Source organism: Bufo gargarizans, chromosome 4, assembly GCF_014858855.1.
Source record: "Bufo gargarizans isolate SCDJY-AF-19 chromosome 4, ASM1485885v1, whole genome shotgun sequence".
NCBI lineage: Eukaryota > Metazoa > Chordata > Amphibia > Anura > Bufonidae > Bufo > Bufo gargarizans.
Window position 1 is genome coordinate 472,592,641 of NC_058083.1, and position 72,089 is coordinate 472,664,729.

Here is a 72,089-nt window from a genome sequence, read left to right on the forward strand (position 1 = left end):
CCGACATGCCCCGCTGTTATTGTGTGGATGGCCGGGGGTCTTCCCCTGCATATTTTCGCATATAGATTTATTATCGTACTTGAGTTAGCAGCGCAATATTTAGTGTCTGTTTAGTGCTGCTTTAGGAAGAGGGCCGTCTAGTGCTGTCATTTTGACATCACCGGTTGCTATGGCCACCTTCCTATATTATAGCCATTAAAGTAATAGCAGCAACCCATTCGGATCATGTGATTAACCGTTCACTCCGATCATGTGATCAGTGCGGTCACGTGAGCGGATGTGACTCACACGAGATTTCATCTCCCATCTTGGTAAGATGGGATGGGCTGAGGTGAAGGCGCCTGTGCATCCAAATATGGTGGGACGTGAGTGGCTAGAAGCGCCAATCACAGGGGTATTTAAGAAGATACAGGAAGGCAGGTTAGACACGCTCCTTGAAAAAGCAGAGCAAAATGCGCGTCAGGGTGCGCTCCCTAGAGGTTCAGGTGTTCACCCTACTTCATTTATCAGGTATTGATTTGGCACTTGTTGTTATTTGGCCATATATGGGTTGTATCATATGCATCTTTGCTTCTGATGTTATTTATGCCTTCACCCCTTCCTTGGCTTAGGTAACCCTTGTGTTTTTTACCTGTATTATTTGGCATGGACTTCCTCCTTTGGTCTTTAAGGAGTCCGTTTTTGTCTTTTCATGCAATGTGCTGTTAAGCCATTATTTCTGAGGAGGGATTTTTCTACCTCGTGTACCTACTGGGGAGCTGCTTATTCGCAGCGTTTACTGCATTGCTGCTATTTATTTATTCATACTTTAATTAATTATTTATATATATGTTCTCTTTTATGATGTCATTTAATAAAATATGTCATGATTATACATGTGCGCTCTCGGTCTTTTGGTATAATTCAGAATTGTTGTAACACGTCACGAAATCATTGAATAAATTTGAACAGAACGAGTTTTACTCCAACAATTACCTGATCTACATAAAAGTTTGCGTAGTAAACAGTGTATGAAAATGTAAAGTTTTTCAGTTTAAAAGTCTTACTTGAGCAAGGCCCAGGACTGTTAGAAGTCGTTCAGGCATCTACTTTTGAGTTTGTGAACGGTCATATTTTCTTGTTGCAAAAGCCAGCAGTAGGCCCCCATTATGTTGGGATTTCAGCGGCCTTCTCCATTGTAGAAATATCTTTATGGAACCGCTCTCAATGTTCGTCACTGTTCGTCTGTTCCCAAGGAAGTTCTGCACTACTAGCACAAATGCATCCCAAGCTGCAAGATGCACTCGCTTTGTCAGATTCTTGCGCTGATCATAAGTAGTGTATTTGCCACATATGTAGCAGAAATTGTCTGGATCGTTAACACATTTGCATTTATGCATGCTGTACCTGCGCTCCCTGGACTTTATGTGGCTGTCATGGCCCATAAAAGGTAGGAACTAGTGTTAGGGACCACTCATGAAGGCGACCTTGACGTGGTGAGTGGCTTATTACGCTTTGGCCAAAATGTACACCAATGCCTTATTCAACATCCAGCATAAAGGCAGGGCAGAGTGCTGGTTGCAGTGTGCGATTGCATTTTGTGTTTTTACATTTGCATTTATCCATCTTAAAGAGGACCTTTCACCGATTTTTACATTGTGAACTAAGTATACAGACATGTAGAGCAGCGCCCGGGGATCTCACTGCACTTACTATTATCCCCGGGCGCCGCTCCGTTCTCCTGCTATTCCCTCCGGTATCTCCGCTCACTAAGTTATAGTAGGCAGAGTCAGCCCTTGTTCTTCTGTAGCGCTGGCCAATCGCATTGCAGAGCTCACAGCCTGGGAGAAAATAACCTCCCAGGCTGTGAGCTCTGCGCTGCGATTGGCCAGCGTTAGAGCAGAACAAGGGCAGACTCCGCCTACCATAACTTTGGGACTGAAATCTCCGCCTACTATAACTTAGTGAGTGGAGATACCGGAGGGAATAGCAGGAGAACGGAGCTGCGCCCAGGGATAATAGTAAGTGCAGTGAGATCCCCGGGCGCCGCTCTACATGTCTGTATACTTAGTTCACAGTGTAAAAATCGGTGAAAGGTCCTCTTTAAGTTTCAAAACTGATAGCACTATAACAGATCACTTTATCAAAATCTGTCCAGCTTGCCTTATACACTTACGGCTACATCAGCCTGAGTGCGTCCGAACAGGTCTGGACATGTCCATTGGAATATCTCCAATATAATGCATTAATATTATAACTGAATAGGCTTGCATGCATAACTTAACCCTTTAAGGACCACCGCCGTACATGCTCGGCGGAAGTCCGGTCCCCAAACATGGCGCCCACAGAGGGTGCCATAGCCGCCGGGTTACTGCTATTTTAAATAGCAGAGACACGCGGAACATGTATGCGATCAGCCATAAGGCTGATCGCATACATTTTCTCTTTCAGATGCTGTGGTCAAATGTGTTTGATGAGTATTTTTCTGTATATTCGTTGCCTATCAGGGTGGTTAAAGTGGCTCTGGAAAAACCCCCAAAAGTGGCCCATCCAAAATGACAGAAGGTGGGAGCAACACAAGTAGGGGGCTGAGCCATACCATATGCAATGCAGGCAGCAGACGGGGCGAACGGCAGAGCAGGGAGTTTCTGTGCCCAATGCAGTATTCAACTGTATCTGTGGTACCCAGCTGCGTACATAACTACTTGATGCTCCTATTAATGGTAAGAGCATCAGATTGTTACATACCCAGCAGCCTGAAGAGAGCTTGAGTGCCCTGCCCCCTTGGCATCGGCCTACCGGGAAATTTCCCAGTATGGTCTATAGCCAGTCCTCCCCTGTTAATAGGTGCATCATAATATATTTCTAGCAATAATGCAATTGATGATACAATTTGGCCCTACTCTTAGTCTTGGGAGTATCTGAGTACTGGAAAGGTGAGTGTTGTTACAAGGGCCCATACACAATACTCACTGGCCATTGTGCTGTTGGCTTAGCAACTGCATCACTCAGTGTGCTGTTATGTCTCTCTGGGCCCAATGTCTTGGAGGAGCATTTCTGTAACACCACCACAGATAACTTGATGGACACTCTTGTAGGATACTGATCAGTAGAAAATGAAACTAATGCTGACGAGGTCTAATGGTGTTACATAAGAACCCATGACAGCATCCACATGTACAAACAGAGAGAACAATTTCTTCCCATGTTCCAACCAGAAAAATTAGACTTTTTGACCTGTTCAGGAATATTTCCCTGCATGGGTTGAAACATCACATATTTCAGACACATTAATATATTGTTTTCTCTTTTTTAACTTGTGGATGCTGTCATACTGTTTAATGATTTGTATGATGGAATTTTTTGAACTCTGCAACCTGAAAATGCTTCTAGCAGTTGCCTTTTTGAAAGATCTGACGGTTTTCTCAATGGCAAACAATCAGATTTCAGTGTTGATTGTTTTCATGACAGTTGGTTACCGTGAGTAACTCCTGAAGTTTTAGTTTCTACTGGGGGACAGTTTTCTTTAGTAAATTCCCATTGACAGATTTTGTGAGAGAGATCCATTTTTTGTGAGCACATTAAGTAGATTTTACTGACTATAATTGTGTGAACTCAACATTGGAAACCTATGAAACAAAATGCTAACAAACATTTCAAGCTTAGACTATTTTCACAGTCTGCTGCCAGTCTCCTTACCAGATAATGCCACCTGCTTGCTGGATCCCAGAGATCTGGCTGCTACCTGGCATATATGCCGTAAATCGGCTGGACAAAAACGGCTGTATGCAGTGCTTTTTGTCCAGCCGATTCCCGACATTCAAGACAGCCTGCCGGAACAGCCAGAAACAAGTGTGAAACTAGCCTTAGTCTGGCAATGTTTTCTAGGGTAAATAATTGTAAGCCCTTCAGTAAGCCTGTTGACTTGTCAGTACAGACAGTATTAATGGACCTAGTGAAATGCTTGGGTTGTACACAAAAAAGAACATGTCTAATTTCAAAAAGTTTAATTGTTATGTTTATATTTGCAACAAAATTACTTTTAATAGAAATTAATATGAAAAAGTAACTACAGCGTCAATTATTTTTCTCCAACAGGAAAGAAGTACTTGGACAGCTGGATTTCTATTATAAAGGCAAACAACACAGTGCGACTAACTCAAGTGCAGGTTGGTTAAGTACTCAATGTTCTCCTCTGTCTCAGAGATCACTTTATATAATGAAGATCTGTGAAAGTGTCATGTAAATTTTATTAAACGATTGTTCTGAAATGAGTATTGCAATTTGCTTCAAAGCAACATTGCTTAGGAGGACCCTTAGAATAATTTTAGCACAAAGTAATGTAGATTAAGTGCCACTTATTGAGCAGTTATCCATTAGAAGCGGGGATTTTCTTATATTCGTGGGTGATTGCAAAGATAAAAAATGTACATTCTTGACAAGGGAACATGTTATTTTCAGTTTAATTTGACAATGTGGCCGTGCACTCCAGCCATTTAAATTAAGAATTTTGCCCCTCCCCGGCCTCCTGATGAAATCATTAAAATTGTAGTAAATCCCCATGGAGGTATGTAGTAACCACATTTAACGATCAGCTTCTTTGAGTGTTTACAACCTGTTAGCTAACAAACTGGTCATTAGCTGATAATAAAAATCTACTTTCTCATGTGTTCTCTTAATATCACCATTAGTTCTACCGAGCATGTCATTAAATAATTGAGATTGTTTTAGTCAAGGCTTCATTTTTCTTTCATGTCCTCCTGTTATTGGTTAGATGACTTTATATCCTGCTGCTTTGTTGTTTACCAATTTCCCGAAGTTGAAGTTGTCATTGAACTGTTTCTTTTAAAAGGGTTGTCTCATGAAGACAACCCATTTCCATATGTTCTAATACCCCACTCGAGACCCCTTCTTAAAAAGAGTCTCCCATTCTGGTGACCTTTAGCCGTCCTTGCATTGCGTTAATGATCATTCACCAAAATGACTGCCATATAACACTTCATTTCAATAGCAATGACCCCTATATAGAAAATGCTTGGCTGGCACAGCTTCCTTCCACAAAATAGGAAGTTTTTCACTGGTGACATGGAGAAGAACATGGACTGATTGGCTTACGGAAGCATTTAGAAATTGAGATTGTCTCTGATGAGATTACCCATTTTAAGACTATGAACATGCAGTGGTTGGGTTTGGGGCGGCATCAACACTACACTGAATCCTCCGTACACCATCGAGGTGTTACCACGTGTTGCTGCTCTCTGGAAGGGATGGTAAGGCGTGGTGCACCCAAATGGGAAATAAGTCCAGAGAGTCAGGGTCTGCAGGTTACCAGTGTGATTCTTTACTGGAGGAATTCAGATGCAAAACAATACAGATGAGGCATAGGGCTGGCTTCTCCAGTCTCTTCCCTGGCAGAATAAGCGTTTGATGCTGAGGAAAGGCCTAAGCTAGCTGTCCCTCTCTCTCTCTCTCTCTCTCTCAGAAGGCTGGTAACCTGGTTAAGGGCCCACTGTCTGTAGCTCAGTAGTCCAGGTGGCTCCTTGGTCAAAGGGCTGGTCACTCATGCAGACTGGCATGAGTCTTCCCTCCAAGCCCTGGTACCTAACTAAGGGCTCTGACTGCTCTCTTTATATACCATTTCTAGCTAGACTGGAACCTTCTAGTGGGAGGGGTGGAGTGGAGAAAATCAGCACAAACAATTACAAAGTTACCACTCCCGTCTGGCATAGACTTGTATTAGAGCTTCAATGATACTCAATGGCAATGACACAGCAGTTTTTCCAGACAAATACAAGTTTCCAGACATAACAACATACTGTAGCTAAACCAGACATTAAAAATGTCAGTCTGTCTGGTTTTGGTGGTAAACAAGTCTGGCTTTTTCCCTCCCAAACATCCTCTTCTTTAAACCCTATGGCATCTGTAGAAAATTATCAGCTTCTTATTCAAAGTCCCAAAAGTCTCTCAGTATTCATTAACACTTTCCACAGAGCCTTGCAAATACAGTGTAAATGAACAGGATATATATCACAACATACATATAAGAAGTTAAACAGTATTAAACAGTGCAAGGTAACCATTTCCAGAGAAATAAAGTGAAAAGTTTTCAATTTGCATATGGGAAACAGGGGAAATGTCCACAAATGTCCAGACTTCAAAGTACCTCCGCTCCAGGGCATTACATACACTTTTGACCAATTGAAAAAAAATGTTTTGCTCAAAATGAGTATAATGCAATCATAAAAATATTGCACCAAAGGTGTTTATAGCCTTTAAGGTTAGATTCATACCATGTCTATGGTGTATGGTCAATAATGAACCGCAAGTTCGTGCCGGGCCCCATTGACTTTAATGGCAGGCAAACCTGAAAAACCTTCGGGTCATATTTGCAGTCGCCAAATAATTACAAGAAGTGCCCAAATCGTCCCACAACATGGACAGCAACAGAGGGGGATCAATGGCAAAAATTCCCCCCCAAAAAATATGTATTTTAATCAGGGGCCAAATCGTCTCACAACATGAACAGTGACATACCAGATGGGAATCAATGGCAAAAATTTCCCCTAAAAATATGTATTTTAATCAGGGGCCATTTTTATGCGTCTTTAAGGGAAATTCTCAGAGATATGCCCTGCTAGAGGCTAGAAATTTTTTATTTTAGGCCACGGGAGTACGGTCCTTAAAAATTAGGAATTCACCTGACATAAAAGAAATCGTGATTATGTGGCTCAAGGTACATTATTCGGTCAATAGATAAAAATTTTATTGTAGGCCACTGGAGTACAGTCCCCAAACATTAGGAATTCACAGGACAGAAAAGAACAAGTAATTATGTGGCTGGAAGTATATTAAATGGTCATTGGATATCAATTTTACTGTTGGCCAGTTAGATTACAGGCCCCAAAAATTATGCATTCAACGTATATAAATGATCAAGTGATTATCTGGCTGGAGGTATATTAGACGGTCAATGGATATCAATTTTACTGCAGGCCAGTGGAGTACAGGCCCCAAACATTAGGCATTCACCAGACAGAAAAGAACAAGTGATTATGTGGCTGGAGGTATATTAGACGGTTGTTGGATATCAATTTTACTGCAGGCCAGTAAAAATAGATGTGAAATACCTATGTTTAAAAGAACAAAAAATATAAAATTGGATTGAAAACATGGCTAACGAAATCCCCCCTCTTGAAAAAAAAAAACGAATGATAATAGTTGAAATTTAATAACACGTGGTCGTCACAGGTGTTGAATTCTTCCGAGGTCCCAAACATTAGGCATTCACCAGACAGAAAAGAACAGGTAATTATGTGGCTGGAGGTATATTTCAAGGTCATTCAATATCAATTTTACTGCAGGCCAGTGTAGTACAGGCTCCAAACATTAGGCATTCACCGAACAGAAAAGAACAATTGATAATGTGGATGAAGGTACATAAGGCGGTCACCGTATAGCAATTTTACTGTTGGCCAGTTAGATTACAGGCCCCAAAAATTATGTATTAACCATACATAAATGATCAAGTGATTATGGGGCTGGAGGTATATTAGACGGTCAATGGATAGCAATTTTACAGCAGGTCAGTGGACTACAGGCCCCAAAAATTATTTATTCACCCTAAAGAAAAGCACAAATGATAATGTGGCTGGAGGTTAAATAGGTGTTCACCGTATAACAATTTTTCTGTTGGCCAGTTAGATTACAGGCCCCAAAAATTATGCATTCCACCGTACATAAAAGATCAAGTGATTCTATGGCCGGAGGTATATTAGACAGTCATTGGATATCAATTTTACTGCAGGCCAGTACAAATAGATCAAAATAGCTAATAATATGGACCGAGCACTCACATCCAGATATCAGGTTACAGTAAAGTATTCATTTATTTAAAAAAATTCGAAAACACATAAAACAATTTAAAACTAGAAAACGGTCATTCAAACAAGAAACTGGAGGTAATCTCTGCAAATTCAAAACACTTGAAATGTATATAATGTTACTGCAGGCACATTCAGGTATATATTGGATAGCAGGTATGGTGTCTCGTTAAAGGTAGAATTATATTTTGTATACTTAACAATGTCATAAATATAGTCCTTGGAAATGACACATATGGCCCCCTTAAAGGATATATCCCTTTTAAGGCAGAGTTATAAGTTTCTTCAGAAAAGATATGATTTGCCCAGCTTGTAAAACCTCAGCCACAGCATGTGTTAATATACTGGCATAAATGTTAGTTATATAACAAAACGTGGTACGGCATAGAGTCCGGCTCTCCGTGGCATCCCACTAGGCCTGGACTGCCGATACCAAAATTACCTCTCCAGACGATTTTCGTATTTGTTTCCTTGCCCAACAAGCGGAGCAGGTAAGAAAATGTGTTTGTGTCCTCAACAATTGTAGGACCTGTGGTGTATCACATGCTGTGTCATGTAACGAGAGCTTGAGGGCGGATCCTTCCAAATAAGATAGTCACAAATTGGATCCTTCCAAGCAGAGTATTCGTTTGGCTAGCCAAAAAAGGGAAATGAAGAACAGTCCAGTAGAGGATTACATTTCATAAAAGTCCTTCTTGGGTAGACAGGTATCGACTGCATTAGTATTAGTTTATTACTAGAATATAAATGCAACTTGAAAAAAAAAATGTTCACTGTTTTTAAGCTCAATATATACAGTAATTAGACAGAATTTTAAAACCACTGCAGGTGAAGGAAATTATATTGATAATGGAACTGTACTTGGCACAAGATGGGAAATATTAGGCAGTGCAGATCGGTTAGTTTTTTAAAGTTGATGGAAAATAGGCAAACATAAGGATCTGAGATACTTTGAGAAGAGGTATGCAGTGGTTGTGGAACCATTTTACTACTTGAACAGATTTGTCTTGGGACTACAAATAAGGGCGTTATCTAAATGGTCCTTTTGGTTTTTACCCTGTAACACCTATACAGGGATCTTGACTTTGCTGTAGGGGAACCACCAGGCTGCTACCTCTTGGAGTAGTCTTTGTTCAAGTTACGGTTGACCCACAAGGCACAAGATACACCATTGCGAAGGACTGAGGGATCAGGCAAAACTATAGTCAGGAACAGACTTAAGTCAGGGCAGGCAGAGTTCATGGATTTGATAAACAGTCGAAGGTCAGGGCAGGCAGCTCCAGGTAAAAATGGAGATTATGCAGATGTCAGATCAGGCAGCGATGGTTCAAGTTTGGGAAACTGGCAGGTCAGTACATGGACAGACAAATGTACAACAGCACACCTTTGCAGGACACATATATATTGCTCAGAATGTATTGCTGAGGCACCCTCCCACAGGGGAAGTTGCTTTAAGTCTCCCTGGGTGACTAGCTATTGGCTGTGGAACATAAGAGTGTGCTCACTGGCCCTATTAGAGCTGGTGCTACAGGCAACAAGAGGCACTGCTGGCAAGAAGAAGGCCACAGCCTGCGAGAAGAGGCAGAAGGCGGGAAGAACGGAGCAAGTGAGCAGGTGAACCTAACCGCGGCCATGCGCACCAGAGGGAACAGAGTGGTGTTGGGCACGAGCCACCGCTAGAACATTATTACCTATCAAAAACGGTTCAAATAATAACAACCAGTAACCAGCAACAAGGTCATAAACTCTCATGGCTTATTGATGCACATTGTGAGCTAGTCTGATCCCTAAGAATTGCTGAAAAGATTAAAGGAGTTTTCCAGGATTTTAATGTTGATGACCTATCCTCAGGATAAGTAATCAATATATGATTGGCAGGGTCCGATACCCGGAACCCCTGCCGGTCAGCTGTATGAAGAGAAGGCACGCTATATGAGTGTGTGCCATCTCCTGTCTCCCTTCCTGCTTGCTGCTGCTATGTAGGCAAGTAGCAGGAAGAGAGACAGGAGACGGTACGCACACATGGCACGCATCTTCTCTTCATACAGGTGTCGGACCCCTGCCGATCTGACTTTGATGACCTATCCTGAGCACAGATCATCAATATTAAAGGCCTGGAAAACCGCTTTAACTCTGGACACCTTTAGATGTCTTGCAAAATTTGTGCCTCCATATGTCAGAGCTGTATTGGTGGTTCCAGGGAGACCTAATGTTATGGATGATTGGTGTATCCCTACCATGTACAGTATTGTCAATATAACGTCGTGGAACCCTGCTTAGTTTGTCGCTACTGGATGTCAGGTTCCCACCCCATCGAATCAATGGAAGAAAACTCCAGTAATATGCGATGCTATAAGAGTAGTATTTAATTTTGAAAGTGCGGCAATTACACGTGATGTTTCGGCCACATAAACAGGCCTTCATCAGACTTAAGCCGCTTTTGTATCTGCCTGGGCGGTAGTGGTCTTAGGATAATGCGCAAAAGTGTTTGCTGCTATAAGAAAAACAACCGCTCCGGTTTTGTGCATTATCCCAAGACCACCACCGCCCAGGCAGATACAAAAGCGGCTTAAGTCTGATGAAGGCCTGTTTTTGTGGCCGAAACGTCACTTGTAATGTCTGCACTTTCAAAATTAAATACTACTCTTATTGCATCGCATATTACTGGAGTTTTCTTCCATTGTACCATGTACAGTATATTACATACCAAGGCTATAGGACCGGCAGCAGAACTTTAGAAGGCCATTCTAATTATGTTTTGTTTTTTCGATTTACTACTAAATTACAAAAAAGTTAAACTAGTGCTAAAAATAAATAAATAAATAAAAGTTCTGCCTGATTCTACAACTGTAACAATTCCTTTCTTGTAGATGTTTGCACCTTTCCTGCCTAAAGTAACACATAAACCATTATCTTTATTTTATGAGCTACATTCAATATTTGCTCCGCATAGTAGAATCAATGTCCTCCTACAGCGCATGCATAATTTACAGCTGAAGTAAATGAATATTTAAGAGCAGAAGAGGAGGATTCCCTGAATGAAGCTGTAAACGGTTTGCTAAGGATTCACACAATAGGTAATCTGCTTGCTAGAAAAAAAATGATGGATATCCTCTGCACAAGTTGATGAGAAAGTATTGTGTCTGCCATGCCTAATTGATTGTGGCGAGATAACCTTACGTGCCTATCTGCTATAGTTGCATTTTATTTGCTGTTTGGAATGAGCAGATGTGCCGGCTATTTTGGTCACTCCTCACCTTTGTCTACATGCAGCATCAATCACTTTAATTATAATGGAAGAAGGAACCATATACTGGAGAAGAAAAAAACTCCACCAACCCAAGAACATTCATTCCTGATAGATTCTCCCCTAAATCGAAGCAATTCACTAGGTAACCCAGCTGGGGTTCATATGCTTTTGATTACTGTGGGCTATTTAGTTCCACAAGATGACATGCTGCTTAATGGAGTTTTAATGGTTATAGGTTCCTTTCTCTCTCTCTCCGCTTTAATGAGCTTCACCAGTTTGTTGCTAATGCCCTGTAGATATTTGGCAACGGGCCAGATGAGATGTTGCTAATTTTCTTGTTTCCAGTCCTTTTGCAGTACAAATGCAACCAGCCCAGCCAGTGGCGAGAGAGTATGTTGCCAATCATATCATTATGTAGGAGATAAAGATAAAAATAATACTCCGAGTCTTGATAATTGCAGTAGATCGCGGATGAATTCAGTATGTGCTTAATACTTTGCAGCTGAAATCCTGTGGTAAATCATTTTGGATTTTTTGCTTCTTCAGGAAAAAGTTAAAGTGATGAAAATCTTTGTCATTTGTGTCTTGTTCTTTGCAAAATTTATTTTACATTCACTAAATATGAAATGGAGCTAAGGTCAAATATTTTATCATGAAGCAAACCAAATAAAATTATTAAAAGATAAGAAATTAAATGTTTTTTAAAACATGCAAATGATCTATCTATCTAATTACAAAGAAAACAGCTAGAAACAGTTAGACAATGTGGAGCTGGGTGCAAATCCTCAGGGGAGATAGGTATTATTTCCACTGATGAATTCAATAAACAAAAAGTGAAGCAGCACTCCAATTGTGTGGCGAAAGGGTGAAGACCCGTTTATTCCAAAGGCAATGTTTCAGCCCAGCACAATGAGGCCTTTGTCAAGCAATGTAGTGACAAGAGCATCTATAAATACCCCTCTTTACTAGTAATTTGTGACATGATTGTTAAATAACTAAGCAATTGCCAAAATAACTCCATAATTCATGTAAAACATGGTTCTTAAACATAAAAGTGACAACATATATAAATTCAGTGATCATCATCATGATTTGAAGTTCATATATCATGCGATCCCACATATATTGCTTAAGAATAAAGTGACCAGTGCATTGTGGGTTAAAAACATAATTGATATCTCATCATTTAACACAGTCACAGCTGTGTAACTTAGATCATGTAATACATTGCATCAGCTCACCATTGGTGGTTCCAGTGGGTACATAGAGTGGTGGCGTCCCTACCAGCTTACTGCAAAGGCGCGGGATACAGACAACGCGCGCCCGTTCAGCACGTCCTGTCTTAACAGGGATCGTGATAACGGAGGACGTGCTGACACCATACAGGGGAAGGTAGGGTCATGTGATCCCTCGCCGCGCTAGTGATCAGGGAAGCGCATAGCACTTGATGATCTCCATGGAAACAACTAACGTGACGTTATCATGTGATCACAAAAATTAAACCGCAGCAAATGACAGTCTAGGTATGTCAGTGGTGGGGTTGTAATAGCAGCTTAAAGTCTAAAGCTCACATATTAAGTAAAGTAAGTATCATTCCAACAGGTGGTGCATGCATCGCGAGCAGACAACCCCAATACATGGGCCTGTCCCATCGCACTTATGTCACCAGGCGGCTGGGCATATGATTGTCCAGACGCCAGATGCAAAGTTGCGGCACCATCCACACGGAAAGGTGAACCTGGTGTGTTTTCAAGGCATCAAGTGGACATGAGTGTCATCCTCATTCTACATTTAAGAGTGGGTGCAGCACGAAAGGGGAGCCATGGTCAGTGGTCCCCCCATTTCACGCCATTATGCATTCTGGTGTTTTCTATCTGTCTCCAGATGTCGGTGTCCCTCACTGCTACGTATTTTGAACACTGTAGCAGGAAGTGAGCCTCATCCTCCATGGCCTCCTAGTCACACTACTGGCACAGTCTGCTCTCCCTGGGCTTGTAGTTCTGTCAGTAGCACCCAGATTTGATGACCATGCTTTGGGTGCTCAATCTGTACTGGCTCAGGATCTGTCAGTCTCTGGGATTGGGTAGTTTTTCTAGATATGGGGCTAGTTTGTACTCCCTATATAGACCCTGGAATATTGTTAGTTTTCGTGATTTTTTATGTCTCTCTTCCAGATGCTGATATATTCATCTCTGCCTTTGTGAAGCATCTTCTGGATTTGACATTTTGTCAGGCTGTGCTGGCTGGTGTTTTTGTCAGGCTGGGTTTGGATGAATGCTCCAGGGTGCTTCATTGTCCTTGGGCTTGTTGGTGCAGCAAGGCTTTGTGATGGTGGTAGCTTAGACTGCTACTATGTAGAATGGCCCTGAATGATAGCACCCTCTTCTGGACAGTAAGGTATAGTGGGAATCTGCTCAGCTCTGCTTAGCAGGCATTGTTGGGGGTGATCCGATGGACTTCGATAAGGTGCTTGCAGAATTCTAGGTGAAATATTTCTGTTGGGCTAAAATCCCACCTTGACCAGTCTGGGGATATATCCAAACCCTAACTTCACTGCCATACAGGAGGATTGGGGGTGATGATGCTTTCAAAAATTTTAAGCTAGAAGGTCACTGGTGGTTTGAGATGGTACAGATGCCTTCTGATGGCAAAGAATGTTTTGCACGCCCTTTTTTTCAGTATCTCTATGGCATATGTAAGGCTCCCTAAGTGGCTCATCTCTAGGTCTATCTATCATCTATCTCTATCTATCTATTTTTATGTCTATCTATGTATCTATCATTCTATCTATTCATCTTTGTAAAATCTTATTTCCATCTAATTTTGGGGTTACTCAACTAAGGCTTCTTAGTATAGCAGATTCTGTTAAAAATGCTGAACAAATAGCACAGCATGCTGCACTATTTTGTCTGGTAAAATGCTGGGCCCCAGATTGGAAACTTGATGGTCCCAGTTTTAGTCAATGTGGTCCACTGAGTGACATTTATGCAACAAATCCAGTCCTTCCATATTTTCCATTATTCTGCTCCTATAGAGCAGAATAATGGAAATAGCAATGGCAATATGAATGAAGTCTAAAGTTCTAACTACACTTTGCTGTTTCAGTGAAAGGTATAAAATTTCATGCTCACTATTGTATTATGGATCTCTAATACTGCACCGATAGCCTTCTAAGAGCATGCTGTATCCCCACACTTTTTCTCATGACCTGCATAAAAATGCTCCAATGCATGCCAAATTTTGCAGTAAATCATGCAAAAACTGCACCAAGATGCAAAGTGTGAACGTATCATTTTTGTGCCATAGGACTCGATGGCTTGATCTCCCAAAAACTTGGGGGGAAAAAGACTATTGCAAACCTTTTTCTTCCCTACCCATTAGCTTGCTTTAAACTGTGTAGGTGCATATTTTGGTGCTGCTAGAATGATTTTTTTGTTTGTTTTATCTTGAAGATATAACCAGGAGTTATTTAGAAGGTAAGACCAGAGTTTTCAATGGTTGGCATCATGACTGATAGCACAGACCTCAGGCAGGGGGCACTGCTTTGCTTTCTGCTTGAGTAAAAAAGAATTTCCCCTTGGAACGTGGCGTAAGATCCCATGTTGTCAAAGACAACTGCAGTGCTATGCCTATTCTGCTTTTCTCACTAAACAATGAAGAAACAGCGTAAGGGGGGAGAGAACAAAATATGACACAAAAATGCATGGCCAAACAATGTTGTTTAGAAAACATGACTTTTTTCTTCCAAAAGCAGTGCCACACCTTTGTATGGTATTGCAGCTTAACCCCATTCACATCAGTGTCAAACCAGATACAACTCCATGGACGGGTGTGGTGCTGTTTCTAATTTTGTACAACCCCCTTGAAGGACCATGAAGAGGGGGTTAAAATAAGGAGCATGTATGGCCTATAAGACTCCTCACGCCAATGAAGGTGCTCTCCATAAGGATATATTCTAACCATCCTGCCACAATCTGCAGGCGTATTTATGGATATTTAATGACCCCCATAGCATTAAAAATAAAAAGTTATGGCTGATGCAATGCAAGGAGGCAAGATGAAAATATCCTTTGGCCATTAACTTCTGGCACACACATTGACTGGCAGCAGCGATGGCGTGTCTTCCAAGTGGCGTGTGTTCTAGCCACACCGGTTGCTATAGAGGACTCAAAGGTCTTAGTGGCACCTGGGCCCTGGAGCCTGAGAGGGCTCAAAAGGTCCCATACCACAACAGAACTATGAATGATGTGTTAGGCCTCATGCACACGACCGTTGTGTGCATCCGTATTCGTTGTTCCATTTTCCGTGATTTTCTGCGGACCCATTGACTTTCAATGGGTCAGTTGAAAACTCGGGAAATGCACCGTTTGTCATCCGTGTTTCCTGTCCGTCAAAAAAATATGACCTGTCCTATTTTTTTGACGGACAACGGTTCGCGGATCTATTCAAGTCAATGGGTCTGTGAAAAAACACAGAGGCACACAAGATTGTCATCCGCGTCCGTGATCTGTGTCCGTTTTTTTCCTATAATTTTCAAGGCAAACTTGACAGATTTGTTTTTTCACTTTTCTGGTCTGGTGAGCCTCCAAAAATCAAGGAAGACACACAGAAGAAAAAACGGATACGGATCACGGAACCCCTTTTTGCGGACCGTGAAAAAATACTGTCGTGTGCATGAGGCCTAATAGTTGGGGATCCTGTTCCAGATTTTACATAGGAATCCTGTTACACCTGGTGGGTACTTAGGCATAATACAGTGTTTTTTATTTTTCAATACACAGGTGCTTCAGTGGGGTGTTCTGATTTCTAGTAAGACGTCTTGCAGATTAAAGGCGTTATCCCATGAAACATATTCTACATTTTTCAAAGCAGCACCTAAATCTGAATACTTATTTTGTAATTGCATGTAGTTAAAAAAAATATAACAGCCTCTGACTCATTCAATAAAATGTATCTGCATAGTGCCTGCCATCTGCTGTTCTTTTCTTTATTTTTCTGTCCACCTGCAGAGGTGGTTGCACATGCTAAGTTCCATTCTTCAACTTCTACCAGCTATATCTTGCATAAGCTGTGACAGTTACAGGGAGAAAGCTACAGCAGAAAGGACACCCCCTGAGAAAAGACACAACCTTGGAGAAAGGACATCCTTCCCTGAGACATAACACAATTCCTAAGCTGCCAGCTTGAAATAAATCTACCAGAGAAATTGGAGCAATGAATGGGGAGATCTCTGGATCCATGTGAGGTACGGGGCTGGTTCTAGCTTTCTTAGGCCTCTTTCACACGAACGTCTGCGCTCCGTGACCATTTTTGCGGACCGCATTTAGGGATCCGCAATACACGGGCACCGTTCCATGTGCATTCCGCGTCACGGAGGCGGACCCATTCACTTCAATGGGTCCGCAAATCCGGAGAAGCGGAATGGTACAGAACGGAAGCACAGAACGGAACCCTACGGAAGCACTATGGAGTGCTTCTGTGGGGTTTTGTCCCGTACTTCCGTTCCGCAAAAAGATAGAACATGTTCTATCTTTTTGCGGAACGGCCGGATCGCGGACCCATTAAAGTGAATGGGTCCGCTATCCCCTGCGGCTGCCCCACGGTGGGTGTTCGTACATTGCGGCCCGCAGTGCGGCCACGGGGCGCAAACGTTTGTGTGCAAGAGGCCTTAGAAAGAGATTGTCATGTACTATATGATAATCATGGGATAACTCCTTTGACGTTCTGAGAGGTTATTCAGCCACATTACTGTGACGACAGCAGCAAGCATAACACATGGTGCCATAAATTCCCATAATATAGTAATTTTTTTATATTTCTAGATGAGCGTGAGTTTTTTTTTTCTGCCGAGGTGGACTTTACTCAGTTCCCCCCATTCATTACAATTCCCATGTTCTCTTCTAAACGTTAAACAAAAGTCTTTTGTACAATATTAATAAGCTTTCAACACTCCGCGGCCAAGCTCCTTGTCATCAGAATAAGTCATGTGTGGCAAAAGCCCTTATATGTGAAAGTTTGTTTTCTTAAATGATTTGCTCAGCTCGGTATTCAGGCTCTTTGTCTTCTTATAAAAAGAAATGTTTGTTTGTTTTGTGCAGCCAAAGGTTCAAGATACAAGAACGGGGTGGATGAATGAGACCTTTTTTCTCTAAGAAATATTCTTTGAAGACATTTGTCCTCTGGTTTATTCTTTCTGTTCAGTGTTTCTCGGACACTCGCTGGAACAATGAGAGTTTTTGTAAAATCCATTTAAGTGAAGAAAACTTTCCACATTCTTAACGTAGGCCAGAAAGAAGGGGGCAATAGGCGGGTGGGAGATTGCAATTTTTCAATGAACCCCTTGATAGTGTGTGCATTTTGGGATTAAAAAAACTAAAATATTTTTTGTTTTAAGGAACTTTCCATATGGTTTTAAAGTAAATCTGTAGCATGGAAATTCACTGTTAAACCAGGAACAATGCCTGGTAGGCTTAGCTCAGCTCAATGATACCTTTTACCTAGTGATCCATTGCTTCATTCTGGAGGAAAAGTACTAGTAATCTATAGTAAAATGATCAGTTAAGTGCACTGAGGGCAGGCCCAAGCCACTCTGTGCTCACTGGTCCCTCCACTTTCCTCTACCAGTTACCATATTTTTTACACCATAAGACACATTTTTCCCCCAAACAGGGGGGAAAAAGCCACTGCGTCTTATTGGGTGTATACTAATGTGAGATTTCATCATGAAAGCTCTCATTAGTTCCGGAGGACTGGGAACCAGTGAATGCAGAGCTCCCCAGGCTCTGTACTCACCACTTCCTGGTCCTCTGTCATCGGCTGTAATGTGACTGCACACAGTGTGAGGGTGTCAGATTCATAATGGGACTGTTATCTGAGGGCTGGGGGTTATTCACATTGCGGGTCTGATTTGAGGTCTGAATGGGGGGAGTTTTTTTTCAAAATGGGGCTGTTATCTGAGGTCTTGGGGTCATTCACATTGGGGGTCTGATTTAAGGACTGAATGGGGAGGTTATTCATATTGGGGTTCTGATCTGAGGTCTGGGGGGTCATTAACATTGGGGCTCTGATCTGAAGTCTGATTGGGGGTATTTCATAATAGGGTATGAGCTGAGATCTGATTGGAGGTCTGATATGAGGTGTTATTGGGGTCTTATTAACATTGGGGTCTGAGCTGAGGTCTGATTGAGGGTCCTATCAACATTGGGGGTCTGATTGGGGTTCTGATCTGAGGTCTAAGGAAAAAAGAAATTCTTATTCTCATCTAAAACCTAGATACGTCTTATGGGCAGGTGTGTCTTATAGGGTGAATAATATAGTAATATACATTTTACAGGCTAGGGAAGTGCTAAAGCCTGCCCATTAGTGCCAGTGACGTCAGCGGTCTTATTGCTAGGCGGAAGCCTCCGCCTTGCTTACCCATGGAGTGCCGGTACATCACCAGATCTCAAGAAAAAGCTGAATTGCTCAGGGAAAAGGAGAGCATTGGAGCAGCTGTGAACCTCTTTGATTTTTCTAATGATTTTTTACTGTCCAAATTTACAGCTGAAAACATTGACCCCAGACAAAGATAAGGAAGTTCCTTGTCTGCCAGCGCTTTTCCTGTCCCTGATGTAAGCGGTCCTCCGCTTCTGCTGCCTCTCCGTTCTCCTCCGAGTGACAGTGTTTCAAATGTGTCAGCTGGTTCATCTAGTCCTGTGTTGGTGAAGAAAAAAAAATAAGAAACGTAATTTTTCGCACAAAGAGACAGTACTGTTAGCTGAGCTTGTAACTGTATGGTGGGGGGATTTTTCAGAAATTACGGCAAATAATTCACATGCCGAGAAGAGAATGTGCAAATCTCATGTGGAAATTGAATTTATAAAAGATCACATGAGAGAAAGCATTTGAGTCTAATCTGGGTTTCCAGGTCTAAATAGAGATGCCGTTAGATTAGTTCTAAAGTGGATCTTGTGATTATTTTGACACAGAAAATGACGCAAAAAAAAACTTGCAACACAAAAGCACCACAAATAGACCAAAATTTGAACGAAAACCAGGATAATAAATGCCCCTATAAATGTTTTTGTAGAAATGTTGAGCTTTTAGCATGGGAAAAAATGGAATAAAAAATACTTATTTCAAGTTAAAAGTTAGGGGCACATTTATTAAGACCAGAGTTTTAGACACCAGTCTTAATAACGCCCTAAACTGGTGGTAGATCTGCCAAAGTTATGAAGAGGCGCAGGGCTCTCCATAACTTTGGCGCATCCAGCACCAGTTCTAAATGTAAGACAGCTTCCGAGCTGTCTTACATTTAGACCATTTTCTACTCCTAAACCAAGAGTAGAAAATGGTAGATGAGATGGGCCTACTGGCCTGTCCCCTCCCCACCACGCCACACCTACAATTTTAGACCTGCCATAAGCGGGGAGAAGTCACAGACAGCGGCACAACCAAACATTGCACCGCTATCTGTGTCTGAAATATGCCTAATTTAGGCGTATTTCAGCATAGTAAATGATCCCCTTACTTTTTAATCAAGTCATATAGGAAATGCTACATTTTTATCTCTGTTATCATCTACAATTTTTTTTTAACAAGAATTAGGTTGGATGCGATTGGCCAGTGGATAATTGAGGGTTTTATTTCATAGTTCATTAATATCCACCAAGTATTTTAGTGGATATTATTACTTTAGTATTAGTATTTTTTAAACTACAGAAAACTGTGACAGTGTGAGCTATGTCTAAAGTAAGAACCGGCAGCTCAGTCACATGACAGCTGCTTTGGTGATGACGTGTTCACCACTACCTCTAATGTGTACATGTTCTTATTAAGTACTCTGTATATAGAGATCAAGTAGGCACTAAAGATTGCATTTGCGTTTCTGCCTTCTCATCTGGGTGTCTGCCTATTTATTATGTGCTCATTTATAGAAGTTTTTTTTTTTAATACATTTTGCTATATGACATTACAGTCAAGAATGTCTCATAATTTGGTAAAGTGATACCCGATTAAAACATAATTTCTGTACTGGTTAAAATACAGTGGTCTTCTTTATTTTGAGGTCATTTCAGGTGGTTGTGGAGGAGGACCAGCCTGTGGGCATTATGTGGTCCTTTGGATTTTATCCTTTAGCATTGTGTTAATACCTGCAGGATGCCCATCAAGTCATAAACCTTAATATTCAGGGGACTACATAGAGTTGTCAGGACTCCTTTGCAAAAAATTACAAAGGGATCTTTTTCTAATTACTTACGTTTCCATTTCCATGATCCTTGAGCTTGTAAGACCTGAATATTTGAGTTCTCTTCACAGGTCCTCAATGGCCTGGACTGCTTCTTTCCAGAAGCCTCTGACTCTATGCTACCTACACTAGTCTTAATATTCCAGAACCTACACAATTATGAAAGTATAATACTTATTCGATATTCCAGTTTAGGCTGGTAATTTGCTTAAAGGGATTGTTCCAAGATATTGGGATAAGTATCCCAAAAAGAAAGAAAAGAGTTGGTTGACACCACATGTAGACACCATGGAAGTCCAATCCGACGGGATATATAACGGGTGGTGCTCAGTAGTAAAAAGTACAGGCATATAAAAAAGTCCAATCAATAGAGATAATCCACTGCACTCACCCAATCAATATAATGTCCATTTTATTGAAGAAATTGCACGATGCAGGGAGGCATAGTTGGAAGATACTACCGTCCTACGGCCATTTTGCGTCTTGTGAGGCTTTCTCAAGGTCCGCTGTATCTGGATGGTATTGGGATAATTATCTGATTGATGAGTTCATATGCTGAACCCCTCACCAATCAAATGAAAATGGGAGTTATAAGTTCCTGAATTAATGGAGCATGCATTGAGCATGAAAGCTTTCATTAACTCAGTCTATGGGACTGCTGGAGATAGCCTAACAATGTACTCAGCAGTGCCATAGAGAATGAATGGAGCAGCAGCACTTGGCCACAGTTCCATTCATTCAGGGACCAACAGACCCCCAATCTCTCCCTGCAGTCAAACCCCAATGATCAGATGTTGTACAACATATTTTTGTACTATGATATTTCAAGACTTTTCATAATATGCAAACTAAAGTTTGAAGAATAACAACGGGAGATTATTATTATAATTTTTTATCTTTGTCTCTATTTGGGAAGATTTGATCACTGGACACTTTATTGCCAAATGATCTGCTCTGTTCCATTATATTAAGTGACCTGGTCTGCTGTGTGGACCAAAAGTGAGTCGCTCCCCAGGCGTGCCAATGGCATTCATATTGAGGCTCTCATAGGCACGCACAGAGAGAATGACTTTTGGTCCACGTAGTAAATGTCGTAGGATTCAGGTCGTCTGAGTGCGGGTTATGTAATATAATGGCAGATCAGAACACAGCTGACAACTGCACAACTTCTTACCTGATGGACTTTACAAATGGAAACATAGATAAAAAATGTTCCTGGAGTGCTTCTTTAGACTAATTTGATTTATGATAAGACTGTGGCCAGCTTCCATCGAACATGCCTCTAGGATGTGTTTTGGGTTGAGTTCACACTTCAGTTATTTGATCAGTTATTTCCATCAGTTATTGTGAAGCAAAAGTAGGTGCGGGTCAAGAACACATAACAGGGGCAGATCTTTTTTTTATTATACCTTATCTCTAAGTAGGCTTCACTGCTGGTTTTGGCTCACCATAAGGGCTCATGCACCCGACCGTATGTATTTTGCGGTCCGGAAAACACAGATCCACAAAAAAAAGTATGAGATCTGTGTGACATACGTGTTACATCCTTCTTTTTTTGGGGGCGGATCCATTGTAACAATGCCTGTCCTTGTCTGCAAAACGGAAAAATGTTAAAAATAAATTGCGGAAGGGACTTCTGGACATACGGATACAGAATGCACATGCAGTCATTTCCGTCGTTTTTTTTTTATTGAAATGAATGGTTCTGAATACGGGCCACAAAAAAAATAAACGGAACGGACACGGAAAAAAATACATTCATGTGCATGAGCCCTTACTGATCAAATAACTGAAGTGTGAACTCAGCCATTGTCCTACAAGTGAGTGCTGCCCTCCATGCAGGGGTGTAGCTAAATGCTCATGGGCCCTGGTACAAGAGTTCAGCTTGGGCCCCCCTTACCTCAGGGCTTTGTGGCCAGGGAAGCACATCCCCTTTGTGCTGCCTGAGGCAAAAATTGAAATGGCATCCCCTCCATGCCAAATTCTTGACCTAACCCCTTACCTCCAGCCAGAGGTGTAACTTGACCAGCATGCACTTTCTATAATACTGGTGTCTTCTTATGTGGCACAAGGGTCTTTGGGCCCCCTTAAGCTCCTGGGCCCGGTAGCGACTGCTACCTCTGCACCCCCTTATAGCCTCTTGGACATGTTGAGAGTTGTAATTCCCCAGAGCTGGAGGACCACAGGTTGCATACCACTAATCAATGCTACATAAGAGCAGCAAGGTGGCTCGTTATTAACTGGATTCCAATAAAATTGTCCCTAGTGTGTACATGTGTGAGATAGGGAAATTAGATTGTGAGTCCTTCTGGTGACATGAGTGATCTCTGTTCAGCGCTGCTGAATATGTTTGCACTATATAAGCAATGTGAATAGATAAATGCAGCAGTGTGACCTTGTAAACTTATCTAGATGCGAAGAGTCATGAGAAACATCGGAGTACAGCTGGAAGCACTACACACCCTCATACGTATTCAGAAATAATGTAGGAAATATTTTAGTTCATACCAGCATTACAGTATTTTTAGCGTGGCTTACTTAGAACTTATGCCTAAGGTGACATTTATTAGATTCCTAAAATGTTTGCTGTCCTTTTATGCATCATTGTTCAACGCACTACAAAATGGCTTTCTGTATTGTTTTCTTATCGGAGTTCGATGAGCACGCTGAAATAGGCTTTTACAATGGTAGCAATAAATTCTGAACATTGAAGTTCTGGTGACAACGTACATATGACAAAAGATAAGATGGAGCCAGAAATACTGTAAAAAGGGTGAGTAAGGGATAGTAGGCATGGCTGCCAGATAATGTGGCTGAGACCACGAGGTGGGAGACGGAGAACAGATTAAAATCTTTTCTCCTCCCAGCTATAACCAGTCACCTCATTCTGAAAGAGAACTATCTGTATAATGTAAACAGGAGATGTGTCATATTAAAACCAGCCACAAAAAACTAAATATAAGAGAAAAAATCTAAAATGTCATTGCATATAAAGGCAAACGTTCTATTTTTTATTATTAGCAAAATTGAAATTATAAAACAAATTTTAATGAAATATCTGTTTAAGTCCATACTATGTCACACATGTAAGGCTCACTGGTGTCATTTTTATTTCTATACTAGCAGGATGACCTGGCTTCGCACAGGTATATTTCCACTATCTGGGGGCATTACTGGCACATGATGGGTGATACTATGGGACAATTACTGGCACATGATGGGGGACACTATGGGGCATTACTGGTACATGATGTGGGACACTATGGGGGCATTACTGGCAAATCATGGGGGACACTATGGGGGCATCTACTGGCACATACTGGTGGACACTATGGGGGCATCTACTGGCACATCATGGGGGACACTATGGGAGCATTACTGGCACATCATGGGGGAACCTATAGGGGCATCTACTGGGGGCATTACTGGCACATCATGGGGGACACTATGGGGGAATCTACTGGCACATCTTGGGGATACTATAGGGGCATTACCGGCACATCATGGGGGACACTATGGGGGTATATACTGGGGGAATTACTGGCACATCATGGGGGGCACTATGGGAGCATCTACTGGCACATCATGGAAGACACTGTGGGGCATCTACTGGGGGCATTACTGGCACATCATAGGGGACTCTGCAGGAACATCTACTGGGGGCATTACTGACACATCATGGGGGACACTATGGGGGCACCTACTGGCACATAATGAGGAACACCATAGGGGAATTACTGGCACATCATGGGGGACACTATGGGGGCATCTACTTGGGGAATTACTGGCACATCATGGGTGGCACTATGTGGGCATCTACTGGCACATAATAAGAGAAACTATGGGGGCATCTACTGGGTGCATTACTTGCACAACATGGGGGACACTATAGGGCATCTACTGGCACATCATGGGGCATTTAGACTGGCACATCAGTGGGGGCATCTTATACTGGCACATTATGGGGGCACTATGGTGTTGAGGGGGGAAAGAACACTATGGGGGCATATTATATAGGCACATTATGGGGGCACTATGAAGGGGCATTTATACTGGCACATTATGGGGGACACTATGGGGAATCTTATTCTGACACATTAAGGGGCACTATGGCGTTAAGGGGGAGAACACTATGGGAGCATATTATATGGGCACATTATGGGGGCACTATGGCGAAGGCAAAGGAGCGCTATGGGGGCATTTTATAATGGCACATTATGGGGGACAAATTAGGGAGGAGGGGGAGTACCACTTGGAACTAAACCCAAGTTCGGGAAATGTATTTTTACAGTACAAAGTAATTTATAAATTTATTGCGCGAAGTCTCGCGAGACTTCACAAAGCAATAACTTTGGCTCATCTAAGGCTATACAGTCTAATACTGTACGGAGCTCCTGCTCATCCCTAGACATAATGTTTACACTATTAGTAACAGGGGCACTATTTGCTGGGTGCAGTTATTTTAGGGCAGTGTGTAGTTATTTTAGGGCAAACCGTATTTTAGGCTATTTCCACATTCATCTGGGGAGGAGAAACTGCGTGTCGGTGTGGTTATTTCCTTGCTTAAGGCGGATGCGCAGTCATGGGCTTTTTCTCTGCCGACCCAGTTCGTAGATGAATTTTTCAAAGCTTTGGGTCTTATTTATAATGATCTGGACCGGACCTCTCTAGTCGAAACCAAGCTATGCGGCCTTCGTTAGGGTGATCGTCATGGCTCCTTAGGATTTTTAAAAGTTGGGTGGTATGTGTGTATAGTGTATATATGGTGTATTTATGTATGTGTACCATGTATATGATGTATTTATGTGTACGCTTGTGCAGTGGCGGATCCAGAGCCTGGCCTCGGGAGGGGCACTTCCAGATTATTTTCTGTCCGCCGCCACAAAACAATGGTTCTTATAGAACAGACTACACAGTGTAGAGGTATACTGCATATTGTGTGGCACAGTGTATGCTATATGTGTATAACATAAACATATTTCGCATGAAAACTTACAATTACTTGGCTTGGCCCTTGGGGATCTTGGACACCACTTCAGCACTTTGGCCGCGGGCTCGGTGGAGCTGATGTTGTGTTTTATCCTAATTAAAAAGATTTCATAATAAGGATTCGGAGGAGTGGCAGAGTGATAGCAGAGCAGTGAGAGGCTGGTGCTGCTACTAGGGGGCTCATACCATGGGGGAGTAATAAAGCCCACCATAATGCCCTCCTCAGTAGAAATAATTCTCCTTATAATGTGACAGTGCAAAAAATACCCCCTTGTAATGCCCCCGGTTTAGCTAATGTCCCCATAGTGCCCCCATAATGTGCCAATATAAAATACCCCTATATAGTGCCCCCAGTAAATGCCCCCATAGTGCTCCTCTCCCCCCTTCCTCCTAGTGCCCCACATAATGTACTAGTATAAAATGCCCCATATATAGTGCCCCAGTAGATGCCCTCCGTGTCCCCCATAATTTGCAAGTTTAAAATACCCCTTCTTAGTGCCCCCGTAGATGACCCCATAGTACTCCTCTCCCCCTTCCCCATAGTACCCAACATAATGTTTCCCAGTATAAAATGCTACTGTACAGAGCCCCCATATAAAATACCCATTCTTTGTGGCCTCAGTAGATGCCTCTATAGTGCCCACCAATAATGTGCCAGAAAGAAATGCCCCCAATAATGTGCCAGTAATAAGTGCCCCCAATAGTGTGCCAGTAATACGTGCCCCCAATAATGTGCCAGTAAAATGTTCCCCCAATAATGTGCCAGTAAAATGTGCCCCCAAAGATGCCCCCAAAGATGCCCCCAATCATGTGCCAGTAACAAGAGTACCCCCCATCGTGTGCCAGTAACAAGAGCACCCCCCATCATGTGCCAGTAACAAGAGCCCCCCCAATCATGTGCCAGTAAGTAGAACCCCCCATCATGTGCCAATAATAAGAGCCCCCCCATCATGTGCCAGTAAAAGTATTGTACAAAAAAAAAAAAAAACATATATTTACCTCCATGTCAGCGAGGTGATGAAGGCCTCTTCCGGCCTGTGTCCCGTGCGGTTCAGGCGGCGCGATGGCGTCAGGGAAGGTACACGTATCTTCCTTCCCTGCCCCCGCCGCAGCATCCATCTGTATCGCTGTCCTGAGGACGGCGATACAGATGACTATGGAGATGAGCGCTTCTTCTACAATGCAAGCGCTCATCTCCCTGTGCCCTGCCGCCGCCCCGCACTTGTGAGCAGGGCCGCGCCGCCAGCTCGGAGCAATTGCCCCGTCCCCCCCCTTGGATCTGCCAGTGCGTGTGTGGCATATATATGGTGTTTCTATTTGTAAACATGTGTCATGACGACACATGTCCGCGGTTGAGTAGGATACCTGTTGTTAAAACTTTGAATCCCCTGGCTGGGCTGTTATGGAAACCTGGTGTAAAACTGTGTGTATGTCAAAACTGAAGGACCTGTGAGCTTCTATTGGCTGATAAGGGTCATGTGACTGTGTGTATGGCAGTTGGGACGTGAGGAGAAAGACCTGCCTGCTTCTATTTGCTAATACAGGTCATGTGATGGTGCTATATTAGCATTTTTTGGGAATATCTCAGGAACGGTACATCCTAGAAAGCTCAGACCCGGCCTAAAACCTTCCTGGACACCTGATATACTTGTGTGCTAAATTTGGTGCAGATCGGTCCAGTCATTTGGTTGCGCATAAAGAACAGACAGACAGACACTCATTTTTATATATATATATATAAGATATATGTTACATTATGGCAAAAACATTTATAATTAATCATTAATATAAAACAATAAAAAATATTCATTTCTTACAGTATGTGATCACAGTATTTGTAGACACGCTGTCAACCTCTGAAGGGAACAAATGGAATTATTTCGTTTTATAGCTAATTAAGAAAAATACAATTGTTAATCCTACCTAGAGGAAAGTAAAACCCATATTAAAGAGGAGCTGTCACCTCTCCTGACTGTTTTAGTAACTTCTTGCTTTCCCTATGAAATAACTATTCTGGAACATCTTTTCCTATAACTCTATGATGTGCTGTTCCTCTGTTCTCTTACTAGAAAATATTACGATCGAATTGCCAACTTGGTGTTACTAGTTTAGCGGTGTACTCCATGCGCAGTAATACAGTAATACAGTAATACATTGCCAACACCCAGTTGGCAATTCATTCATAAAGGCCTAGCAGGAATAACAGAAGAATGGCAGAAGATTCTGTCATAAGACAAGATTCTCTAAAACTATACATTTATGAGGAATACAATTTATTACTAAAGCAGACAAGTCAGGGGTGAGACAGGTCCTCTTTAAGTGGTTGCCAATTACCCCATATTATAGTAAAAATTCCTTCCCAGACCAAGCCTGGCAATCAGAAACTATCCCCAGATCAATGTCCCATCTCCAGAAATCTAGTACCTATAACTTGTAATATTATTACTTTTAATAAAGTAATCCAAGCCCCTCATCATCTTTATCAGTGGATTGACCATCATAACATCTTGTGGCACAGATATCTATGGTCCCACTGCTCTAACAGTGAAGAATCCTCATCTGTGATAATGTTGAAGCATTCTTTCATCTAGACCAGGGTGGCCAACCTTACAGACACAAAGATCTAGAAAAGAGACCTGAGCATGGGGTGGAGAGTGAGCCGGCCTGTCTGCTTCCCGGCTCCACAGCTAGAGCCGCACTTAAAGAAGTAAAGAGCCGCATGCGACTCAAGAGCCACAGGTTGGCCACCCCTGATCTAGACATAGAGAAGGCCTTCTTGTCATAGTTAAAGGCCTGGGTATAAAAACATCGCTAGAAATCTCTCTGTACTGTATATTCATTTACTGTACATCTACACTGTAATTAGATCTCCCCAAAGCCATATTTTATTGAAAATAACCCGTAGTTTTTTTACCTGTCTTAGTATTACAACCCACCCATTCCCTTAATTTCCTTGGTCGCCCTCCTTGGCACCTGCTGTAGTTCAGATATGTCCTTCAGGTGTCCAGAATTGCACAGAATATCCCATGTCTACAGTCAATATGAGACATGAGAAAAAGTCTAACTGACTACGAAGGGGAAGTAATACTAAAGGAGACTCTTGGAAATACACAAGTAGGGCTGTATGGCCATGGACTGGTAAGACACTGACCTTAATTTTCCTTTATTATGTGTCAGAGATGCCACTGCAGCAGTTTAGTATATGATGTGTAATTTCTGCGGACAACATGGCATTACACAATATATTTTCCAGATACCTCTACTTTATTATTTCCTGTCATTGATATAGCACCAACATATTCCGCAGCACTGTACCGAACTTGCCACCTTTAACATGTTTGAGTGTGGGCAAAAAACAAGAAAAACACAAATAGAATCTACAAACCATGCAATTGTTGCCCTTGCTTAGAGTAAACCACAGGGCATCAGCGCTGCAAGGCAACAGTGCTAACTACTGAGCCACTGTGCTGCTAACCACTGAGTCACAGGGCAGCCAACCAGTGAGCCACCATGCTGCTAGCCACTGAGTCACAGTGCTGTCAACCTCTGAGCCGCCATGCTGCCAACTACTGGGCCTTTATGCTGCAAACCACTGAGTCACTGTGCTGCTAACCACTGAGTCACTGTGCTGCTAACCACTGATTCACCACACTGCCAACCACTCAGCCACCATACTGCCAACCACTGATCCACTGTGCTGCCAACCACTGAGCCATGGTGCTGCCAACCACTGGGCCTTTGTGTTGCTAACCACTGATCCACTGTGCTGCCAACCACTGAGCCACTGTGCTGCCAACCACTGAGCCACCATTCTGCCAACCACTGATCCACAGGGCTGCCAACCATTGAGCTACAGGGCTACAAACCACTGAGCCACTGTGCTGCAAATCACTGATCAACAGGGCTGTCAACAACTGAGCCACCATACTGCCAACTACTGAGGTATTGTGCTGCCAACCACTGAGTCACCATACTGCCAACCACTGAGCCACTATACTGCTAAACACTGAGCCACCATTCTGCCCACCCACATGTTCCCAGAAAACATGTTAAATGCAGCAACAAGAAAGAAGAGCTCACCTAGAATGTGAGATAATGCAATATGTAAAGCAGTGGCATATTTCAGCTATACAAAATACACAAACGCTGACTTTTTATGGGCATGGCTAGGAAGTAGCTGGATGAATTTATTACACCAGTTAGTAGTATCAATAATGGTGAGACTTGTTATACAGGTTTCCTTCTCATGTGTCAACAGATGTTTGAGATCATGAGTTATATTTCATCTTTCTTTCTTTCTTTCTTTCTTTCTTTCTTTCTTTCATCACTACAGTATAGATATGTTGCAGAGCTAAACTTTTCAACTCTGTATGATCTTCCATAGGACAGCAAGGAAACCCACTGCTTTATTATGTTAATTATGGTCATAACAGCAAGTAAATAAGCAGAAAGCTAAGTGCTGCATTACACCGCCTGATGTTTGGTCACTATTGGCACAGATTGGCGATTGGCGCTACTTTGCACTGTCCTGATTACACAGGCCGATGCAAAATGAATGTGGGAGGAACGATTTCTCCCGCAGTCATTCTTCTCTCGTTCAGTTCTGTTGATTATACCAGATGTGCAGCCGATCGTCGGGCATCTCTTATCCTGTTGAAAGATGCCCATCAGCCGACAAACAAGTGTTTACCCGTTCATCGACTGCTGGATTACACTGGCGAGTATTCCTATGACCCCTTGTTCCTCATAATTGCCCCAAAAATAGTGTTTTCTAATAGGACCCCAAGTTTCTTAGTACAAAGGTTTATTTACCTCCAATCTTATGAAAAACCACAGAGAACAAGTAACAAACTCAGCTCAACTGCATTGACAAACTCATCCCTGCTATATCAGTATTTTTATAAAGAACTGAGACACCACGTTATATCACACATTAGTTCTGAGAAGCCTTGCAGTTATTCATTGCTACAAAGACTCCTGAAAATGATGCCTGGGTTTAAGCTCAAAGTGCTCGTTCCTCATCCAGGAAGAACTGCAGGGGGCAGTGCGAGACCATAAACCATGTGCGCACTGCAAGAGGTGCACCAAGTGCTGTTTTTAATACTTGCCACCTGTAAAGCGAATAGAAACGCTGGAAACCAGCCCCACTACTCGAAGGAGTGGAAAGAAAGAAAAAGAACAGCAAGAAAGAGAATTTCTGCATCTTGGCTTCTCCTTAAAGAAATTCTTCACATGGGATTTTTTGTGTTTGAAGTTGAAATTAAGTACTAGTGAGCGAACAGCACGTTTTCACACTAAACTCACCCATCGACACAAGGAAGTGGAAGAGGAGAAAGTTGAGCGGTTGCGCTGACAGTGGAGACAGACTTTTCGCCCCCCTTCTTATTGTGGTTATTAAGTAGCTACAGCATGTTCCCGAGGGCTAGAGTGCAAGCTTTGCTCGCGACAAGTCAGGCCAAGTTCTTAAAACATTGTCATTCTCCCATTGCTAAAGTAAATACTGTCTTAGGGATGACAGCATGCATGATGGAAGCCGAGGCATGCCCAGAGTTTAACACTTGCTTTGAGCTATATTAGCTGTATACCACACCAAGGCTAATTTTCCTTACTGAGTCTTGGGAATTTAGCTTGTACCCTTAAGGCTACCAAACAAGCTGAGCCACCAAAGATCACTATCTGTCTAAGCAGGTTTTTCATTGAGTGTTTTTCTTCCCTTTCCTCTGTTTTAAGTAGAAATTGCGTTCAAAGAGACAAAGCAAGCACATAAAACCATCCTTTTTTTTTTCAACTTAATGGCTAATTACACGGGAGCAGTTTTTCTTATTTATTTTTGCCCTTAGCGTGTACTGTAAAATGCTCATTCCTCATTTATGAAGGTGTGCACCCATAAAAAGTGAGTTGGCGTAGGGTCATTTTTGGCAATTTAAATCAATCAAAGCCACTCATAAAAGATATATAGGTTTGCAGGAAGTGAAATCAGAAAGTCAGTTATAGCCATCGCGTGAGATAGTTTTATGCTATGTACTACGAGGCGTTCTACACTGATTTCAGAAAAGTGTGTCATGTTTGCAAAGAGCACATTATAGGGTAAACCCATACATGTATGCTTGTCCATATGTTCTTTTAACAGGATTTTCCGGGATTTTGATATTGATGACCTATCAGTATCTGATCGGTGGGGGTCCTAAATTCGGGAACACCGCCAATCAGCAGTTTGACAAAGCATTGGGGCTCCTGTGAGTGCCACGGCCTTCTCTGTGGTTACCAGCAGCTGTACTTGGAACTGCAGCTCAGCCCCATTCACGTCAATGGAGCTAAGTGCAATACCAAGTGCAGCCACTATACAATGTACGGCACTGTGCTTGGTAAGCACGAAGAAGGTCGCAGCGATCGCAGGAGCACCGTTGTCTGCTCAAACAGCTGAACGGTGGGGGACCGGTGTTGGACCCCTACGGATCATATACTGATAAACTATCCTGAGAACAGGTCATCAGTAGTGTTGAGTGAGAATATTCGTATTGCAAATTTTTATCGTGAATATCGGCACTTCAAGAATTTTGCGAATATTTAAAATATAGCGCTATATATTCGTAATCGCGAATATTTGAGATTATGTTTTAACAGCACACACAATCCCTCCCTGCTACTTGCTTGTGGGCCAATGAGAAGACTGCAATATCTTTGTCTGAGCTTAGCAACATCCCTAGCAACCAATAGGAAAGCTGCCTACCCCTTACTATATAAGAACCTCCCTAGCAGCCATTTCCTGCTGTTTTATGCAGTTGTGAGAGACAGCAGTGTCATTGCTGTGTCAGACTCATTACATTAGATAGCTCATATATATATATATATATATAGAAAAAGAAAAACCACAGGCGGCACCACCTAACGTACAAGGTGGGTGCAAAGTCCAAGTATGGCAGCAGGTGCTTACCCGATCGTACAAATGAAAAAATTGGACTGCACTCCAGGCGTATCTTCAAACAATGTGTGTTTATTCACCCATATGTGGCATAGCGACGTTTCGGCTCCAACTGAGCCTTTCTCAAGCCTCGCTCAGTTGGAGCCGAAACGTCGCTATGCCACATATGGGTGAATAAACACACATTGTTTGAAGATACGCCTGGAGTGCAGTCCAATTTTTTCATTTATATATATATATATATATATATAATACAGATAGTTAGGGGGAGATACTCAGTGTAGCTTAGTTAGTGAATAGTGTAGCTGATAAAAAGTCTTTTGCTTGCTGTTTTAGTGTCATTGTCTTAGGGTTTCGTGAGCTAGGGAGGGATTATTGTCATCGTCGTTCGTCTGTGAAATAAAAAATAAAAAAAAGTATTTTGCTTGCTGTTTTAGGTCCTCTTGCACGTGACCATATGGCTTTTTCAGTATTTTATGGTCCGCAAAAAATACGGATGACGTCCGGGTGCATTCAGTTTTTTTTGCGGAACGGAACAGATGGCCCCTGATAGAACAGTACTATCCTTGTCCGTTATGCGGAACGTAAAAACGGAAATAAGGAAATCTCTGGTTAATTTGCATATGTATCAAATCAGGTTTTTTACACAATAAAAGCACACAGAGCTATGGGGACTGGGTATTGCGGATGTGCTAGTGGCCATCTAGCAGCCAATGTCTTCAGCTCTATACCCAAAATCCCGGTGACAGGTTCCCTTTAAGGTTTTGTGTGCTAGGGAGGGATTATTGTCATCGTTGTTTGTCTTTGGAATAAACAAAAAACAAACAAAAAAAAAAGTATTTTGCTTGCTGTTTTAGGGCTCTTTCACACTTGAGTTGTCCGGATCCGTCGTGTACTCCATTTGCCGGAAGTACCAGCCGGATCCGTAACACCGCAAGTGAACTGAAAGCATTTGAAGACGGATCCGTCTTCAAAATGCGTTCAGTGTTACTATGGCAGCCAGGACGCTATTAAAGTCCTGGTTGCCATAGTAGTAGTGCGGAGCGGGGTAGCAGTATACTTACCGTCCGTGCGGCTCCCGGGGCGCTTCAGAATGACGTCAGAGCGCCCCATGCGCGTGGGGCGCCCTGATGTCACTCTGAAGCGCCCTGGGAGCCGCACGGACGGTAAGTATGCTGCGCCCCCGCTCCCCACTACACTTTTCCATGGCAAACAGGACTTTAGCGTCCCGGCAGCCATGGTAACCATTCAGAAAAAGCTAAACGTCGGATCCGGTAATGCGCCGGAACGACGTTTAGCTTAAGGCCGGATCTGGATTAATGCCTTTCAATGGGCATTAATTCCGGATCCGGCCTTGCGGCAAGTGTTCAGGATTTTTGGCCGGAGCAAAAAGCGCAGAATGCTGCGGTATTTTCTCCGGCCAAAAAACGTTCCGGTTCTGAACTGAAGACATCCTGATGCATCCTGAACGGATTTCTCTCCATTCAGAATGCATTAGGATAATCCTGATCAGGATTCTTCTGGCATAGAGCCCCGACGACAGAACTCTATGCCGGAAAAGAACAACGCTAGTGTGAAAGAGCCCTTAGTGTCACTGTCTTAACCACCACCCATCCGCCCATAGACTATAAACGTCTGGGAGGTGGTTCTCTATTTCTGAATAGATGTTCCTGAACATCCATTCAGAAACTGCAGCTGCATGCTAATTGTGCAGCTGCAGATCGGGTTGCCTGCTGTCAGTGACAGCAGGGCAACCCTTAGAGAAGGCAGGGACCGAGCGCTGTGCATACATGTGACCGCCGGGACCGGAGAGTGCAGAAGCTGTGTGAGGTCTTTCACAGACCTCGATCAGCCCTGCACTGAGGCTGTACAGCGCTGTATTGAGCTGTACAGTCTCTCTGGGGGGTAAATGTCCTTATGGGGGACGAAAAGTGTAAAATAAAAATTGAAAAAAGAAAGTGTTAAAAAAAAAAAAAAGTTTTCACATGTAAAAAAAAAAATTCCCCAAGTAAGGAAAAAAAAATAATATGGTAACAATAGAAAAAAAAATAGACATATTTGGTTTTGTCGCGTCCGTGACGATCGGCTCTATAAATATATCCCATGATCGACCCAGTCCGATAAACACCATAAAAAAATAAATAAAATAACTGTAAAAAAAAGCAATTTTTGTCACCTTACATCACAAAAAGTGCAACACCAAGTGATCAAAAAGGCGTATGTTCCACAAAAGGGTACCAATAAAACCGTCACCTCATCCCACAAAAAATGTGCCCCTACATAAGAAAATCTCTCAAAAAATAAAAATAAATATAGCTCTCAGAACATGGACACATTAAAACATAATTTTTTTGTTTTCAAAAATGCTATTATTGTGTTAAAGTGAAATAAATCAAAAAAGTATACATATTAGGTATTTCCGCATCCGTAACAAACAGCTCTATAAAAATATCACATCACCTAACCCCTCGGGTGAACACCGTAAAAAAAACAAAAAAAAAAACTGTGTCAAAACAAGCAATTTTTGGCACCTTACATCACAAAATGTGCAACACTAAGTGATCAAAAAGGTGTATGTCCCACAAAATGGTACCAATATAACCGTCACCTCATCCCTCAAAAAATGAGCCCCTACATAAGAAAATCTCTCAAAAAATAAAAAAACTATAGCTCTCAGAACATGGACACATTAAAACATATTTTTTTTGTTTAACAAATGCTATTATTGTGTAAAACTTAAATAAATAAGAAAAAGTATACATATTAGATATCGTCACATCCGTAACGATCTGCTCTACAAAAATGTCACTTGACCGAAACCCCTCAGGTAAACGCTGTAAAAATAAATAAATAAAACCAGCATTTCGCCGGTCTGAGAGCTCCTACTTGTGCAGCTTGCCAGTCGATCCTGCATACTACAGACTGGTGCCCCAACTTGCCTACCCCGGGTCGGGAGGGTTCCCTTCCAGGTCCCTCTAGCGCCCAGCGGTACCAGGCCTCAACGGATAAGCTGGGTAGACCAATTACTTATCTGGGACAGAGCCAAATATGTAACAACTTTAATTTAGGGGATGCGGGTTCAACTGTTGCAGTGCCTTGCATATCTGCTCCCTCTGTTTCAGGGCCCATCCTCGTTCTAGCTGCCCGAAAAAACAGCACAAAACACTATGACTAGCCGACATCAATATCGAGCTCTTAGGTGTTCTGTTGCAGGACCATCCCGACCGCCAATTCACTCAGTTCCTTCTCTCCGGTTTCGAGAGGGGTTTCCACACAGGTTTTATTGCCCTCCCTCATGTTTCATGGGAGGGAAGGAACTTGCTGTCGGCTACTCAGGAGCCGGCTGCAGTAGATACCCTGTTTCAGGCGGAGGTCCAGAAGGGTTTCCTGTTGGGTTCGTTCCAGTCGATCCCCTTCGCGACCTGGAGGTTAAACCCGATTGGCCTTGTAACCAAGCAGTCCTCCATTAAAAAGCGCTTAATTTACGACTTGTCTGCTCCTTACATGTCATCCATTCCATGTTTGAATTCTTTAATCCCGTTAGAGGAATTCGCCATGAGTCACTCATCCATCGATGAGGCCATTCAGTATATCTTGCTAGCTGTGGAAGGAGCTTGGTTGGCTAAGGCCGACATAGCAGATGCATTTAAATTGCTCCCCATTCTTCCCCAGTTATGGAAGTATTATGCCTTGCATTGGGCACATAGGTATTATTTCGCCAACCAGCTTACTTTCGGGTCTAAGAGCAGCCCATGGCTGTTTGATCGATTTGCGTGCGCTCTACATTGGATTCTGGTTCATCATAGGGGGTTGGACATGGTTATCCATTACCTCGATGATTTGTTGAGGGGCCAGGTACCAGGGTTACCTTCTTGGGCATCATCCTCGATTCTGTCCGCATGGAGGCCAGCCTCCCCATAGCAAAGCTTTCCAAGATCCAGGCTGCGATCTCCTCTGCGGCTTTGTCCAGGGTCCTGTCCAAGCGGGAGCTCCAGTCCCTGTTAGGTTCCCTAAACTTTGCTTTCAGGATCATGCCCCAAGGCAGATCATTCACGTCTAGGCTCCTCAGTCTCCTCCCTTCAGCTCCGGATCAGGATTCCACCGTCCAGCTGGACAAGCAGCGGACTTACGAATGTGGCAATCATTTCTTTCCAGGTGGAACGGCATTTCTCTGTTCGTGCCTTCCCCGGATTCCGCTTCACCCACAGTCTTTTCAGACGCCGCTGCCTCTCGTGGGTTTGCTGCTATATTCCATCCCCTCTGGCTCGTTGTCAGTTGGCCGGTGGAATTCATCTCCGACGCCGATTCTCTGAGGTCATCCCCATTATTAGAACTGTACCCTATAGTGGCAGCCGTCCAAGTCTGGGGCTCACTCTGGGCCAGTAAATGAGTGAATTTCATGACAGACAGCCAGGTGTTAGTAGATGTTATCACGAGAGGTAGGGCAAAGTCCCAGAAAATCATGTTCCTCTTGTGTAAGTTAGTTTGGCTGTCCTTGCAGTTTAATTTTCATTTCTTCGCATTTCACATCCAGGGGGCAAAGAATGTCGCGGCTGATGCATTATCCCGCTTTAATTGTGCCATCTTTTTCCAGGAACTACCAGATGCAGACCCCGTCGGTACTCCAGCTCCGCCATTCAGCTCCCTCCTGATGGACTAGGGTCCCTGGTAGCCTCTGCAAGGATCTTAGTTCAGCGTTCTTTAGCAGCCAATACTGCCAGGAACTACAGAGCAGGATTTAAGGTCTTTCTTCAGTTTGTAGACACCCATCCACAGGGTGACTTGGACAAATTCACTTTCCTCATTGCATTCATAGCTTATTGTCATTCTCACCGCCACCTATCTTTTAATACTATCAAGCTGTATCTAGCAAGAGTTGAGCACCAACGAATGCTCAGCGACCCCTCTGGCAAGTCCATCATGGCAAATCAGGTTATCAAAGCTACTCTTAGGGGTATTCAAAGCAATAGCGCAGGGGTTCAGGTTCGCAGTGAGCTGTTTCGCAAGTTATCTTTAGCCCTGGACGGTCTTCCTTTTGGGCACTCGGCCAGCATCACCATCAAAGCGGCCATGTACCTCAGGTTCTATGGGTTCCTTAGATCCGGAGAATTCACCTGCGGCTCGTTCAGCCGTTCCACCCTCCTCAAGCAGCATCTCATCTGGCAAGACAATCACTTCACGCTGTACATACCATCCACCAAAACCAACCCAGCAGGTCCTCCCACCGAAGTTGAGTTTTTCCCCACTTACAACTGCTGGTGTCCTGTCAAAGTGCTCAAGGAACTCATAGCCTTACCTCAGTCAGCTGCCTTAGATGGCCAGTTGCTCCCGTTAGATGCAGGCCCCTTTCTTCTGCCCGATTCATCGCTAACATACGCATACTAGTGGCAGGGTTAGGATACAATCGTAGCTCAATTTCCGGGCACTCCTTCCATATAGGAGCTGCTTCAGCGGCTTTTAGGTATCAGGTTCCGGCTCATGTGATCCGTAAGATGGGTCGCTGGCGGTCGTCATGTTACGCAAAATATATTCCTAATCCACAGGTTTAAATATCTAGAGCCTTTTGTTCTTTAGCTTTGTAAGTCTTATTTTGCTCAAATAAACTATTGCACCCTCCACAGTGGCGCCGTCATTATTTTGCCCACATATTTAGGCCTTACCTCGTACCTGGCTCCGGGCACACTCCAGCCAGATAGCTCAGGGCAGTGGGTAGGCATGCCTCTTCCGTCCCACGCTCAGCTCTTACCACAAATAGTGAAGGCTGTTTACAGCCTGTAATTGTGGGAGGGGCTGCCTCCTCTACTTATACCAGCGGCCGGGAGTCAGAGGGCGGTCGTTCTGTGCCCCACCCTCCCATGCCCTTTTTTCACATTTATCCTTGCGTGTCCCACATATTTAGGCCTTACCTCGTACCTGGCTCCGGGCACACTCCAGCCAGATAGGTCAGGGCAGTGGGTAGGCATGCCTCTTCCATACCACGCTCAGCTCTTACCACATATATATATATATATATTTATAGTAGGAAGGCGCAAGGGTCCGTCATTGACGGATGGTATGTGTCACCGAGGTTCCTGTCACCCAGATGCAAGGACGGATGGAAACAGTGTTACCTCAAGTTAGGCAGCATATGGAGGCAACACAGTGTGCCCAGAGTAGGGACTATATTTGGCAGGCTCGGGTCTGGAACTTTAACCCAGGTGATCGGGTATTGGTTCTGGTACCAACCGTAGACATTAAGTTCTTAGCTAGGTGGCAGGGGCTCTACGAGGTACTTGAAAAAATTGGAGAGGTAGATTACAAGGTACACCAACTAGGGAGGTGAAAGCCAGAGCAGGTGTACCATGTGAATCTGCTCAAACCATGGAAAGATAGGGAAACCTGTACTGAAGACAGCCCGCGACCAGGGTTTCTAGGGAAAGCAGTTTCGGCCCTTCTGTCTGAAGCAAGGGAAGCGGCTGCCACAGTTAAAATTGCTGACAGTCTCTCCTCTAAACAGGCTCAGGAAGCCAGGGAGTTCATTAGTCGGAACTTGGATGTGTTCTCAGACCTCCCTGGATGCACTTCCATAATCTGGCATAACATTATCACTAAGCCTCAGGCAAAAGTTTGGTTAAAACCATACTGGGTACTCGAGACTCGGCGAAAAGCCATTGCGGAGGAAGTGCAGCTAATGCTGCTGCTAGACGTCATTGAGGAGTCCAAAAGTGAATGGGCCAGTCCGATAGTCTTAATACCCAAACTGGACGGGACATCATGGTTCTTTAACGATTTTTGCAAACTAAATGAAATCTTGAAGTTTGATGCATATCCTATGCCTCGGGTGCATGAGCTTATTGAGAGGCTAGGCCAAGCTCGGTAAAAAAAGTCCTGGGAATGTGGGCTATTATAGGAGGTTCGTTCCCTATTTTGCCACTTTAGCGGCTCCATTGACAGGCCTCCTGAAGGGACTGAAGTCCTTGATGGTCCACTGGAATGACCAGACGGAAGAGGCTTTTTCTGCATTGAAGTCGGTCCTGTGCGGGTGACCGGTTTTGGTGACGCCCGACATCAAGAGGGAGTTTGTGGTACAGACTGATGCCTCTGAAGTAGGCCTCGGAGCTGTACTCTCTCAGGAAATCAATGGGGAAGAACATCCTGTTGTTTTCCTGAGCCGCAAACTTACCCCAGCAAAGACTAGGTACAGTATAGTGGAGAGAGAGTGCCTGGCCATCAAGTGGGCACTTGAGTCTCTCCGCTATTATCTGATGGGGAGAAAGTTCCGTCTGGTGACCGACCAATCCCCTCTCACATGGATGAGCCAAGCCAAAGAGAGGAATGCTCGGGTCACTAGATGTTTCTTGTCGTTACAGAACTTCAAGTTCTCAGTGGAACACAGGGCAGACCGCTTACAGGGAAACACGGATGCCCTGTACCGGGTACACTGTCTGGCAAGTGTTCACCCCCTCAGGGGAAGGTATGTAGGAAGGCCCAAGGGTACGTCGTTGACAGAAGGTATGTGTCACCGAGGTTCCTGGCCTCGGTAAAGTAACAGCCGGTATTTTCAAGTGTCAGCGGCAGCTAGTGCTGGTTGACATGTTTCTATTTTAGTATGGCTGTAAGCTAATCCGGGCCCGCTCTTACTGGGGGTAGCCAAAGTGATGGGTGGGTGGCTGCTCCCCACGCTCCAGGCCGGGTCTTTACTGGCCTATATCAAACCCAGCCAGCAGTCTCAGCTGGGTGTGTATTACTCCTCTCTGACAGTGGAGTGCTGTCAGTCCCTGGGTGTTTTAGGATCTGAAAACTTATGTCGTGCAAAAGGGCTGGGAGCCGCATCAGGATCTGATTTTCTATGCCAAGTCCACAAAGGTGAAGCAGAGCTGTGGGGTAAGTTTACCTGCAGTTCTATGTAACTCGAGAACACATGGTGCCGTCAAAACAGACTAAAAACTCTGCTATGCTAGATGACAGTGTCGGTGCTCCCCGATGCCTGTCAGCTCCTTCCAGGTGATATCTGGCCCGGGCTGTGTGACACTACCCCCATGTGTAGCCAAGCATTGCAGTTAAAGGCTTATTCAGCAGCCTGACCTGTGATCGATGATCCAGGCTGCGCACTGGAGGCAGCAGCCAAGCACCCTGCCAGCAGCCGGGGACTGTGATTGAGTCATCACTGAGGGGAACTGAACCATGGTGGCAGAGCCGGGGACTCTTCCAGACCTGGGCTGAGGCAAACTGGCTCATCACTGGCTTCTGAGCTCAGATGGGAAGAGGATGGCTCGGTGCTGCCGATGGCTAGAGCCCAGTTTGTGTGCTGACCTGATCATGTATGGGTGGGGCAAGAGGCAGTACCCATAACTCCTCACACACAAAAGGGGGATGAGAGAGACGCAGCTAACCCCACCAATCCTACTACCCTCTGGCTTGGAAGAATCAGCACTCGGATCGGCAGGCTGCGTTACCTCAGTGTTCTTCTCTAGACTCGATGTGCTGGTATGAAGCTAATTTTGTACCAATTTATAGTGGGCTTTACAAACTTAAAATGCCTTTGAAAAAAAAATTGCTGTCAGAGGTGTCTAAGTTTATTTTTGGTGTTGCCCCGGTCTGGTGGGGTCCCATTCCTGGGAACCTCTTCCTCCTGCAAACATAGAACCTGCTGCTGTCAGAGGTGTCTAAGTTTATTTTTGGTGTTGCCCTGGTCTGGCGGGGGCCCATTCCTGTGAACATATTCCTGCTGGAAACAAATAACCTGCTGCTGTTTGTTCCTGCTGAGTTAGGCTGAGTTATGTGTAGGCCTTATACTCCACCGTTACCTTTACCTGCTGCTGCTGTCTGTCCTGATCCTGCAGAGTTATGTGTCGGCATTATACTACAGCATTACCATAAACCTGCTGCTATATGTCCTGATCCTGTTGAGTTTGGTCGAGCTATGTGTAGGCCTAATACTCTAGCATAACCATTTACCTTCGGCTGTATGTCCTGATCCTGCTAAGTTTGGTCGAGCTATGCGTAGGCCTTACACTCCAGCGTAACCATTTACCTGCTGCTGTATGTCCTGATCCTGTTGAGGACAACCAGCATGGACCACTTATTTGCCCTAGGACCTTGTCAACTATCGAGTATTAGAATTCTCTTAAACTGGTGCGCATGCTTCATTTTTGCACATGTGCTCTGTTCATCATATATTGTCAATATGAATATATATACAGTATATATATATATATATATATATATATGGGGGGTGGGGGCTCGTGACAACCTCCTCCTCTTCATCGTCATCAGGAGCTGGGGGGGAATCCGGCTGCTGGGAGGGTCCAGCCTCTTCCACCTCCACCTCTTTGCCCACATCAGGTGGGGTGGCGCCTCATGCTGCTGCTGATGGGAGGGTCCAGCCTGCTCTCTCTCCTCTCCCTCCTCCTCCTTGGCGGACAACACCACCACCTCCAGATCCTCTGTCGAAGGCCTCTGGCGGACAGAGGGAACAGGAACCACTGTAATCACACAATGTTCAGAATTTAGACAAACAACTCAGAACTCATAACAAATGCAAAATAAGTGGGGGATGTATCTAATCTAATGACTGATGATTGAAGTTTATGTATACACACACACACATATATATATTTATGTGTGTGTGAAACGCACAAAATCAGCCAGTCACATCATACATCCTTACCTCGCTATGTGTATAAACATATATATATATATATATATATATATATACAGTGCTGCCCATAATTTTTTTTATGGGAAATGACATAGGTGTCTCCCAAAAGATAATAAGACGATGTACAAGAGGCATTTTATTTACATTTGAGCAAAAAATACAAGATGTTCTGCACTGTGGAAAATCTCAAAAGATGTGGTCGGAAACCAAATGTGACACCTGTGCTGGCCAGGGGGATAGTTAGAGAGGTCAAAAAGAATCCAAGGATCACCACCAAGGCCATCCTGGTGAATCTGTGAGCTGCTGGTGGCAATGTCTCAAGGCAGACAATCCAACAGACACTGCACACTGCTGGGTTCCATTTCTCCAGATAAGGCACACAAAAGCTCGCTTGGCCTTTGCAAAAGCTCATCTGGACAAAGAAGAAGACTTCTGGTCTTCTGTGTTATGGTCAGATAAAACAAAAATTGAATTGTTTGGTCACAATGATGTTTTCTTCATTTGGCTTAAAAAAGGAGAAGCCTTCAACCCAAAGAACACCATCCCCACTGTCAAACATGGTGGTGGGAACCTAATGCTTTGGCAATGTTTTTCAGCCAATGGACCAGGAAACCGAATCACAGTAAACGGCACCATGAAAAAAGAGCAATACATGAGGATTCTCAACGACAACATCAGGTAGTCTGCAGAGAAACTTGGCCTTGGGCACCAGTAGACATTTCAGCATGACAATGACCCAAAACACGCAGCAAAAGTGGTGAAGAGATGGTTAGCAGACAACAACATTAACATTTTGGAGTGGCCCAGCCAGAGTCCAGACTTGAATCCAATTGGGAATCTGTGGAGGATGCTAAAGATCAGGGTGATGGCAAGAAGACCCTCCAACCTGAAAGATTTGGAGCTCATTGCTAAAGATGAATAGGCAAAAATACCTGTGGAGACATGCAAAAAGCTGGACTGCAATTATAGGAAGCGTTTGATTGCTGTAATAGCCAATAAAGGCTTTTCTATTGAAAATGAATAATTTTGACTGGACACTTTTTGCTCAAATGTAGATAAAAGCTGAGAAATGTTTTTTCCCCACAATAATGCCTCTTGTACATCATCCTATTATCTTTTGGGAGACACCTATGTCCTTTCCCGTCAAAAAATTACTTGCTGGTTAAATAAAAGTAACTTTAAGTCAAAATTTGCCAGGGGAATGAAGAATGAATAATTATGGGCAGCAATGTATATATATATACACTCACCTAAAGAATTATTAGGAACACCTGTTCTATTTCTCATTAATGCGATTATCTAGTCAACCAATCACATGGCAGTTGCTTCAATGCATGTAGGGTTGTGGTCCTGGTCAAGACACTCTCCTGAACTCCAAACTGAATGTCAAAATGGGAAAGAAAAGTGATTTAAGCAATTTTGAGCGTGGCATGGTTGTTGGTGCCAGACGGGCTGGTCTGAGTATTTCACAATCTGCTCAGTTACTGGGATTTTCACGCACAACCATTTCTAGGGTTTACAAAGAATGTTGTGAAAAGGGAAAAACATCCAGTATGCGGCAGTCCTGTGGGCGAAAATGCCTTGTTGATGCTAGAGGTCAGAGGAGAATGGGCCGACTGATTCAAGCTGATAGAAGAGCAACGTTGACTGAAATAACCACTCGTTACAACCAAGGTATGCAGCAAAGCATTTGTGAAGCCACAACACGCACAACCTTGAGGCGGATGGGCAACAACAGCAGAAGACCCCACCGGGTACCACTCATCTCCACTACAAATAGGAAAAAGAGGCTACAATTTGCACGAGCTCACAAAAATTGGACTGTTGAAGACTGGAAAAATGTTGCCTGGTCTGATAAGTCTCGATTTCTGCTGAGACATTCAAATAGTAGAGTCCGAATTTGGCGTAAACAGAATGAGAACATGTATCCATCATGCCTTGTTACCACTGTGCAGGCTGGTGGTGGTGGTGTAATGGTGTGGGGGATGTTTTCTGGGCACACTTTAGGCCCCTTAGTGCCAATTGGCCATCGTTTAATTGCCACGGGCTACCTGAGCATTGTTTCTGACCATGTCCATCCCTTCATGACCACCATGTACCCATCCTCTGATGGCTACTTCCAGCAGGATAATGCACCATGTCACAAAGCTCTAATCATTTCAAATTGGTTTCTTGAACATGACAATGAGTTCACTGTACTAAAATGGCCCCCACAGTCACTAGATCTCAACCCAATAGAGCATCTTTGGGATGTGGTGGAACGGGAGCTTCGTGCCCTGGATGTGCATCCCTCAAATCTCTATCAACTGCAAGATGCTATCCTATCAATATGGGCCAACATTTCTAAAGAATGCTATCAGCACCTTGTTGAATCAATGCCACGTAGAATTAAGGCAGTTCTGAAGGCAAAAGGGGGTCCAACACCATATTAGTATGGTGTTCCTAATTATTCTTTAGGTGAGTGTGTATATATATATATATATTTATATATATATATATACTCATGGCGAGGTAGAGATGTATGATATAACCTGCTGATTTGCTACGTGTCACACTAGGTACTAAGTTATCATTTGTAAAGGGATGAAATACGTATTTGCATAACTGTATATATACATTACAGAGTGTTGGCGAGAGATACAAAAGAAATGTAAGCATTGTACCTGGGTATATTCTGTCACTGATCTCTCTGATCCGCTCCGAGTTCCTCCTCTTCAGATCAGACCATTTCTTTAGTATGGACATCCTAGTGTGCCTGCCATTGAACTTCGTCCATAGCTCGAAATGGATCCCCCTCACAATGGCCTGCTTCTCAGACTGGACCCGGGTCCTGTCATAGCCCCACTCCAACATGCGCTGCAGGATAAAGATGCATGCATATAATCCCAATTTCTTTTTAATACAAGTATTGAAAATAATGTCCTCAACCAAACAGCAAAAAGTATTTAAGTCTTCGAAGGGTAAATATTAGATTTAATGTTACCGTTATAAGATCGGATTGTATTGCGATTGTATGTGTGTGGGGTCTGAGCAATCGGATAATGGCCAGCTGAGCAATGATGTACCTGTCTAGCGAAGTGATGGTATGGTATGGGGTGTAAAGCTGGTTCGCCTCCACGTGGTGCACCCTGGGTAACTCTAAATGAACCAGCAAAAACTGGCGGTCAACAGGACACAAACTGTAATCTATAGTGTGTGTGTGTTATATAGTGAGCGGCATATTCATTATAGTCCCAAAAAAATTTTTTTACTCGAAAATCGGCAAGGTAATGAATGCATAATATGCGATCAATGCAAGCGTGGGTCAAAAACGAATATATAGCACTATAGAATATAGTGCTATATATTCATTTTTGAGAATATTCGTAATTTTTTTTACACTGCTTAAGCTGCTTGTCAAGCAACTTAAGCAGGGAGGAATCACGAATTCAGATGGAAAAAAATTACGAATATTCTAAAAAAATGAATATATAGCACTATATTCAATATAGTCCTATATATTAGTTTTTTAGAATATTCATCATTTTTTTCCATCTGAAGTTATGATTCCTCCCTGCTTAAGTTGCTTGTGGGCCAATGACTCATTGGCCCACAAGCAAGGAGCAGGGAGGAATCATGTGTTGAGATTGAAAAAATGACGAATATTAAAAAAAAACAAATATATTGCACCATATTCGAAATATTCGCGAATTCTCGATGTGCCGATATTCGTGATTAAAATTCGTAATTCATAAAACACTACTGATAAAATGTGAAGTTGTATGTTTTGCAAAAAAAACATTTGCATCATTAGCGACGATTTTCGCAATCACAAATATTTTAAAACACTCTATCTATATAAAGCGATTGTTCTGACATGCATGTGAAATGTAATCAAATCCACTGCTGTAATGTCAAATTACTTACAGTGATCAGGAGTTCCTCCTCACTGTCGTGAAAATTGCTGCCAACCATGTTTTCTAATCTCATCAAACTTCGAGTAGTTTGAGAACAGTTGCTAAACTAGGCCACGCCCGTTTTGCGCATGCGCAGTACGCGAATATTACATTGCCGATTTTCGCAATGAAGAAAATAATAAATGGAGATCTGAAATTCTCAAATTTGCTAATAAATGACGAATATTCGCTCAAATCTTCGCGAAATATCGCAAATTCGCATATAGCCCATGCCGCTCATCACTAGTCATCAGTAGTAAAATTCTGAAAACCCCTTTAATGCATACGGACACCAAAGAGGGTGTGCCTGCTTGAGACTCCCCTGTAGGATGCCTGCTGCCAAGAAAGAGAGGACTCATCCCTGCTATCTACTACATGGCTAACCAATAATTTTATAGGGACACTATGTCATACTACTTTTCCCCTCTAGTGGCCACTGCAGGGATAACAGACAATCATAAAGACTAGATCTGTGGCAATCAGCTGATCACCTTTCTTTTATTTGCTTACACAGATGCAACAGAACTCAATGCATCATTCAGGTGTCAAAGAGAGATACATTGGAAAGTTCTTTGACCATGACAACCAGGGAGAAAGAGGGACCCTCCAAGTGAAGCTGATAGAGAAATTAAACCTATAAGAGCTAATATGGCTGACAATGATACAAGTCAGGGAGATAGTTCCCATCCCTGAAGGGGGGGAGTCTGTGGTACAAATGGCAAAATTTAGACAATAAAGAACACACAGGGTTAATGTAGCGGCCCAAACAGGAGGTGTGAGGTGGAGATGATGGAAGTGAAGGTCCAGTGAGAGGATGGTGATAATAGTGCTCACGGTGGTGATAAAGCTCTAGCACTCCCTGGGCCAGTGCACAATGAACTGAAGGGTGCACCCTTTCTTCCCCTCTGGACACGCCCTGGTTTCAGGGTCTCCTGTCTGATGGTGGTTTGGGGTGTCCTTCATGTTGGTGATGTTTTGAAGTGCCAGGCTTGGATCCCTTAAAGCAAACTAATGGTGGCAGTGCAGCTCTAATAAACAGGCCAGTTTTGTTATAACAAACGGGTCTTTACAGAAAATGGTGGCAAAGTGCGAATACTTGTACTCACAGCAGTAGACACAGGAAATCGTTCACCATGAGGCTGTTAATATAGGGGGTTGAAAGGCCAGTTATTCTATGAGGCTCTTTTCCAATATTACTGCACCTTCTCTCTGTTCCAGCCAAAAAGGGGTAAAGTTCTCTCTTTTCTCAAAATGTGGCTCTGCAGTGACCAGATGCATGGTATAGTCCTGTAGAATACCTGCAATCTTCCTCTTATGTTTGCCTGGATGCTTAAAGCATTAAAGCAAGGATTAGAATCCACAGACAAAACTGCTATGGAGCCCAAAGCCTTAGACAGACATCATCTCCACAGTCTTTATATTCAGAATCACCCTTGCAAATGGCATACAATCCAAATGAGTATCACTTTTCTTCCTCAGAGGCTGGAGTTTGGCGCCATCTCCATAGAGCCACGCTGGCTGTTCTTACTTCTCAAAGCTGCCTCTTGGTCTCTACTTTCTCTCACTCCTTCAGACTGACTGTTAACTGACTCGAACTCACTGAGGACTCCCCTCTAGAGGGGATGAGTGGAGGAGTCCCCCGTGAATCCTGTTTGCAGTCTACAGAGTGGACTCTACACACTACATAGAATAATGGCACATGTTAACCCCTTATGGAGTAGGCACTGGCACACTGCTTTAATTCACAGGATTAGGAAGTTAGAATTTTAGCTGGAGGTACTAATACACATCACAAACTAGTTCTAAGGAATACCACAGATAACACGGCAGAACCACAAATGACAAACTCACCCCTACTGCATATTAATTAAGAAAATGCAAAGTGTGAAAAAGTGATGAGTGGAAATCTTGCATTAGGTATACAGTGCTATACTGTCTGCTAACTGCTCATTAAAGGGATATTCAAACTTGGACAATTATGGCATATCCTGTGGATATAAACATTTCATAGATGTGGGTACCATGTGGAAAGTGGGAGCCTCTGGAGAGGTGGTTGCACCTGTGCCTGGCTTTCTCAGTTTATTCTCAACAGGTGGGTCTAGGGGTCCCTATTCTCTACATAGAATAAGGGCTCATTTTGCATAGGGAGCAATTATCATGGGAAATAAAAAGGCTGCCATCCTATTAGTACACACAAAACCTGGCCTAATCACACAGCAGGACAAGTTACTTCTGAACACTGAACTACTTCTGAAACTGTCAGGGTTCATTATCCTGAATACAGCTGATAAAACCTTCATCTGAGTCTTTGTAGGAAAGGAGTTGATAAAGAGACAGCTGAAGTACAGGAGAGGAGGTTGAGATGTGGCTAATGAGCAGCAACACTTTTATGCAGTCTCCATTACCAGAGCCCCACATTACCACAGTCTGTCCTGTCCGTTCTCTCTGTACTTCATGTTTCCTCATGAACTCCATTCCCACAGAGATTCAGCTGAAGATCATATCACCTGTATTCAGGATCATAATCCCTGACAAGTAGGAGAGGAGGATGAGGCAGCTCTTTAGCTCAGTATTGTGAAGTAACTTGTCCTGCTGTGTGATAAGGTCAGGTTTTGTGTGTACTAATAGGATGGTGGCCATTTTATTTCCCCTGATGATTGCTTCTTAGACAAAACAAGCCATTATAACTAATGAAAGTTATTTGGGAATGTATTTATAATAAAGTATTATTCAAGTATTTTCAGTAATTTTATTTTATTTGTTCCCTGAGAGCCCCTTTAAGGATACAACTGTACTTCCTGCAGTAGTTCACGCAGGGGTACTCTGTTGCCTCACTCGGTATGGGATGTTTTGGTGAAACAACCTCTTTCATTGCAAAATTGAGAAAATAGTATTGGCTTTGAGGTTATCTTAGTGCTCTGTCTTCATACACGTTCACACAGTGTGCAGTCTGACATTCAGCATAAACCATTCCTGTCTTCCAAATAAGAGGACTGTTTTCTGTAGTCTAACTTGTTTATTGTCAGAAAAGGAGTATTTGATGTGCGATCAATTGATTGGTAAACAGGAGTAGTATTCAATTGGTAAAACAGATTTGCTCATACAAGGATGATGGAGTTTAAGAATGATAACTGCAGAAGGACAGCTCTGCTGGTGTGTCCTAGATGACTGGAGACTGGGGTTCTCCTTCCCAGAATGCATTACACTACCACAATGCCTTGCACCACCCACAAATACAATAATCTTAATTAACATAAAACAAGGTGCAATACATTTTTAAGACCATTAGATGGTGCTATTACGAAACTAATAACTACAGTAATAGTAAACCCTGGTTATCCAAAGATCATATGATGAGTTTTTCCTACTGTACCTTGACATAAAAAGACAGTTACAAACAAACACCTAATGCTACTTTCACATCTGTGTTTTCCTTTCCGGTTTTGAGATCCGGCAGAGGATCTCAAAACTGCAGGAAAATGCATCCGTTTGAATAATACAAGAAGCTGCATCCTTTTAGAATGGATCTGGTTGTATTATATTAAAAATAAACATGACGTGTCCGAAAAAAACCGGATCTGGCACAATTGACTTACATGGCTTGTTCAGTTTCCCATGCTGCACACAAAAATGCTGCTTGCAGTGGTTTTGTGTGCGGCATAGGAACGCAACAAAACGGAATGGAATGCGTTCAAGTGCATTCCATTCCAGTTTGTTCAGTTTTGTCCCCATTGACAATGAATGGGGACAAAACTGAAGAGTTTTCCTCCGGTTTTGAGACCCTCTGCTGGATCTCAAAACCGGAAAGGAAAATGCAGATGTGAAATTAGCCTAAGAGTCACCATCAGTGGTGGCTGAGGCATCTCCAAGTTTTGGAAAATCCAAACGTTAGAATTTCAGGGCACACATAAGTGATTTGTGTAATGGTCTATTTAGGAGATAATTTCATGAGCTCCTTATAACATCTCAGCTGAGATTGAAGCTTCTGGGGTGAAAAATGATGGTGATCTCCAACAAAAGAAGCTGAAGAAATTAGCAGCTAAATAGATCATTAGACAAAGTGCTGTATGAGGAGAACATATCAATCCCCAATAATGATTTCCTGGGAATTAAGAGGATCATTAAAATACATGACAGAAAATGAGGTCAGTAAATGACTTGTTGACATGTGTGTTCAGTCATCTTCAGCTCCACTAAAAGGCTCCAGTGGAGCTGACAAAGGGCAGCTTGCTAGATCCCATATCATTTCACCACTGATGTGTCCGGCAACATTCGTGTATCAAAAAGTGTTCACAAATTCCTTTATTAAAATTGTTGCATAGTTAATATGGTTGAAAAAAACATAAGTCCATCAAGTTCAACATCTTATGCAGAATTGCAAATGAGAAAAAACATAACAGGGTGGACACGTAGGTCCCCCACTAGAAATCATACATGTAATTATAATGTAAAAATTTTTTTTGGGGGGGGGGGAAAATCTAAATTACTGGGTATTTAGTGTAGAAATCAGGTGCATATGTGTTGTTTCAGATATTGTGAGAGAAATACCTATAGTCCATCTGAGAGTATCTGAGAAAAAAGAAAAGGGGGAAGAAAAATCTTCTAATAACCAAATATAGAAAATGCCATATAAGCTGTTAATACTGGTGAGATCATTTACTAACCTCATAGGCCATCTATGGGGCACTAGGTACAGTTTACAAAGTATATCGCTTTCAACCATAGATTTTGTAAGACACTTAAAGGCTATGGACACTTTTGTGGCAATTATTTTATGATTGCATCTTACTCATTATGGGGTAAAAAAATAATTTCAATTAGTCTTTCTTAATTTTTTTTGCTGTTTTTGAGATACAGGGGTTAAAAATGTATCTATTTGTGGAATATCACTGTTCAGTCCCGCCAGCTGACGGAACATGTAAAGCCTTATCTCTTGTTCTGTTTTCATACACGTTCATACAGTGCGCAGTCTGACATTCAGTATAAACCATTCCTATCTTCCAAATAAGAGGACTGTTCTTGTAGTCTAACTTGTTTATTGGCAAAACAGGAGAATTGGATGATTGATCAATTGATTGGTTAAACTTTAAGAATACAAATAACATGAATACGTATATAGCATAGCATGTACTGTAATATTTGCATAACACTGAAGCACATGGTAAAATGGCTGCCTAACATAAGACTTCATGTCTAACAGTATAACAACTTGACAATGAGACAATGATAACTAGTTGAACAGCTCTGCATGACATAATGTCCCTGAAACAAAGATAGATCTCTCACCAGATATGATTTTACCAGGATGGTGGAGTTTAAGAAGGAGATATGCAGGCGGACAGCTCTGTACTGTGTCCTGGAGACTTCTCTTTCCCAGGATACTTTGCACTCTCACAATGCTTTGCACCACCCACAATACAGCAGTCTTTGAAACAAGAAAAACAAGGTGCAAGACAATTTAACACCGCTAGATGGTGCTATTACCACATTATTCACCATAGAAATTGCAAAACTGAAGCAGACTTGATTTTAAATGATTCTAAACTCGGCTGGGCAAAACATCTCTGATCTGACCTCATAAAAACTCATTATAGCTAAACTCTTAGCACACTGATATGAATATGGCTTAAATGAGTGTTTATGAGGTCAGGAGATCAGAGATAAGGCTTCACTCATCAATCAGACTGATTTTTTTCCCCCTGTATCTCAAAAATAGAAGAAAATGTTTAATATAGACTAAATAAAAAAATGATTTATAGCCCGGGTGAAATCATAAACAAATGTCCCAAAGGTATTCATATACAACCCTACTGATTTCTGAAAATTCTGCTCATTTCTATCTAACCTGTGCTTTTCTGTTAGTAAGAGCATGGAAGGTAGAGGAGAATGGGACTTAAGAGATCGGTACTGACAGTAAGTATTAAACAAAAAAAAGACCAAATACAAAAATGATTTATAGCCCGAATGCAATCATGAAAAAATGTCCAAAAGGTATTCATGACTTAAAATTTTTATTATCACATCTTGCCTAGAAGTTCTATGCAGGCTGCTAGACTCCTAGAGACCAAGTCTACATTCAAAGCTCCACCTAGATCTAGACCCATCTTCAGCTGTAACTTCAGTAAGGATGAAGAAAGCCAAAAGATAATAATATGTAGCACCCCAGTACCCAGACCTGAGGTGGGACTATCAACAAGGTGCGAATGGCAGAGACATAGTTGATTCCGAGGCCTCACCAGAGGAAATGAGGAAGCAGGTAGAGCGATTGCACTATAGGCAATGCACTGGAGTAGGAGAGAGCACAAATATGGATAAAACCATCACAGGTCGCTAGGTGCCCTCCATAATAATTAATAAGTGGGGCACACTTCCTAAATGGATGTGCATGCCCCCTAAAAACACATGTAAAGCCTTACAGGGAGCTGAATGAGAATTAGATTTATGAGTCACATATACAACCCTACTGATTTCTGGAAGTTTTGCTCATTTCTATCTCCCCTGTGCTTTTCTGTTAGTAAGAGCAGATAAGGTGGAGGAGAATGGGACTTCAGAGATCAGTACTGACAATAACTATTAAATACATTCTTCCTGTGTCCCTGTACACTTATGGGGGGAATTTTTATAAAGGGAATATTTGAAGTGGGCTTGTATGTTCTCTCTGTTTTTGCGTGGGTTTCCTCCAGGTTCTCCCGTTTCCCCCCCACACTCCAAAGACATACTGAAAGGGAACTTAGATTGACAGTCCCATTGGGGACAACTTGATGCTAATGTCTGTAAAGAACAAATCACTGTGAAGAGCATTAATGTGGTTTACGCTCCACTAACAAAACTACCAATCAGTGCTTCTAGGAACATTCCTAGAAGCAGTGATTGGTAATGTCTGTAAAGTGCTATGAAATATGTCAGCGCTATATAAATGAGCATAATAAATAAGTCGGTTTTGCTTGAGTCTGCGTTGGTATTCTTTATGGCACATTTATTAAATGTTGCATGTTGTTTGATGAATACTAACCCTTTTGTCTACGAAAGCTACTCCAGTTTTCCTACTCCACCCTCCCACTAGAGTGAAATTGCAACTCTTGCGACTTTTTAATAAAGTCAGCGATACATCTGGAGTGAACCTCATTAACATAGCTAACACACTTTCCTATACTTTTTCAGTGTAAAAATGCAAATAGTTTTTTTTACGCAAATGAGCCTAAAACTCACAAAAGCCCCATTTTGCAATTTTTTTTATTATTTTTTCAAGCCAGAATTCTGGAGTGAAGGCATGATAAGTCGGGGCCGTAGTGTCAGCACTCATCACTAACAGCTCCACTCTCCTCTCTGCCCTGCACTCTCACTAACTGAGAAACTCAGGGAAGGCAGAAGCTAGTAGAACTGTCTGCAAACATGTAGTATAAACGGAGACCATTTATGCTTCAGTTAATAATCTCCTCAAGTGTCCCTAATGCAACAGTGCAGGAAAAACTTGCTGGCTTGTGCAAGACAATCTAGGTAGTAAAAAGTTTCTGCACGTCAGGATAAAATCCAATTCTTAAAGTAAAAAAAAAAAAACTGTAAAAAGAGCACAATGCACATGCAACATGTTTTGGAAAAACGTCCTTAAAGGGCTATTCACATCTGAGACAATGTCCCCATTGTCTGACTGGTGTGGGTCCCACTGCTGGGACACGCACCTATATCGAGAACGGAATTGGTAAAGTGGTGACTGGAGGACCCCGGGTTTCACTAGGTCCGACCACCACCAAGCACTCTCCCCATAGAAGCGAATGGGAGCTCATCATGCATGTACGGCCATTGCTCCCATTCACTTCTATGGGCCCAATGGAAATAGCCGAGCCAGCACTCAGCTATTTTTGGCGACCTCATAGAAATGAATGACTGGCGGCTGCACATGCACAGTGCGCCCTCCACCACTTTCAGGGGTCCGTTCTCGGTGTAGGTGCGGGTCCTAGCGATATGCCCCCATTGTCTGAGGTGGGAAAACCCCTTTAATCATGGCGCAACATCAATCATGGCATAATTAGTAGTTTGATCCTATTGGATGCATATGTGTTTTTGATGGGTTCAGATGATTTGTATGTTATGCCATGATTAAGGATGTTTGTCCGAAACATGTTGCGGTGTGGCTGTATCATGATTTTTATTTTATTTTTACAGTTTTTTAAATAAAATAATTGGATTTTATCCTGATCTGCAGAAAACTTTTTTTTTCTAATTAGAACTGCCTGCAAATCACATATGTTGAGTAAATAAAAAAAAGGAGTTATAAAATGTAACCAGAATTCGGGTAGGAAAAAAGGTAAAAAGGGATTAGAGGGATAGAGGATTACAAAGCGCCAGGGGAATACTCTAAGCGATGAAGTGGTGTGGAATTGGACACTAAGGCTGCGCCCTATGTATTCAATTCAACCCAAGTGCGTGAACTGTGAATATAGAGCAAGATAAAACTTCAAAAAGGAATATATACAAAGTGCATATAAAGCGTGGGGGCACCAAAGAAACGCCAATCCTAGGTGTGTTAGTGAAGAATTCGAAAGTAAAAGATAAAAAACTACATACTTCTGAGTGAGGTAGATACTGGTTTTGAAATGGTATATTAACCACTTACTTTATCAGGGAGGGGAGTACGAGATAAACTCAATATACTCGTATCCTCACCTCCCTCGCCGAGATCGCTTGACAGATGTAATGGATTCCTTATCCCAGGGACCTCAATTAAAATGAGCTCGACGCGTTTCGGGGAAGTAAATAAATCCCCTTCCTCATGAGCAAGATAGACAAGCAATGCTGTCAAGCGATCTCGGCGAGGGAGGTGAGGGTACGAGTGTATTGAGTTTATCTCGAACTCCCCTCCCTGGTAAAGTAAGTGGTTAATATACCGTTTCAAAACCAGTATCTACCTCACTCAGAAGTATGTAGTTTTTTATATTTTACTTTGTAATTCTTCACTAACTACACACCTAGGATTGGCATTTCTTCGGCGCCCCCACACTTCATATGCACTCTGTGTATATTCCTTTTTTAAGTTTTATCTTGCAAATCACATAGGCAGAGACCAGTCAGAAATATTGTAGCGTACATTTAGGTAGGATGGGGCTGGGGAAGGGAGACCAGAGGCTGAGAATCCTACCTCTGTATGTTACATATAGACGTCCTCAGCCTATAGTATACACTGTAGACAGGCTCGCCTCAACAACTCCGCTAAGGAGACATTTTACAGGCTGTTTTCTTATGAAAATACACATTTCCCTTTAAAAAATACAACATAAAATAAGAACATTTGCTGTCCCTACACAATGTAAAAAAAAAAAAAGAAATGACAGTTACACTTTAAGTAGAAGGAAACAGAATTATAATATTGGAAAAGAAGAAGGCACCTGGATACTGCTATTGCCACCAGGAAGAAATCCATGGGAAATTTAATTTTCTCTGCCTGTTGATGCCTATTACCAGAATCCCAATGCAATTACTTAAATTACAACTGAAGGTTTACCAAAGTGACAGTAAGGCCTGAAGCAAAAATTTAGGTTGCACCCTTTAATTTTTTAAAAAGTTTATGAGCAGATACTCATGGAAGTATTATAAAGTGAAGCCTCACGTGAACATAGGAAGAGACCACAAGCTGAAATTAACTAATATATAGCAATTATCAAGCTTGGGCCATTTACAAGCAGAGATGGTAATTTCATCTTTTTCAGACTTTCCACAGACATAGGCTGCTTTATGATCTGCATTACTAACTATAAAATATGGTTTAGGGTTGATCTAATTACAATTACATGATGTTTCTAATAAGGGGACTGGATACCTTTCTTGAAAGTGATAATATCACAAGCTAGGCCTCCTGCACACGACCGTAGGTGTCCAATTGCCTTATTGCGGACCGCATATGCAGATCCGCAATACACGGGCACCGTTCCATGTGCATTCCGCATCATGGATGCGGACCCATTGACTTGAATGGGTCCGCAAATCTGGAGATGCGGAACTGTGCGGAACGGAAGCACGGAATGGAACACTACAGAAGCACTACGGAGTGCTTCCGTGGGGTTCCGTTCCGTACTTCTGTTCCGCAAAAAGATAGAACTTGCTCTATCTTTTTGCGGAACGGACAGATGCCGACCCATTCAAGTTGAATGGGTCTGGATCCGTCACCGACGGCCGCACGGAGGTTGCCCATGCACTGGGCACCACAAACTGCGGTCCCCAATGCACGGAACCGAACGAATATGTTCATGTGCCGGAGGCCTTAGGCTGAGTTCACATCAGTGTTCGGCCTTTCTGTTCTCCTGCTCTGTTATAGATCAGGAAAACGGAAAGGACGAATGTGGCACATAACTGAGCCGAGCGGAGCCTACGGACCCCATAGACTATAATGGGGTCCGTTAGGTTTCTGCTCAGAGGAACATTTTTTAAGCAAAGACAAAAGTCCTGTGTGCACAACTTTTATCTCCACTTCAAAAATCTTCCTCTGAGCGGAAACCTAATTGGCCTATGGTCTATGGTGTCCGTAGGCTCCGTTCGGCTCAGTTATGTGCCGAATCCGTCCTTTCTATTCTCCTGCTCCCATAACGGAGCAGGAGAACGTAAAGGCTGAACGATGATATATGAACTCAGCCTGAGCTTTCCCTTATTCTGATCCATCAGAAGAAGAGAGAGAAAGAAAACAGGAATCTGTAAAAAAAAAACGGACCCTGTTGCATTAGTTGTCATCCGTTCGAGCCATTTCCGCCTGAGATACGTTTTTTTAGATGGAAAAAAAGTACTGGAGGCAGGACTTTTTTTGGTAAAAAAAAAAAATGGATCTCATATGGATGACAACTGATGCAACAGGATCCGTTTTTTTACAGGATCCTGTTTCTTCTCTCTCTTCATCTGATAGATCAGAAGAACGGAAAACTAAACGGTGATGTAAACTCAGCCTAAGGCCTCTTTCACAGGACCGTATGGCTTTTTCAGTATTTTGCAGTCCGTTTTTCACGGATCAGTTGTTCAGTATGGCATATACAGTATACAGTAATTACATAGACAAAAATGGTTCCGCAAAAACAGAATGGATACGGAAGACATACGTGGTACATTCCGTATGTGTTCCGTTTTTTTTTCCGGACCCATTGACTTGAATGGAACCACGGAACGTGATTTGCGGGCAATAATAGGACATGTTCTATCTTTCAACGGAACTGAAAAACGGAAACGGAATGCATACGGAGTACATTCATTTTTTTTTGCAGAAACATTGAAATGAATGGTTCCGTATACGGAACGCAAAAAAAAACGGCCCGCAAACGGAAAAAAAAAACGGTTGTGTGAAAGAGGCCTAATTGGTACTAGATTCCTGGAGATGGGATGTTTACCCAGGGATTTATTCCAGTCACCAAATTTGGAGATTGAACATTTTTTTCCTCTAATATTGGGTAATTGGCAATTACCTCATAGGGGTTTTTGCCCTCTATGATCTGTAGGATTATACATTGGACATGATGGACCTGTTTCTTTTTTTAACTTTATCAACTACACTCACCTAAGGAATTATTAGGAACACCATACTAATACGGTGTTGGACCCCCTTTTGCCTTCAGAACTGCCTTAATTCTATGTGGCATTGATTCAACAAGGTGCTGATAGCATTCTTTAGAAATGTTGGCCCATATTGATAGGATAGCATCTTGCAGTTGATGGAGATTTGAGGGATGCACATCCAGGGCACAAAGCTCCCGTTCCACCACATCCCAAAGATGCTCTATTGGGCTGAGATCTGGTGACTGTGGGGGCCATTTTAGTACAGTGAACTCATTGTCATGTTCAAGAAACCAATTTGAAATGATTCGAGCTTTGTGACATGGTGCATTATCCTGCTGGAAGTAGCCATCAGAGGATGGGTACAAGGTGGTCATGAAGGGATGGACATGGTCAGAAACAATGCTCAGGTAGCCCGTGGCATTTAAATGATGGCCAATTGGCACTAAGGGGCCTAAAGTGTGCCCAGAAAACATCCCTCACACCATTACACCACCACCACCAGCCTGCACAGTGGTAACAAGGCATGATGGATACATGTTCTCATTTTGTTTACGCCAAATTCGAACTCTACCATTTGAATGTCTCAACAGAAATCGAGACTCATCAGACCAGGCAACATTTTTCCGGTCTTCAACAGTCCAATTTTGGTGAGCTCGTGCAAATTGTAGCCTCTTTTTCCTATTTGTAGCGGAGATGAGTGGTACACGGTGGGGTCTTCTGCTGTTGTAGCCCACCTTTCTTTCCCATTCTGACATTCAGTTTGGAGTTCAGGAGATTGTCTTGACCAAAACCACAACCCTACATGCATTGAAGCAACTGCCATGTGATTGGTTGACTAGATAATCACATTAATGGGAAATAGAACAGGTGTTCCTAATAATTCTTTAGGTGAGTGTATGTTAACTATATGTAACCAAAGAGAAAGTATAGACTGTGGTAAATGCCAATCTGTATTCTGATGCAGAATTTGCAGAGCAACTATAACTCCCCTTTTTTATATCCCCAGGTGGATGTAGAGTTGTCTGAAAAGGTAAGTGCACCTTTTGTAATTACCTGGATTTCTGAATTGAATACTAGTGAAATGTGAACTGATTGTTATCTTAGTTACAATTATGGAAAAATATAATCTAACTAAACTAGTAGAACACAAACAGTTGTACCGTTCAGGTCTTTTATTGAAAAGGTAAGTGATCCTTAAAATAAAGGAGTTGTCTCACTTCTGCAAATGACATGTATTGTGATTGTCCATATTACCTCCTTGGCTGACTTGTTTCATTTTTCCTTTGCATTATCCAATGCTCATTTCCAGAGGATAAGACCACCCTGCAATCCAACAGTGGTGGCCGTGCTTGCACACTAAAGGAGAAGGTGCAGGCCCCATTGGTGGTCGGGACCTTTGAAGTGAGCATAGGGTGGCACTTTGACCTATAGTGTGCAAGCACGACTACCACTGCTGTATTGCAGGGTGGTCGGAACTCCTGGATACGAGCAGGATTATAAACATGATGCACTTGGGGATAAACTCTTTTTGTTTTTGGGTGCAATGGAATCTCTTGTTAAAAATAAGCTGACACATTTAATTATTTTGTTGTGAGGTATAATGCTATAGAGTGCAGCGACATCTAAAAGTGGCCGATCCATAGGTGGACTGCCATTTTTGTGACTGTAACCTCGTAATCAGGCTCGCAGGATCTCTAAGGTAAGAATCTAAATCAATGGCATATTTTTGCAGTTGTAGACCAATATATTCCGATAGGTTGAATGTAAGTGAATTAATTCCTGAAATGATTCGGTGGCCTAGAGGGTCATTAATGTCTTTATTTATATTTTGTAAATGGTAATAATTAGACAGAACAGTATTAGTTATATTGAAATAGGCTTTCTTCTTTTGTGTAACGACTAGGGATGAGCGAACTCGAACTGTATAGTTCGGGTTCGTACCGAATTTTGGGGTGTCCGTGACACGGACCCGAACCCGGACATTTTCGTAAAAGTCCGGGTTCGGGTTCGGTGTTCGTCGCTTTCTTGGCGCTTTTGTGACGCTTTCTTGGCGCTTTTTGAAAGGCTGCAAAGCAGCCAATCAACAAGCGTCATACTACTTGCCCCAAGAGGCCATCACAGCCATGCCTACTATTGGCATGGCTGTGATTGGCCAGAGCACCATGTGACCCAGCCTCTATTTAAGCTGGAGTCACATAGCGCCGCCCGTCACTCTGCTCTGATTAGCGTAGGGAGAGGTTGCGGCTGCGACAGTAGGGCGAGATTAGGCAGATTAACTCCTCCAAAGGACTTGATTAACTGATCGATCTGCAGCTGTGGATCATTGAGCTGCTGATCCTCAATTGCTCACTGTTTTTAGGCTGCCCAGACCGTTTGTCAGTCACATTTTTCTGGGGTGATCGGCGGCCATTTTGTGTCTTGTGGTGCGCCAGCACAAGCTGCGACCAAGTGCATTTAACCCTCAATGGTGTGGTTGTTTTTTGGCTAAAGCCTACATCAGGGTGAAGCTGTCACACCAAGTGCATTTAACCAGCAATAGTCTGTTCATTTTTTGGCCATATACAAAATCAGGGGCAAGCTGCGCCTGTCACCAAGTGCATTTAACCCTCAATGGTGTGGTTGTTTTTTGGCTAAAGCCTACATCAGGGTGAAGCTGTCACACCAAGTGCATTTAACCAGCAATAGTCTGTTCATTTTTTGGCCATATACAAAATCAGGGGCAAGCTGCGCCTGTCACCAAGTGCATTTAACCCTCAATGGTGTGGTTGTTTTTTGGCTAAAGCCTACATCAGGGTGAAGCTGTCACACCAAGTGCATTTAACCAGCAATAGTCTGTTCATTTTTTGGCCATATACAAAATCAGGGGCAAGCTGCGCCTGTCACCAAGTGCATTTAACCCTCAATGGTGTGGTTGTTTTTTTGGCTAAAGCCTACATCAGGGTGAAGCTGTCACACCAAGTGCATTTAACCAGCAATAGTCTGTTCATTTTTTGGCCATATACAAAATCAGGGGCAAGCTGCGCCTGTCACCAAGTGCATTTAACCCTCAATGGTGTGGTTGTTTTCTGGCTAAAGCCTACATCAGGGTGAAGCTGTCACACCAAGTGCATTTAACCAGCAATAGTCTGTTTATTTTTTGGCCATATACTACATCAGGGGCAAGCTGCGCCCGTCACCAAGTGCATTTAACCCTCAGTAGTGTGGTTGGTCAAGCTGTGACACCAAGTGCATTTAACCAGCAATAGTCTGTTCATTTTTTGGCCATATACTACATCAGGGGCAAGCTGCGCCCGTCACCAAGTGCATTTAACCAGCAATAGTGTGGTTATTTTTTGGCCATATCCCAGTCTAATTCTGTCACTAAATCCATACCGGTCACCCAGCGCCTAAATACTAGGCCTCAAATTTATATCCTGCTAAATCTCTCGTTACCGCTGTACTGTTGTTGCTTGGAAAGATATTTAGTGTCCGTCAAAGCACATTTTTTGTTCTGGGTTGAAGTACAATTCCCAATTTAGCAATTTCATAATTTAGTGGTTTCTGCTATATCAGAGCTATTTGAAATCTATCCCTAAAAGGGTATATAATATTCAAGGTGCACATTGGGTCATTCAGAATAACTTCACACACACCCGCTACTGTGTATTTTCAAGTCTAATTCTGTCACTAAACCCATACCTGTCACCCAGCGCCTAAATACTAGGCCTCAAATTTATATCCTGCTAAATCTCTCGTTACCGCTGTCCTGTTGTAGCTGGGAAAGTTATTTAGTGTCCGTCAAAGCACATTTTTTGTTCTGGGTTGAAGTACAATTCCCAATTTAGCAATTTCATAATTTAGTGGTTTCTGCTATATCAGAGCTATTTGAAATCTATCCCTAAAAGGGTATATAATATTCAAGGTGCACATTGGGTCATTCAGAATAACTTCACACACACCCGCTACTGTGTATTTTCAAGTCTAATTCTGTCACTAAACCCATACCTGTCACCCAGCGCCTAAATACTAGGCCTCAAATTTATATCCTGCTAAATCTCTCGTTACCGCTGTCCTGTTGTAGCTGGGAAAGTTATTTAGTGTCCGTCAAAGCACATTTTTTGTTCTGGGTTGAAATACAATTCCCAATTTAGCAATTTCATAATTTAGTGGTTTCTGCTATATCAGAGCTATTTGAAATCTATCCCTAAAAGGGTAGATCATATTGAAGGTGCACATAGGGTCATTCAGAATAACTTCACACACACCCGCTACTGTGTATTTCCAAGTCTAATTCTGTCACTAAACCCATACCTGTCACCCAGCGCCTAAATACTAGGCCTCAAATTTATATCCCGCTAAATCTCTCGTTACCGCTGTCCTGTTGTAGCTGGGAAAGTTATTTAGTGTCCGTCAAAGCACATTTTTTGTTCTGGGTTGAAGTACAATTCCCAATTTAGCAATTTCATAATTTAGTGGTTTCTGCTATATCAGAGCTATTTGAAATCTATCCCTAAAAGGGTATATAATATTCAAGGTGCACATTGGGTCATTCAGAATAACTTCACACACACCCGCTACTGTGTATTTCCAAGTCTAATTCTGGCACTAAACCCATACCTGTCACCCAGCGCCTAAATACTAGGCCTCAAATTTATATCCCGCTAAATCTGTCCCTAGTGCTGTAGCTGGGCGAGTTATTTAGTGTCCGTTCAAGCACATTTCTTGTTCTGGGTTGAAATACAATTCCCAATTTAGCAATTTCATAATTTAGTGGTTTCTGCTATATCAGAGCTATTTGAAATCTATCCCTAAAAGGGTATATAATATTCAAGGTGCACATTGGGTCATTCAGAATAACTTCACACACACCCGCTACTGTGTATTTCCAAGTCTAATTCTGTCACTAAACCCATACCTGTCACCCAGCGCCTAAATACTAGGCCTCAAATTTATATCCCGCTAAATCTGTCCCTAGTGCTGTAGCTGGGCGAGTTATTTAGTGTCCGTTCAAGCACATTTCTTGTTCTGGGTTGAAATACAATTCCCAATTTAGCAATTTCATAATTTAGTGGTTTCTGCTATATCAGAGCTATTTGAAATCTATCCCTAAAAGGGTATATAATATTCAAGGTGTACATTGGGTCATTCAGAATAACTTCACACACACCCGCTACTGTGTATTTCCAAGTCTAATTCTGGCACTAAACCCATACCTGTCACCCAGCGCCTAAATACTAGGCCTCAAATTTATATCCCGCTAAATCTGTCCTTAGTGCTGTAGCTGGGCGAGTTATTTAGTGTCCGTTCAAGCACATTTCTTGTTCTGGGTTGAAATACAATTCCCAATTTAGCAATTTCATAATTTAGTGGTTTCTGCTATATCAGAGCTATTTGAAATCTATCCCTAAAAGGGTATATAATATTCAAGGTGCACATAGGGTCATTCAGAATAACTTCACACACCCGCTACTGTGCATTTCCAAATCTAATTCTGTCACTAAACCCATACCTGTCACCCAGCGCCTAAATACTAGGCCTCAAATTTATATCCCGCTAAATCTCTCGTTACCGCTGTCCTGTTGTGGCTGGGAAAGTTATTTAGTGTCCGTCAAAGCACATTTTTTGTTCTGGGTTGAAATACAATTCCCAATTTAGCAATTTCATAATTTAGTCGTTTCTGCTATATCAGAGCTATTTGAAATCTATCCCTAAAAGGGTAGATCATATTGAAGGTGCACATAGGGTCATTCAGAATAACTTCACACACACGCTTCTGTGCATTTCCAAGTCTAATTCTGTCACTAAATCCATACCGGTCACCCAGCGCCTAAATACTAGGCCTCAAATTTATATCCCGCTGAATTTGAATACAATACATTGGGCCAAATAATATATTTGTTGTTGTGGTGAACCATAACAATGAGAAAAACATCTAGTAAGGGACGCGGACGTGGACATGGTCGTGGTGGTGTTAGTGGACCCTCTGGTGCTGGGAGAGGACGTGGCCGTTCTGCCACATCCACACGTCCTAGTGTACCAACTACCTCAGGTCCCAGTAGCCGCCAGAATTTACAGCGATATATGGTGGGGCCCAATGCCGTTCTAAGGATGGTAAGGCCTGAGCAGGTACAGGCATTAGTCAATTGGGTGGCCGACAGTGGATCCAGCACGTTCACATTATCTCCCACCCAGTCTTCTGCAGAAAGCGCACAGATGGCGCCTGAAAACCAACCCCATCAGTCTGTCACATCACCCCCATGCATACCAGGGAAACTGTCTCAGCCTCAAGTTATGCAGCAGTCTCTTATGCTGTTTGAAGACTCCGCTGGCAGGGTTTCCCAAGGGCATCCACCTAGCCCTTCCCCAGCGGTGAAAGACATAGAATGCACTGACGCACAACCACTTATGTTTCCTGATGATGAGGACATGGGAATACCACCTCAGCATGTCTCTGATGATGACGAAACACAGGTGCCAACTGCTGCGTCTTTCTGCAGTGTGCAGACTGAACAGGAGGTCAGGGATCAAGACTGGGTGGAAGACGATGCAGGGGACGATGAGGTCCTAGACCCCACATGGAATGAAGGTCGTGCCACTGACTTTCACAGTTCGGAGGAAGAGGCAGTGGTGAGACCGAGCCAACAGCGTAGCAAAAGAGGGAGCAGTGGGCAAAAGCAGAACACCCGCCGCCAAGAGACTCCGCCTGCTACTGACCGCCGCCATCTGGGACCGAGCACCCCAAAGGCAGCTTCAAGGAGTTCCCTGGCATGGCACTTCTTCAAACAATGTGCTGACGACAAGACCCGAGTGGTTTGCACGCTGTGCCATCAGAGCCTGAAGCGAGGCATTAACGTTCTGAACCTGAGCACAACCTGCATGACCAGGCACCTGCATGCAAAGCATGAACTGCAGTGGAGTAAACACCTTAAAACCAAGGAAGTCACTCAGGCTCCCCCTGCTACCTCTTCTGCTGCTGCCGCCTCGGCCTATTCTGCTGCTGCCGCCTCGGCCTCTTCCTCCGCCTCTGGAGGAACGTTGGCACCTGCCGCCCAGCAAACAGGGGATGTACCACCAACACCACCACCACCACCTCCGTCACCAAGCGTCTCAACCATGTCACACGCCAGCGTTCAGCTCTCCATCTCACAAACATTTGATAGAAAGCGTAAATTCCCACCTAGCCACCCTCGATCCCTGGCCCTGAATGCCAGCATTTCTAAACTACTGGCCTATGAAATGCTGTCATTTAGGCTGGTGGACACAGACAGCTTCAAACAGCTCATGTCGCTTGCTGTCCCACAGTATGTTGTTCCCAGCCGGCACTACTTCTCCAAGAGAGCCGTGCCTTCCCTGCACAACCAAGTATCCGATAAAATCAAGTGTGCACTGCGCAACGCCATCTGTGGCAAGGTCCACCTAACCACAGATACGTGGACCAGTAAGCACGGCCAGGGACGCTATATCTCCCTAACTGCACACTGGGTAAATGTAGTGGCAGCTGGGCCCCAGGCGGAGAGCTGTTTGGCGCACGTCCTTCCGCCGCCAAGGATCGCAGGGCAACATTCTTTGCCTCCTGTTGCCACCTCCTCCTTCTCGGCTTCCTCCTCCTCTTCTTCCACCTGCTCATCCAGTCAGCCACACACCTTCACCACCAACTTCAGCACAGCCCGGGGTAAACGTCAGCAGGCCATTCTGAAACTCATATGTTTGGGGGACAGGCCCCACACCGCACAGGAGTTGTGGCGGGGTATAGAACAACAGACCGACGAGTGGTTGCTGCCGGTGAGCCTCAAGCCCGGCCTGGTGGTGTGTGATAATGGGCGAAATCTCGTTGCAGCTCTGGGACTAGCCAATTTGACGCACATCCCTTGCTTGGCGCATGTGCTGAATTTGGTGGTGCAGAAGTTCATTCACAACTACCCCGACATGTCAGAGCTGCTGCATAAAGTGCGGGCCGTCTGTTCGCGCTTCCGGCGTTCACATCCTGCTGCTGCTCGCCTGTCTGCGCTACAGCGTAACTTCGGCCTTCCCGCTCACCGCCTCATATGCGACGTGCCCACCAGGTGGAACTCCACCTTGCACATGCTGGACAGACTGTGCGAGCAGCAGCAGGCCATAGTGGAGTTTCAGCTGCAGCACGCACGGGTCAGTCGCACTACAGAACAGCACCACTTCACCACCAATGACTGGGCCTCCATGCGAGACCTGTGTGCCCTGTTGCGCTGTTTCGAGTACTCCACCAACATGGCCAGTGGCGATGACACCGTTATCAGCGTTACAATACCACTTCTATGTCTCCTTGAGAAAACACTTAGGGCGATGATGGAAGAGGAGGTGGCCCAGGAGGAGGAGGAGGAGGAGGAGGAAGAGGGGTCATTTTTAGCACTTTCAGGCCAGTCTCTTCGAAGTGACTCAGAGGGAGGTTTTTGGCAACAGCAGAGGCCAGGTACAAATGTGGCCAGCCAGGGCCCACTACTGGAGGACGAGGAGGACGAGGATGAGGAGGAGGTGGAGGAGGATGAGGATGAAGCATGGTCACAGCGGGGTGGCACCCAACGCAGCTCGGGTCCATCACTGGTGCGTGGCTGGGGGGAAAGGCAGGACGATGACGATACGCCTCCCACAGAGGACAGCTTGTCCTTATCCCTGGGCAGCCTGGCACACATGAGCGACTACATGCTGCAGTGCCTGCGCAACGACAGCAGAGTTGCCCACATTTTAACCTGTGCGGACTACTGGGTTGCCACCCTGCTGGATCCACGCTACAAAGACAATGTGCCCACCTTACTTCCTGCACTGGAGCGTGATAGGAAGATGCGCGAGTACAAGCGCACGTTGGTAGACGCGCTACTGAGAGCATTCCCAAATGTCACAGGGGAACAAGTGGAAGCCCAAGGCCAAGGCAGAGGAGGAGCAAGAGGTCGCCAAGGCAGCTGTGTCACGGCCAGCTCCTCTGAGGGCAGGGTTAGCATGGCAGAGATGTGGAAAACTTTTGTCAACACGCCACAGCTAACTGCACCACCACCTGATACGCAACGTGTTAGCAGGAGGCAACATTTCACTAACATGGTGGAACAGTACGTGTGCACACCCCTCCACGTACTGACTGATGGTTCGGCCCCATTCAACTTCTGGGTCTCTAAATTGTCCACGTGGCCAGAGCTAGCCTTTTATGCCTTGGAGGTGCTGGCCTGCCCGGCAGCCAGCGTTTTGTCTGAACGTGTATTCAGCACGGCAGGGGGCGTCATTACAGACAAACGCAGCCGCCTGTCTACAGCCAATGTGGACAAGCTGACGTTCATAAAAATGAACCAGGCATGGATCCCACAGGACCTGTCCGTCCCTTGTCCAGATTAGACATTAACTACCTCCCCATAACCATATATTATTGGACTCCAGGGCACTTCCTCATTCAATCCTATTTTTATTTTCATTTTACCATTATATTGCAAGGCTACCCAAAGTTGAATGAACCTCTCCTCTGCCTGTGTGCTAGGCCTAAATATATGCCAATGGATTGTTGCAGTGGTGGCTGACGTGAAGCCTCATTCTCTGCTATGACATGCAGACTGATTCTCTGGTGACATGAAGCCAGATTGTCTGTTACGGGACCTCTCTCCTCTGCCTGGGTGCTGGGCCTGAATTTATGACAATGGACTGTTGCAGTGGTGGGTGACGTGAAGCCTGATTCTCTGCTATGACATGCAGACTGATTCTCTGGTGACATGAAGCCAGATCCTCTGTTACGGGACCTCTCTCCTCTGCCTGGGTGCTGGGCCTAAATTTATGAAAATGGACTGTTGCAGTGGTGGGTGACGTGAAGCCTCATTCTCTGCTATGACATGAAGACTGATTCTCTGCTGACATGAAGCCAGATCCTCTGTTACGGGACCTCTCTCCTCTGCCTGGGTGCTGGGCCTAAATATCTGACAATGGACTGTTGCATTGGTGGCTGACGTGAAGCCTGATTCTCTGCTATGATATGAAGACTGATTCTCTGCTGACATGAAGCCAGATTGTCTGTTACGGGACCTCTCTCCTCTGCCTGTGTGCTAGGCCTAAATATATGCCAATGGATTGTTGCAGTGGTGGCTGACGTGAAGCCTGATTCTCTGCTATGACATGCAGACTGATTCTCTGGTGACATGAAGCCAGATCCTCTGTTACGGGACCTCTCTCCTCTGCCTGGGTGCTGGGCCTAAATTTATGAAAATGGACTGTTGCAGTGGTGGGTGACGTGAAGCCTGATTCTCTGCTATGACATGAAGACTGATTCTCTGCTGACATGAAGCCAGATCCTCTGTTACGGGACCTCTCTCCTCTGCCTGGGTGCTGGGCCTAAATATCTGACAATGGACTGTTGCATTGGTGGCTGACGTGAAGCCTGATTCTCTGCTATGATATGAAGACTGATTCTCTGCTGACATGAAGCCAGATTGTCTGTTACGGGACCTCTCTCCTCTGCCTGTGTGCTAGGCCTAAATATATGCCAATGGATTGTTGCAGTGGTGGCTGACGTGAAGCCTGATTCTCTGCTATGACATGCAGACTGATTCTCTGGTGACATGAAGCCAGATCCTCTGTTACGGGACCTCTCTCCTCTGCCTGGGTGCTGGGCCTAAATTTATGAAAATGGACTGTTGCAGTGGTGGGTGACGTGAAGCCTCATTCTCTGCTATGACATGCAGACTGATTCTCTGCTGACATGAAGCCAGATTGTCTGTTACGGGACCTCTCTCCTCTGCCTGTGTGCTAGGCCTAAATATATGCCAATGGATTGTTGCAGTGGTGGCTGACGTGAAGCCTGATTCTCTGCTATGACATGCAGACTGATTCTCTGGTGACATGAAGCCAGATCCTCTGTTACGGGACCTCTCTCCTCTGCCTGGGTGCTGGGCCTAAATATCTGACAATGGACTGTTGCATTGGTGGCTGACGTGAAGCCTGATTCTCTGCTATGATATGAAGACTGATTCTCTGCTGACATGAAGCCAGATTGTCTGTTACGGGACCTCTCTCCTCTGCCTGTGTGCTAGGCCTAAATATATGCCAATGGATTGTTGCAGTGGTGGCTGACGTGAAGCCTGATTCTCTGCTATGACATGCAGACTGATTCTCTGGTGACATGAAGCCAGATCCTCTGTTACGGGACCTCTCTCCTCTGCCTGGGTGCTGGGCCTAAATTTATGAAAATGGACTGTTGCAGTGGTGGGTGACGTGAAGCCTGATTCTCTGCTATGACATGCAGACTGATTCTCTGGTGACATGAAGCCAGATCCTCTGTTACGGGACCTCTCTCCTCTGCCTGGGTGCTGGGCCTAAATTTATGAAAATGGACTGTTGCAGTGGTGGGTGACGTGAAGCCTCATTCTCTGCTATGACATGCAGACTGATTCTCTGCTGACATGAAGCCAGATTGTCTGTTACGGGACCTCTCTCCTCTGCCTGGGTGCTGGGCCTGAATTTATGACAATGGACTGTTGCAGTGGTGGCTGACGTGAAGCCTGATTCTCTGCTATGATATGAAGACTGATTCTCTGCTGACATGAAGCCAGATTGTCTGTTACGGGACCTCTCTCCTCTGCCTGGGTGCCGGGGCCTAAATATCTGAGAATGGACTGTTCCAGTGGTGGGTAACGGGAAGCCAGATTCTCTGCTATGATATGAAGACTGATTCTCTGCTGACATGAAGCCAGATTGTCTGTTACTGGGACCTCTCTCCTCTGCCTGGGTGCTGGGCCTAAATTTATGAAAATGGACTATTACAGTGGTGGGTGACGTGAAGCCTGATTCTCTGCTATGACATGAAGACTGATTCTCTGCTGACATGAAGCCAGATTGTCTGTTACGGGACCTCTCTCCTCTGCCTGGGTGCCGGGGCCTAAATATCTGAGAATGGACTGTTCCAGTGGTGGGTGACGGGAAGCCAGATTCTCTGCTATGGAACCTCTCTCCAATTGATTTTGGTTAATTTTTATTTATTTAATTTTTATTTTAATTAATTTCCCTATCCACATTTGTTTGCAGGGGATTTACCTACATGTTGCTGCCTTTTGCAGCCCTCTAGCCCTTTCCTGGGCTGTTTTACAGCCGTTTTAGTGCCGAAAAGTTCGGGTCCCCATTGACTTCAATGGGGTTCGGGTTCGGGACGAAGTTCGGATCGGGTTCGGATCCCGAACCCGAACATTTCCGGGATGTTCGGCCGAACTTCTCGAACCCGAACATCCAGGTGTTCGCTCAACTCTAGTAACGACCTTTTCCATACAAGCATCATTTATGAGTTCCAGAAATACAGGTATGCATTCAAGGCACACTCTTTTTTAAGAGGCTTCTAGGACTCTGCCTTGGATAAAATGCAGTCGGTCTCTGTGATCAGGGGCGTAGCTATAGGGGAAGCAGAGAAGTGGCTGCTTTGGGGCCCAAACTCATAATTACAAGCCTAGTCTGAGCAGTAGTTTTCTTATGTATTACTAGAGCCTGTACTTCATTGAGGATTTGCATTTCCCTTTCCCCATATGCATGGGAGATTGTGCTTGATGCCAGATTGTATCAAGAGACTGTTTTAATGCAATGGATGTGATGTATCAAGAGTTATATACAGTAACGTTGCCTGTTGAGTTTCACCCTGCTTGAGTATAACATGAGTATAAAAATGCAATTTTTGTGGTGAAATGTATTTGAACTACACAGTCTAATGCGGTGAGGCATTTACTAACATGGGTATAGAAATGCAATATTTGTGGTAAAATATCTTTGAACTATTAAAGTATAACTGTCATCTTTTTTTGGGTAGTATTGGATTGTGGTGATTAATATCTCCTTGGTGGCCCTATTTCAACTTTTCACTGTGTATTCAATTACCCCTTAATTCCACATTTTTGTTCCCTGTACTGCCTACTTTTACCTGTGCTTAAAATCAGGTTGCTAGGCAGGGTCCGTCTATGTGTTGAAGGACGGAGGACGCAGAAGCAGGCAGCGTGCAGCTCACATTACAGACAGCCAGGGACTGTAAGTAAATGATTAAAGCCAGGTCCTCCCCAGCAGCTGATAACAGTGCCTGGGCTGTGTGCACTTCTCCCTGTCCCTGCGCTTGGCAGACGCTCCCTCACTCAGCAGATTGGGACAATGCAGAGTCGAAGCAGCGCAGACCAGAGAAGGGAGATCTGCCGTCTGCTCAGTGTATAAATGAAAGCAACATGTGGTAAGAGGACCCCTTTGTGCTGCAGGAGATTAACCCTTTAGGGGGAGGGCTCTGGTTACTGACACTTTTGGGGGGCTATTGTTACTGGCTAGTGAGGGCAGGCGGGATTAGCCTCAGGGTGAGGGCAGTGGCGGCCATCTTAACTGAATAGTGAAATTGCAGTTTTATGCAGACTGGTTGCTAAGGGCTGAATCTTATTAAATATGAGGTAAGTCAGTCTAATAGTAACTGATTCTGGAATATCATGTTATTAGTAAATACATATATGAAAATTGAAATTAGGGTCTAAGTGTGACAGTTATCCTTTAAGTTCCATAACACAGGTATACATTTTACTTTATTGCCATAAAAGGCTTTTGCTATAACTGAACTTAATCTTGCAATAATATGCAACACATTTAATAACATAGCTATAATAATGGTGCTTATGATTGATTGCATTAAAATGTTGCTATAATGCAACATGTTTAATAACATGGGTAAAATATTGGCATTATTGATTACCGTAGAATGCTTTTGCTATAATGCAACACGTTTAATAACACGGATATAATAATGGGGTTATTAATGTAATATTCTTTTGCTATATACGTTATCTTGCAATAATATGCAATGCATTTAATAACATGGATATTATATAAAATAGTTATTAGAAGAAAAGAAAAAGTGCAGTTGCTCAGCTTTTCAGCAGAATGCTATTGGGGTGGCAAAACCCAATGAACTATAGAAACTTGAGCTTCATATACAGAAAAAAATAATTTGAGTTTGTTTTTCTTGCACAGGTTTTGAAATGCAGAACTACTGTAGCTTCTAGACATCAACTGTATTAAACACAAAAGTGGGTGACCAGTCCTTTACTCCCTGACAGATGACCCTAAATCTTTTATGAACAAAATCCCCCAAATCTACCCAATTATGATATATCTCTCTATTCTCTCCCATAGCATCCCTCTCATTCTACATTAGTGGCTTGTATGTGTAATAGTTTTTTGTCAGTCAGTGCTACATGATGACATTTCAATCAGAAGCATGACATAGAATGGCATTGTATGACATTCTTAGCAAAGGACCTTCCTAAAATCTGCCCCTGATTGGCTGATCAGGGCAAGCCCTTCCCCCTACTTCCTTCCAATGTCATGTGATCCTCCATCTTATTCCTCCCTCATGGTTTTCCTGCCAATAGTTACAGTAAAATGGTGCCTCGAAGCAAGATGGTGACAGAAGGTCAACACTAGACGCAGAATGCTCTGCACAGGTGAGTCTTTTATTTTATTTTTATTTCACACCCTGCCTAGCTCCCAGATCTAGTCTACCCCTTTAATTGACATTGATAGTTTTGCAGTGCTTTTTTCAGATTTATTTTTAGCAGTACACAAGATAATGCCTACTCGTGGAAGTAGTTTGTGGTTGGGGGTGGTGCAAGGGGCTATTTTCATATGTGCCCTGAGTGCCAAAAGTGACAAACATGCTATTCCGCCCCTGTATTAAGATGGGGTCTAGGGTTACCAAATGAATATTTCCTGAGGTGAAGGAAAGCCTAGCTATGGCTTTATTTGTTT